The sequence below is a fragment of the Hemiscyllium ocellatum genome, chromosome 20 (assembly GCF_020745735.1).
Source record: "Hemiscyllium ocellatum isolate sHemOce1 chromosome 20, sHemOce1.pat.X.cur, whole genome shotgun sequence".
In the NCBI taxonomy this organism is placed as follows: Eukaryota; Metazoa; Chordata; class Chondrichthyes; order Orectolobiformes; family Hemiscylliidae; genus Hemiscyllium; species Hemiscyllium ocellatum.
Window position 1 is genome coordinate 43,205,077 of NC_083420.1, and position 72,089 is coordinate 43,277,165.

The following is a 72,089-nucleotide window of genomic DNA, read 5'->3' on the forward strand; positions in this document are numbered from 1 at the left end:
GGGAATTATTTAGATTACTTACAGTGTGGAAACAGGCCCTTCGGCCCAACAAGTCCACACCGACCCGCCAAAGCGCAACCCACCCATACCCCTACATTTACCCCTTACCTAACACTACGGGCAATTTAGCATGGCCAATTCACCTGACCCGCACATCTTTGGACTGTGGGAGGAAACCGGAGCACCCGGAGGAAACCCACGCAGACACGGGGAGAATGTGCAAACTCCACACAGTCAGTCGCCTGAGTCGGGAAATGAATGGGGTGGTGATAACCTCCCTTTACTTATTTGAAACCAATGTAATAAGAATTTAATGACTAGAAAGAAAAGCTTATTGTATAAGACAGATCAGAACCATGAAGGTGAACTGAAATCATGGGACAGGCTGTGCCTCTGTCTTGAACCTTAAATGTGGTATCTATGGACCACAACACACAAAGACAATCCAAAATCTCAGAGGCTACGCAATAGTATGGAAGTAAATAGTCCAGGGTTCAAAAAATTTGGAAAATAACATGGCAGTATGGAAAAGGGGGAGGGTTAGCTCTGAAAGTAAAGAATGACATCAGGACTTTACTGAGAAAGATGACTGAAGATTTGTGCTTTAGGATTAGTTGAGCTTTTCCAGTACAGTTACAAGACTGGCAACTACCTGTGAATAATTGCCCAGGTATCTGTGTAAAAAACAAGACAAATTCAGCCTCAACAGTAACCACCTATCAGTCTACTTTCCATCACTGTGTGAAGTGATGGAAGGAACGGCAGACAGTGCTTTCAGAGGCATCTGTCATAGAGTAATCTTCTCATTGAAGGTCAGTTTAGGTTCCACCTGGGTCACTCGATTCCTAGCCCCATCACAGATACAATGACAACATTCAAATGACATTTAGACAGGCACATGGATGGGAAAGGTTCAGAAGGATTTGGGCCAAACGTAGGCAAACAAGATTCATTCAGTTTATGAAACTTGGTTGAGTTGGGCTGAAGGCTCGGTTTCTGTGCTGTATACCTCCATGACTCTATCACAGCCTTATTTCAAGCATTGGCATAACAGCTGAACTTCAGTGGTGAGGTGAGAGTGACTCATTTCACACCAAGGGCCCTTTGAGAGTACCTGCCAAACCCATGCCCTCTACAACGTGGAAGGACAAGAGCAGTTGATATGTGGGAATACCACCACCTGCAAATTCCCCTCCAAGTCATTCATCATCCTGACTTGGGAATATATCGCCATTGCTTTGTTGTCATTGGTCAAATTCCTGGAACTCCCTAGTTGTCCTGTGGTCATAGAGTTGTCCACGCTACCCAGATATCCTAAATTAATCTAGTCCCATTTACCAGCATTTGGCCCTTATCTCTCTAAGCTGTTTTCTATTCATGTACTCATCCAGATGCCTTTTCAAGGTTGTAATAATACCAGCCTCCACCACTTCCTCTGGCAGCTCATTCTATAAGTGTACCACCCTCTGTGTGACAAAGTTGCCCTTTAGTTCTGTTCCTGCACCCTAAGGACCGTAGTAGTTCAAGAAAACAGCTCACCACATCATTCTCCAGGGCAATAAATGCTGGCCTATCAAGTGATGCTAATCTCCCTTAAAAAGAGTATTTTTAAACATGTGTCAGCTGGAGTTTAGAAATAGCAAATGTCAGAAGATAAACCATGTTGTTATGGATCTGGTGTCACATATCGGACAGATCAGGTTAAATCTGAAGGTTTCCTTTCATGAGGACATTAGCAAATTAATGACCATTGATAGTTTCATCTTCACCATTACTGACACTTGGTGTTCAGTTCCAGATTTTAAAAATGTAAAGGTAAATTCCTCCAGCTGACATGATAGGATTTGAATTCATGCCCCAGAGCATGAACCTGGGTTCCTGGGTTATTAACTCAATGTCTAGTCTTATTCTCCTGAAGGTCCACTCTGGTTAAATTCTGAATTTAGTGGTGGTGTGTAGTACCATTTTGCTTCTTATTTTCCCTCTCTATCTTTCCTCCAGCCCTCGCTGAGATCACTCTACTCCTCCAGTTTTGACCTATTTTGCATCCTACACTCCTTTTGCTCCACAGCTTGTGGCTCTGCCTTCAGTTCAAACCTTTGGAATTCACCTCTCCCCACTCTCATCAGATTTCTCCATCCCTCTACAGGTACCTCCATTTTTGCTTCTTACAAGTTAACTCTCCCAACAACTCCCGAAACATCTCAATGTCAAGTTTCAATAGCACATTCTCCATAAAAATGTTTACTTTGCTTGAACAGCTTCTATGGGAATAATGGTCCAATGATTGAGTTATGAAATATTTCTTGCAACACAGAATTAAGAAATCAGTATTCATATTAAAGACATTAAATCCTTTGACTGTTAGTTGCATTTGCAGTCACATTATGTTGGGTTGAAGTATCTCATGCTGTGATCAGTTTGGTCGCTTGAAGAAAACAATGGTTGGGTGCCCTTGAATTTCCTCTCAGTACATGACACCACCCAACCCCAACCTCAGATTTTCCACAGCACTGCGTCTAGTACTACAATTGGATGACTATTCTGCAGCAATCCATGTTTTTTAAGCATTATACTCCACCTCCACCTCTCCCCAAATCAGGGCTGTTTAATATATGAACGGCAACTCTCAGTGAATATTTAGCACCCTTTTCCTGAAAGATTGAGATGAGGTTAGAGCTTGCGCTGCATGCTGAGAGCTAAATACTCACATTGTACAGCCTTCTGACTTGGAACAAAGTGTTAGAATTTTAAACAGCCGATTCAATGCTGTTTGTGGGAGCTTGCTGTACACAACTTGGTTTCCTTTCGTCTTACAATAGTGACTACATTTCAGAATTGTCCTCAATTGGTTGTACATAACACTTCTGCAAAGCGGCCTGGGACGGTTTAAATGCAAATAGTGAAAGGAATTTTTGTCAGAGTTGTTCTTTGGGCTAATTAAATGAATCTCTTTGCTGTAGTTACTTGCATTTATTAATTCCTATCAAAATTCAGGATTTCCCAAAGTGTCGCAAAACCAGTGAAGTAAAGCATAGACATTGTTGTAGGAAACGACGCACCCAATTTTCATAAACAAAGATGTCAAAAAACACAAAGAATTAATTTATGATCAGGTCATTTCAATTCCAATGGATCATCTTTCTTTTAGATATTGCCTGGGAAATAAGAATTGTCTATGGCACTGGGGAAAACCCATTGGCTGTGATTTTCCATTTTTGAGTCAAAAGTGGTGGGATGGGCACGTTCAGTGTTGACTAACTCAGCACTGAGAAATCGTCACTGATCATGCACCAATCAGCTTGCTAAGAGCTGATAGGTGAGCTGCAGAGGGTATCTTGGCCTATAGCAAGCCTCAACAGTGGTGTCATGGCTCCCCAGAATTGACCAACTAATCAGAAGCCAATGACCTGTGGGTCCTAAGTGGCTGTCGATGCCACTTAGTTAAGCCCCAGTGGACCTAATGACAAGAAGATAGGTCTTTATCCCATCGCTTTCCTCGCAATAGGGGTCAGGGGAGATGATGTCAAGTGACTAGGAGGCAAGGACAGGTACTGGCATTCAGTAGCTGCCCCATCTATGTCCTGCCATCTATGCTCTGATTGCCCCCGGACTGGGGCAATTGGCTGCCTGTACAAAATTCAGGAGGCATGTCCCCGCGATTACCCAGCCACTTTTCTTGCCTCCTGGGATTGCAGGCAATTGGTCAGTGGAAGGCTTTTAGTGGCTGTTAATTGGTGGTGAGTCAAGAATGTCCCTAAAGGACCTTCTCACATAGAGCTTAATTGATGAGGCAAGGGCAAGTATCTCTCAGGGCCAACTAGCTCAAATATATCCATCTCCTGTCCCTCTCTCATAACCACAGGGGAGGGGAAAATTGCACCCACTGCTTTTTTTCAAAATTGTGCCTATGGGATTTTGTGCATCCACTTATTTCTTTTATATGAGTTTCCCTACAGTGTGGAAACAAGTCCACATCGACCCTCCGAAGAGCAACCCACCCAGACCCATCTCCCTCTGACTAATGCACCTAAAACTATGGACAATCTAGCATGGCCAATCCACTTGACCTACGCATTTTTTGGAATGTGGGAGGAAACCAGAGCACCCACAGGAAACTCGCACAGACACAGGGGAAGGTGCAAACTCTACACAGACGGTCGTCCGACGCTGGGATCAAACATGTGTCCCTGCTGCTGTGAGGCTGCAGTGCTAACCACTGAGCCACTTTGAGGGTATACAAGCTTAGTATATAACCTGGCCTCTTCACCTAATGCTATTTTTCCCCGATTGGTATTTTCCTGTTTTTATTGGCTTCATGTGGGCTGCTGAACTCGATTCGGGGCATCAGAAAAATGTGAGAAAATTTTGAAAGGCTATTTCAAGCCGCAACCCCTCCACCACCAAATGTTATAGCACGTCCGGAAAAGATAAAATTGCTGCTACAAAATAACAGCGAACAGAAAGGGTCTGTCTGGTGCCAAGGACAGATCACTTTCTGGAAAACAGGAGCTGTGCACTTCCGATACTGGAATCCACACACTGCTGTGATTGGCAGGAACACATGGCATAAGGGCAAAGGTCAGCAGTATGTATTAATGAACCAGAACACTCTGCAGTAGGCCTCTGCAGGGCAAATCAGGGACAGCTCCATTAAAGTAGTGGCTTAGAAAACTGATACAATTGGGCAAGTTCACAATGAGCAATTGTACATGGGGTGAAGAAAATGAAATGCAAGATCAAAAGGGCAAACAATTTGTTTCATCCTCCCATTAAGCTTTACTAAGAGTTTCAAAACCTCTTGACAAAATAATCATTCTTTCAGTATAGTCATTGCCTTATATTTGAGAGAAGAGAAAGAGTAGTAACTGCCTCAGCTCTTTGAATCCTTGCTTCACTCCCATCACTTCTCTACTTGCACCCATCTGTTTTACATGGTGAAAAACATTGCCTAATATGGATCTGAGCAAGTTCATGCTCCATCCTCCAGGTAGGGATAGCAGTTAGGAAGGTTCTGTTGGTCAATGATTCCTAGACTGAGAGAAGAGAAGACTATCAGGTTTCATTGTCTTTCAATAGGGTCTGTATGTGCGGTGAATGCTGAGAAAGACATTGAGATTGGCTGTAACATTCCACACTCATGGAATCAAATAACGTTCCTACAATTAGGATTTGCCTTAGAAGCATTGGAAAAGGAAGGGGCCACTCAGCCTCCCACGACTGTTCAACCATTCAATTAAGATAATAACTGATTTGCATTAATATTGCCTTAACCCATCTTAGCTCCTAGTAATCTTGATACTCAGTGAACAAAAATCCATTGGGGGATAGAAGTTCAGGATTTCTCCTACTTCTGAACAGGTAGTTCAGATTTCTCCTATTAAAGCCGTTGAGGTATACAGCACAGAAATAGACCCTTCGGTCTAAATCATCCATGCCAACCAGTGCTTGGTCCATATCCCTCTAAATGCTTCCTATTCATATACCCATCTAGATGCCTTTTAAATGTAATTGTACAGTCTCCACCACTTCCTCTGGCAGCTCATTCCATACACTCACCACCTTCTGTGTGAAAAGGTTGCCTCTTAGGTCCCTTTCAAATCTTTCCCCTCTCAGCTTAAGCCTATGTCCTCTAGTTTTGGACTCCCCTACCTCGCCTGGGATTAAGACCATGGCAATTTACCTACCTGCGCCTTTCATGATTTTATAAATCTGTATAAGATCACCCCTTCAGCTGCTGACGGTCCAGGGAAAACAGGCCCAGCCTATTCAGCCTCTCCCTATAGCTTAAACCCTCCAACCCTAACGCCATACTTGTAAATCTTTTCTGAATCCTTTCAAGTTTCACATCCTTCTGATAGCAGAAAGATTCTCAGGTCCATTACTTTATCTTAGGTAAATGGGGGAGATGTAAGCATCCAAGGTGTTAGTGCAGTTAGTTCCCCGAGGAGGAAGTAGCACAGGACCATGAATTCCACAAAGGGAACAACTTCAGGAGATTAGGCCAGAAGACAAGAAAAGGAGAAACAAATACAATGTCCCATTGAGTCTGCAACAGTGATGCTCTTATTGATTCTTGATTACTGTTAAGGTGAGTAAGGTACTATGTTGATTTTGAATAGATATATTTAGAAATCCAACTTACTGCTATAACTGAAATCATATCCTTACATTGGAGATAGCTGGATATATTCATTGTATAAACAGGCGACTATGAAGACCTCATTTACTGTATATTGCTATTCAGTCAGTTTAATTATACATTTACAATTTGCAGGAATATCAAGGTATTTTGCAGCTAATTTTCCATATCTTGAAATCAATGTAAAAGGGATGACACTGCTGATTTTGAGATAAGCTGGTGGTGGGCACATTTTGAGCGTTGTCAGTTTGAATGTAGTTCTCCCTATCAGAGAACTATGATGTCCAATAAAAGAGCACACAGCAGAGAGATCGATCAGCCAATCCAACTGAGGCATTCTCAAAGTCAGCAACTCAAGAAATAAATAGAGGGAATACAAATTACATTGAGAATATTGCACAAAGAGTAAAATAAAGAGTGATACATGCACACAGGTTAAGGGAGAATTCAAATATCGGAACAGGAACACTTAAGAAACTAATTTGATTAAAAATCTGCAATACTTACAAATTATATTTGAGGATGAGACAATTTTATTTGTAGGAGTTATAACTTAGTACATTTATAGAAATTGGTTATTCATAACTGAACAAGACATAACACTTTAATTAGATTTTTTTAAAGCCAGGATAATGCACAATGGATGAAATATGCAAGGAATCAGTGATTCCAGTGATCCTCTGGTGAAGTCTGTAACAGTGTATGCTGTGGAGGGGTAGGCTGTCACTGACAGCAATTTCTGGGTTTCCACATATTCTGCCTATGCCAGAGGTTTCTGTCAGTACTCAGCAGTGAATATTTACAGCATCACCATTACGAGCTCAAATTCTCATCTTTTATTTTGTTTAGCCTGTTTTCTGGTGAATTGTACTGTTGCAGCTTAAACTGTTCATGCTGGAGAGTAAAGTAATTTGCACTTGAAGTAGGATCAAGAGCACATGGAGTCACGTGCGAGACAGGGTGATGTAGTATCAAACTTTGACTCAATCTGTGAAGCATTTTAATTGTGACAACAGAAAACCATCATTTCATTTCCCAAAATAACCATGCAAACTTCCTGAGGAAACTGCTGCTTTATTGCTAGTTAAGAGCAGGTTTGTCTTGTGGAATTAACCTCTTTTTGGGCTGTTTCAAGAATCATAGAGCTGTACAACACTGGAACAGACCCTTCGGTCCAACTCATCCATGCCGTCCAGATATCCTAAACCGATCTAGTCTTATTTTCCACCATTTGGCTCACATCCCTCTAAACCCTTCCTATTCAGATACCCATCCAGTTGCCTTTTAACTGTTGTAATTGTACCAGCCTGCATCACTTCCTCTGCAGCTCATTCCATACACTCACCACCCAGTGTGTGAAAATGTTCCCCCTCAGGTTACTTTTAAATCTTTCCCATCTCACCTTAAAACTTTGCTCTTCAGTTTTGGACTCCCCTCTCCTGGGAAAAAGACTTGTCTATTTACTCTATCCATGTTCCTCATAATTTTATAAACCTCTATAATCTGGGACCCACACTTGTTTGTTTACAGCAATTTTGCAATGAACAGATAGAAGTATACAGTGAGGAAAGAATCAGCACAAATATAATACAGAATTGCTCCCAATGTAGAACAAAATGATCACCATATGAAAACTGAAAATGACTTCTGATGTAGTGCAAATTAGTTTCTCATATAATAGAAAGTATTTTCTCATACCAAAGGTTGGATGCTTTCTCATTGCAGGCATACAAATCAGTTTAATATGATGTTTAAAAATAGCTAAACCAATGATCTTCCCAACACAGCTCACATTGTTTTCAGGAGGCTCCACTCTCTCTTCTGACCATGGAATAGTTCATGTTGATTATAAACTCTGTAGTTAATCAATATACAGAATTCAAAGGTTTAGTGTAATTGAGTACTCCAGTGAGTTCCAAAGGGGTTCGCTACTTTTTTCATATAAACATGGCCTTATTTAGAAACAAAAATCTTCTTCCAATTAATCAGGATTGAAAGACATCCCAATTTTTTTTAAACCGAGTTCAGCTGTCAGCATACCTAATTCAGGTCAGTGACTCTAAGCGCGATGATGTAACCATGTTGTGACATATGAGAGTGAATGATTCATATGGGTTTAAAGGACACCGTGTCTATTTAAATCTTAAGGAAATACACACACGGACTAAAATCGTGTTTGGAAAGCTGAGGAAGAGGTCAACTGCATGCCTTGTAACAAACTATGTCAAGTGGTTGGAAGAAGAGGATAAATAAACAGATGTTATGTATCCATAGCATTATAGATAAGGGAGGAATGTCATCTATATTCCAAAATTATGGTAGTCTTAGCTCAGTTCCTTTTTCCAGCCCAAATCTCTGTTTCTTAGCATCCAGCTGATCCTTAAATAATTCCAAGTTTTTCAGTTTCACGAACCAACCCCATGACCATGCCACAGGCTGATCACTCTGTGTGAAAGATAAATTGATATCAGTCAAACACTTTGGCTTTCAGATGCATTTGTACTATTCTTGTCCAACTGCTATAGTTTAGAATGCGGGGGATTCAGAATTTGGCTCTTTCAGAACATCTCGAGTATTTGTTATTTGAAACGTAAATTAACTGTTTTTCTTGCTCTTTCAGTTTCAATGGAAAGTTATTTATAACTTGAGATGTGGAGTGGGTAGGTTTAGTTTAATTCTTTTGTGAGGAAACTAATATGATCATATGGAACACCAGATACATTTTACACCCCACCCCTCCCACCCCACCCAATACATATAACATTTAACTTTATAATTATCCTGAAATTTGAAGTGACTATTAAATAGATGAAGCAATAATAATGTTTAAGATATTAAGCAAAAGTACAAGAGGGCAAATTAACTTTTCATATGCATTGAATGTTATTATAGGGATGCATTTGTTGAATGTTGGTGGAAGCTAAAAGGAAACTAACCAAAACTTTGAAAAAAAGTAAGGAAGATTGCTGAACTATGAGGAAGTAGTCTGTTGGAGTGGGAATGGACAGGTCTTTCAAACAGAGACCAGATTAGAGTGCTGCTGGAAAAGCACAGCAGCTCAGGCAGCATCTGAGGAGCAGTAAAATTGACGTTTCGGGCAAAAGCCCTTCATCAGGAATACAGGCAGAGAGCCTGAACCTAGGTCTTTCAAACAGACAGCATAAGAACACAGGAACTAGGAGCAGGAGTAGGCCATTTGGCCCTTCAAGCCTGCTCTGCCATTCAATAAGATCATGGCTGATCTTTTCATGGATTCAGCTTCACTTACCTACGCTCTCACCTTATCCCTTAATTCCTTTATTGTTTAAAAAAATCTATCTTAGCTTTAAAAGTGTTTATTGAAGTAGTGTCAACCATTTCACAGAGCAAGGAATTCCGCAGATGTACAGCCCTCTGGGTGAAGAAGTTCCTTCCTAATACAGTCCTAAATCTTCTCCCTCTAATCTTGAGGCCATGCCCTCTTGTCCTAGTTTCACCTACCAGAGGAAGCATCCTCTCGACTTCTATCTTATCAATTCCCTTTAAAATTTTGTATGTTTCTATAAGATTCCCCCCTCATTCTTATGAATTCCAATGAATATAATCCCAGTCTATTCAGTCTCTCCTCAAAAGCTAACCCCCTCAACTCCGGAATCAACATAGTGAACTTCGTCTACATCCCCTCCAGTGCCAGTACACCCTTTCTTAAGTAAAGAGACCAAATCTGCATAAACTAGCACCCTGTACAGCTACAAGATAACCTCCCTGCTTTTTTAGCAATGAAGGACAAAATTCCATTTTCCTTCCTAATTAGCTGTTGTACCTGCAGACCAACCTTCTGCAATTCCTGCACAAGGACACCCAGGTCCCTCTGCATGGCAGCATGCTGCGACTTTTTACTATTCAAGTAATAATCCTTTTTACTGTTACTCCTACTGAAATGGATAAGTTCACATTTATTAACATTCCATCTGCCAGACCTTTGCCCACTCACTCGAAGTATCTCTGTCCCTCTGCAAAGTTTCACAGTCCGCTGCACACTTTACTCTGTCACTCATCTTAGTGTTATCTTTTGCACACTACACAAATATAAGTTGTGAATAACTGTGGTCCCAACACCGATCCCTGAGGCACGCTAGTCACTGATTGCCAACCAGAATAACACTCATTTATCCCCACTCTTTGCTTGCTGTTAGTCAACCAATCCTCTGTCTATCCTGTGATGGACTGAGCAGTTTCTTCTGTGCAGTCTGATTCTTTGCAAATTCTATGAAAATGAATAAAATAATTACACCATGTAACGCTTTATGCTGTTTGACTGTGGTGTATTCTAATAACACAAAGGAATTTGAAGTAGAAGCAATGAAGGATGACTCCTTTGAAAACTGCATCAACCTGCCAGGAAGTAATCAGTACGTCACCTTCTTGTGGATATGAAACCTTGTGGGTACTTATCTCGCTCTCTCTCTCTCTCTATCTCCACCCAGTCTCTCAGCTTTAAGTCTGCCTGTTGTTTGATCACATGCTGCAGCAAGTAGTTTAAGAACCAATCCAGCAGCTGCTAAGTACAGCAGATAAAGGAAATCATTGACCAACATTTAAAATTGTTTTGATCCAGAATCCAGAAGGATCAGTGAGCCCAGCTTAAAGCCATCCATATCATCCATCGACAAAATTGGAATACCATTTCATTAGGGTTCAATTAATTTGTCCTCCCAGTTTGTAATCTACTTGTAAGTATGTGTGATCTCTTGAAAGCACATATTTGAGACAGTCTGGGTGTTTTAGTTATTTAAACCATATGTTAAGTGCAATGCACATTTTTAAAAACTTACAAGGAAACCTGTTTGTATGTGCCTTTAATCGCCGCAGCACATAAACAGGTAAACACTCACTGGAGTGGCAAGTAAATTGTTGTGGTCTAACAAATAGTGGATGAAGAGAGGAGACATTCTAATCCTCTTTATTGTAGTGGTATCAAACACGTGATGTAGTAAAATACACCAAGAGACTTCATGGGAGCATCATCAAACAAAGAAACATGATCCAAAATATTACGGAAAGAGGCGAGCATTGAATTCTTGGAGGGCCGTTGTGCGGAGGAAGTTGCAGAGATGGCAATAAGCCAGGCAATGAAAGATTCAGCAACAAGGTCAAGACTTTTAAAATTGAGATGCTACCGCACCAAGGCCAGTGTGGCTTTGTGAGTACAGGATGGGGTAGGGGAGTGATGTTTAGGCTCAACTAAAGGACAAGATATGAAAGGTTGGATAGGAAATCATTGGAATAGTTGTGTTTGTACATAACTAGTCTGGCAAACCTGCTTAAAGGAACATGCACCATCTATAATGAGGATTCTCTACCTGATCAAGTGGTAAGCTGAAGGGTGCAGGTTTCCTTTTATCCTTAAGTGGTGAAATATTAATGCAAAGAGAGTATGCCAAAAGAAATATTATATTAATGCAACTCCCTGATGCTGATGAGATCCAGTGTGATTTGCTTTCCTATTCACACTAGCATGTCCTACTTTCCCACTGCAATCAATCATAAACCTGCTGACGATTCAAAAGAGAAACAGCCTATAAACTGAATAATGCTGGAACCCAGAAACGTAGAGAGTTATTAAATTTGTCCTTGTTGCTGCTAAGTAACAAACTATCACAATAAACTTTTAATGGAAATTTAAGGTTCCTCAGTGATGGTGATTGAAATATTTGTAGCCTCTTAAATATTGGCAGTGTTTTCATTTGTTGTTGCCAAGTTGGAATGCTCTGTTTATAAGATTGGGATCCTTCGAGATGTTAGATCACTTGGCATAGAGGATGCATGTGGTGCGAGAGAAGGAATCAGGGTTTTTTTTAATGCACTAACAGCTCTCTATTACCCGTATGTTGGCATGCATGTTGCCAGAGGAGAACAGAAACTTCTCAAAAATGTTTTATCTCCAAATGCCCAGCGTCAAACTCTGTAAATGTCCAACAGGTTTGAGATTCTCTCAGGCTGTGGGATGGATGAATGAAATGGCCATGGTACTGCGGTACAGGAAACTATTCATATGGGGACAGGCAAAAGAATTAGAGTGATAGTAGAGGACTACGTAGCTGTGGAGGTTGACACTATTACCTTCAGCAAAGAACCTGAGGTCAGGTAGTTATGTTGTCAGCCTGTTGCCAAGGTTAAGGATATCTGCTGTGAGCTTGAGATGACGTTGCAGGGGGAGGAAGGATCCAGTTGTCACCAACCATGTAGGTACCAATGACATTGGCAGAACTAGGAGATAGTTTCCACGTGGCTAATATGAGGAGCCAAGCACAAAAATAGAGAAGCAGAGTCACAAAGGTAATAACCTCTGGATTATTACCTGAGCCACGTCCAAATTGGGCTGGAGTGAACAAGGTTAGAGAGATGAATATGTGGCTGAAAGACTGGTGTGGGAGAGGTAGGTTCTGGTTTGTGGGGCACTGCTACCAATACTGGGGAGAGTGGAATCTGTGTTGTTGCTATGGTTTACTCCTGAACTGTTTGGGCACTGCTGTTCCTGTGAGCTGAATTACTAGAGCGGGAAATAGAGCAAGATTTAAATTGTAGAGACGAGGGACAAATTTCAGAAGTTCTGATGGATCAAAGTGGGAAAAGACACAGGGGCATATGTTACTGGAGGAAATAATAATCTGACAAAGACAGGAAGGGACAAAACAATAGAGATCTGAGAGCCTGCAGCCATGACTTGAAATAAATAATAATGATCATCATCATCATCACCATTGGAGGTGCCTTGCAGAGGAGGATGACTCTTTTCCACTCTCAGGGGGAGTCTGTAGGTGGCTGTGCAGGTGATGAGGCTTCCACAGACTCTGACACGCTTGGGGCAGAAGGTGGTCATGGGAAGGGGCGGATGAAGCATTTATGTGACAGCGCACTCCTTATCCTGTTTTCACCTGCCGCTTCTTCCTGGCAGCAAGTCTCTCAGTGTTGGCATCTTCCCGGGTGCTCCTCCTCCACTTAGGATGGCCTTGAACCAGTGATTCTGTGGGAATGCTGTGAGGCCTTGAGGGTATCCCTGACACGCTTCCTCAGTACCCCTGGCGCTCGCCTGCGGGAGCTGGAAGTAGTGTATCTGCTTGGGGAGTCTCGCGTTGGTCATGCAGACAACGTTCCCAGTCCATTGCAGCCGACCAAGAGGGGGAGGTATCAGTGCCTTGATGCTGGGGACGTTGGCCTGGTCAAGGACGCTGGTGTTGGTGTGTCTGCCTTCCCAGTGGGTTCACAGGATCTTGTGCAGAAGCATTGGTGGGACTGCTGCAGTGCCATGAGGTGTCTGCTGTAGACAGTCCATGTCTCAGAGCCACATAGGAGGATGGGAACCACCACCCCTCCGTAAACCATGATCTTAGTGTTGGGTCTGATGTTGTTGTCCTCAAACACCCTTTTCCTTAGGTGGCCGAAATCTGCATTAGCACACTGAAGGAGACGCTGGGTCTCGTCATCAATACCTGCTTTGGTCGACAGGACACTCCCGAGGTATTGGAAGTGGACGATGTCCTGTAAGGCCTCCCCATGGGCCTTGCTGGTCAGGGGTTTGCTCCACAATGCCAGGCCAGGTTAGTGGAGGACCTCGGACTTGCAGATGTTCAGGGTGAGACCCATGCTCTCATATGCCTCTGTAAAGGTGCTGGCGATGGTCTGGAATACGTCCTCGGAGGTTGCACGTACACAGGCATCATCGGTGTACTGCAGCTTGATGAAGCTGTTGGGGTGACTTTGGTTTTGGCTTGGAAGCTGTGGAGGTTGAATTCTTTCCCACGGGTTCTGTAAGTCAGCTCCTCTCCAGCTGAGAGCTAGTCGGTGCTGAGGCAAGGTATTACAGTGAGATAGATCAAGAGCAACGTAGGGCAAAAAGTCCGCCCTGCTTAACACCAGTTGAATGGGGAATAGGTTGGTGGTGGAGCCACTTGTCAAAACCCCAACTTCCATGTCATCATGGAGCAGGTGAAGGAAGGTGAGAAACTTCATGGTGCAATTAAAGTGGAGAAGGACACTCCATAATGCCTCCCGATTGACTGTGTCAAAGGCCTTTGTAAGGTCAAAGAAGGCCATGTACGGGGGTGGGAGTGGAGGTTTCTTTTCTCTGCATTTTTCCTGCAGCTGTCGCTCAGTGAAAGTCAGACCCAAAAATGTGCAGGTCAGCTGGATTGGCCATGCTAAATTGCCTATAACGTTAGGTGCATTGGTCAGAGGGAAATGGGTCTGGGTGGGTTACTCTTCAGAGGGTCAGTGTGAACTTGTTGGGCTAAAGGGTCTGTTGCAACACTGTAGAGAATCTAATGTCTGTTGTGCCCCTCCATGGCTGAAAGCCAGACTGTAATTCCGGGAGAATTTTCTCAGCCACAGGGAGGAGTCAGACCTCAATGATGACTTTTCCAATGCTGGACAGCAGGCAGATTCTGTGCAGTAACCACTGTCGGACTTGTACCCTTTTTTTGAAAATGCTCATGACTGTGGCATCTTGGAGCTTTCCCAGGGTGCTCTCCTCCTCCCAGATAAAGTAGATAAAGGTATGTAGCTGCAACAAGCATTCTTTGTCTTCGCACTTCAATGCTTCAGCGGGGATACCTTGTTGTTCTTAAGCTGGTGAATGGCTTGCTCTATGTCATGCAAGGCTGGGGTTTTGCTGCGCTCACGGTGTGTAGTGTGCTGTGGACTCCGTACAAGGGCACTCAGATCGATGACAGAGCTCTGGTTGAGGAGGTCTCTGTAATGGTCCTCCAGTGTTGTTCAATGGCATCTTTGTCTATGATAATAATAGAAATAATACAGAAATAATGAAACGACAAAGCATTTCAAATTCAGTTCTGAAGAAAGGTCTCTGAATCTGAAACATTAAATCTACTTTCTCTCCACAGATGCTGCCAGACCTGCTGAGTTTTTCAGCTATTTCTGCTTTTATTGCCAACTTCTGCAGCTCTTTGGTTTTCAGAAATAATGGGAGCTTGTCAAAAGGGCGCAGCAATTATCATGTAGGATTTTAACCTACATATAGACTGGAAAATCAGATGAATAAAAAGTAGTCCAGATGAGGAATTCATTGCATGTTTTCAGGGCAGTTTCTTATGTTACGGCACCAATTAGAGAGCAGACTACATTACACCTTGTTTTGACCAACAGGGTAGGATTTATTACTGACTTCATTGTGAATACACCCCTGGGAAACAGCCAACTATAATACGATTGAATCTTAGACACAGTTTAAGGGATTGGGGCGTCCAAGAATGTTATTTTTTAATTTGAGGAAGTACAATAATAGTACATGAAACCAGAGCTAGCAAAAGTGAGCAGTTCGTTTAGATTAAGGGATAGGTCCATAGTGACATGGTAGCAAACATTTGAAGGTATATTCTAGAAAGTGCAGAATAGATACATTCCAACAGATAAGCAACATTCAAAGAGACGTATCTGCCATCCTTAGTTAACTAAAAAAAAGTTGAAGTCAAAGCCAAAGGAAGAAATATGTAGTTGTCCAAAGATAGCTGGCAGAAATTGAACAGAATAAAGGGGGAGTAGGTAAAGGGGCAGTACAGAGAGATCTGGGTGTTCTTGTGCACCAGTCAATGAAGGCAAGCATGCAGTACATCAGGTAGTGAAGAAGGCTAATCGCATCCTGGCCTTCATAACAAGAGGAATTGAATATAGAAGCAAAGAGATGCTTCTGCAGCTGTACAGGGCCCTGGTGAGACCACACCGGAGTACTGTGTGCAGTTCTGGTCTCCAAATTTGAGGAAAGACATTCTGGCTATTGAGGGAGTGCAGCGTAGGTTCACAAGGTCAATTCCTGGAATGGCGGGATTACCTTACACTGAAAGACTGAAGCGACTGAACTTGTATACCCTTGAATTTAGAAGACTGAGTGGGGATCTGATTGAGACATATAAGATTATGAAAGGATTGGACACTCTGGCGGCAGGAAACATGCTTCTGCTGATGGGTGAGTGCCGAACCAGAGGACACAGCTTAAAATACAGGATAGGCCATTTAGGACAGAGATGAGGAGAAACCTCTTCGCCCAGAGAGTGGTGGCTGTGTGGAATGCTCTGCCCAGTCTCTGGATTCATTTAAGAAAGAGTTGGATAGAGCTCTCAAAGATAGTGGAATCAAGGGTTATGGAGATAAGGCAGGAAGAGGATACTAATTAGGAATGATCAGCCATGATCATATTGAATGGCAGTGCAGGCTCGAAGAGCTGAATGGCCTACTCCTGCACCTATTGTCTATTGTCTAGAGTATTAGATATATTGAAGAATTACTAAACGATTAATGAGAAAGAAAATCAGAAGATGAGAGCAAGTTAGCCAACTTTCACGGTATTTAAATGGTCATTGGATAAACATTTGGATGAAAATAGTGAAGTTTAGGTTGGATGGGCTTCAGATTGGTTTCACAGGTCAGCACAACATCGAGGGCCGAAGGGCCTGTCATGCGCTGTAATGATCTATGCTCTATGTTCTAGGACAAAGAGATGGCAGATGAATTTGACACATATTTTGCATTGGTCTTTACTAGAGAGGATATAAGGAACAACCGAGAAACAGCTGTAAATCAGGAATTGAAAGGGAGGGAGGAATTCAAGAGAATTATAATTACCATGGAAGTGGTCCTGAGTAAATTATTGGAACTGAGAGCTGACAAGTCCTCTAGTCCTGATAGTTTCATCCTGACATCTTAAAAGATGTAGCTGGTGAGAAATATGATGCATTGGTTTAATTGTTCCAAAACTCATGAGATTTTGGAAAGGATCCTTTAGATTGAAAAATCACTAACATAACTCCTTTATTCGAAAAGGGAGAAAGGCAGAAAGCAGAAACTTACAGAGCAGTTTGCTTAACTGTCATTGAGAAAATGTTGAAGCTATTATTAAAGATGTTATAATAGGCCACTTGGATAAGTTCAAGGTAACCAGGCAAAGCCAAAATGGTTTTTTTCAGAGGGAAATCAAGCTTAACTAATTCATTGAAGCTCTTTGGAGGAGTAACTTGTGCTGTAGATAAAGGAGAACCAGTGGATGTATTGTACTTAAATAAGGTGCTGTATGAAAGGTTATGGTGGAAATTATGTTAATGGTATAGGTGATGATATGTTGGCATGGATAGAAGATTGGCTGGCTAATAAAGAGTAGGAATAATTAGATCTTTTTCAGGTTGCCAGAATATCACGAACCCCGTGCATAAAAAGCTGTGCTGGGGTCTCATCTTTTTACGCGTTATATATGTGATTTGGATGCAGGGATTGAAGGAATGGTGGTTAAATTTGTTGATGACACAAAGATAGGTGGTAAAGTCAGCTGTGAAGAGGATATAAGGAGGCTATAAAGGGAGACAGATATGTTTAGGAAATGGGCAAAGATCCAGCAAATGGAGTGTCAAATGGGAATGTATGAAAATATCCCTTTTGGCAGAGGAATGAAAAAAAGAAAAAAAGAAACATGTTATGTAAATATTGAGCTTTTACTCAGGAAAAGGAGAATATTGTAGAGGAGAAGACTGAGATACGGGCTATTAGATTTGAAAAGATTAAGGTGAGTAAGCAGGAAGTGTTATCAATTCTAGAAGGTGTGAAAGTAGATAAGTCCCCAATACAATACATCCACTGGTTCTCCTTTATCTACAGCACAAGGATTTTTCCAAGAATTCTCTGAGAAGTTAGGAAGGAGATAGCTGATTCTTTGGCTTTGATGTTTGAGTCATCATTGTCTACAGGTTTAGTACCCGAGGACTGGAGGATTGCAAATGTTGTGCCCTTGTTCAAGAAGGACAGTAGAGATAACCCAGGCAATTATAAGCCAGTGAGCCTTAAGTCTGTTGTAGGAAAAGTTTTGGAAAGGATTATAAGAGATAGGATTTATAATCATCTAGCAAGCAACAATTTGATTGGAAATACTCGACATAGATTTGTCAAGGGCAGGTCATGTCTCACAAACCTCTCTGAATTTTTTTGAGAGGGTGACCAAGCATGTGGACGAGGGTAGGGCAGTTGACGTTGTTTTAATGGACTTCAGCAAAACCTTTAATAAGGTTCCACATGGTAGGCTACTGGACAAAATGCAGAGGCATGGGATTGAAGGTGATTTAGCAGTTTGGATTAGAAAGTGGCTTTCTGTAAGAGGCAATGAGTGGTGGAAAATATTCAGCCTGGAATGCGGTTACTAATGGTGTGCCATAGGATCTGTTTTGGGACCATTGCTGTTTGTTATTTTTATAAATGACTTGAACGCAGGCATAGGTGGATGGGTTTAGTAAGTTTGCAAATGATACTAATGCCGGTGGACTGGTGGACAGTGTGGAAGAAAGTTGCTGGTTGCAGGGAGACTTGGATAAACTGCAGAACTGGGCTGAAAGGTGGCAAATGGAGTTCAATGCAGATAAATATGAAGTGATTGACATTGGGAAGAATAACAGGAAGGCAGAATACTAGGTCAATGGAAAGTTTCTTGGTAGTGTGGATGTGCAGAGGGATCTCAGTGTCCATGTACATAGATCCCTGAAAGTTGCCACCATGTTGATCATGCTGTTAAGAAGGCATATGGTGTGTTAGGTTTTATTGGTAGAGGGATTGAGTTCCGGAACCATGATGTCATGCTGCAATTATACAAAACACTAGTGTAGCCTCACTTGGAATATTGTGTACAGTTCTGGTTGCCCATTACAGTGAGGATGTGGAAGCATTGGAAAAGATGCAGAGTACCAGGATACTGCCTGGGCTGGAGGGAAGGTTTTAGGAGGAAAGGCTGAAGCACTTGGGTCTGTTCTCATTAGAGAGAAGAAGGCTACGAGGCAATTTAACAGAGACATACAAGATGAACAGAGGATTAGATAGGATGGAGAGTGAGAGTCTTTTTCCTTGGATGATGACATCTGTTTGTATGAGGGAGCATAGCTGCAGGTTGAGGGGTGATAGATTTAAGACAGATGTCAGAGGCAGGTTTACTCAGAGAGTGATAAGGGTGTGGAATGGCCTGCCTGCCAATGTAGCTAACTCAGCCACATTAGGGGCATTTAAACAGTCCTTGGATAAGCATATAGATGATAATGGGATAGTGTAGGGTGATGGGCTTAGGTTAGTTCACAGGTTGGCTCATCATCAAGTGCCGAAGGGCCTGTTCTGCGCTGTATTGTTCTATGTTCTATGTCCAAGCCCAAGATCAAGGACTATTGGGATTGAACCTTCTCACACCTTGTGTGTTGCTTTTCCAGCTAGGATTGATGCATTGGGTCACCTGCAACTCGGTGGGATGGGATCCCAAAGACAAGACTGTTTCTGAGGTGTTCCTGAATGAGCTTATTGCCCAATGTATGAATCAGTGAGCATGCCAATGGTTATGATCGAAATAGTATTTGCCTTATTTTATCTAATTCACAAACCCACATCAAATCCCTGAAATGGCCAGGAAGTGGCCACATACACTTCCCCTTGATGTTGGGGGCAATAGGAGTGGGAAAAGGTATCCTTGCTCTCCTTTTCCTGCACTGCCCTCACCAGACACACCCCATTTTATAATGTTATTTGCCGATTGCAGAGGCTGGAAGCCCAATGGAAGTTGGTTGTGGCTCACATTCTGTTCCTCAGGTGGAGATGTGTGGTTTCCCCATCTTCCCCATTTCTCCCCTTCTACACTACCTCATTCTTTTACTGCTCACAATCTCAAAAGTATGAAACTCCTTTTGCCTTTTGCTGTTTTGTTTCTCCTGCAGTATCTACACAGTTAAAAACCCAAAGTTTCCTATCACTGCTGTCTGCTTGGCCTCATCTCTTTCCACTTTACCATAATCTTGAAATCTAGTTTCTGAAAGAACAGGAGTTGCTCTTCACTAACATGGTATCAAATTAATGTCTTTAGGATGCCTTCATCTGACAATACCATTTCACTTTCTAGCCACAATTCTGGATGAAAAGCTTCTTTTAACTTTTGTTCTTTAGATCAACATTGGCAGATTATTAAGGGAAAATTGGGCTGATTCACTGCCAATGGAACTGCATCTTTTATGGCACCAAATCTTCCCTATTTCAGAATCCTATTGTCAAAAATTTGGAAGACTTCAGGTCTTTGGGACAGAATTGAAGACCTGCATTGCTAACATTTTGTGTATTCTCATTTATAGATTCATATTGACTAAATCAAATGTAATTCTGCTTTCACTCCACAGATGCTACCAGATGGACTGAGTTGCTCCAGCAATTTCTGCTTTAGTTCCAGATCTTCAACATCCACAGCTCTTTCCCTTATTTTTGTGCATGATTTAATAGCCATAGTTTATTTGTGAGAGCAGGAAGTTCATCAGCAATGCCATGGAAGGCACAATGGCTCAGTAGTTAGCACTGCTGCCTCACAGTCCGAGGGACCTGGGTTCGATTCCACCCTTGGGCAACTGTGTGCAGTTTGCACATTCTCCCTGTGTCTGCATGGATTTCCTTTGGGTGTTCCAGTTGCCTTCTACAGTCCAAAGATGTGCAGGGGGTGGGTCTGGGTGGGATACTCTGTGGAGGGTTGCTGATGGGCCAAATGGCCAGCTTCCACATTGTAGGGATTCTATGGGTACATTTTCAACCCATTCCCTTTGGGAATGAAGTATGTAACATTGACCATTTTAACTGCAATGACACTATCTGAATGAGTCAAACAAGAGATTACACATCCTTATCGAGTTTGCACACTTACTCATTTGGAGAACTGAACATCTTTCCCATAATAGGCAGGCCCAGTTATACAGACTGGCAGATGATGTCAGTTTAAAGTAACACAAAATAAAATTGGTTCTGGCTTGCTCGGTAGTTTCTTTTTATTTATTTGTTTTGTGGGATGCGAGTGTGGCTGGCTGGGCCAGCATTTATTGTCCAACGCTGATTGCCCCTGAGAAGGTGCTGGTGAGCTGCCTTCTTGCACCACTGCAGTCCATTTGGTGCCGCTTGGGAAGGAATTCCAGGATTTTGAACCAGTGACACTGAAGTAACAGCAATATATTTCCACATCAGGATGGTGAGTGGCTTGGAGGGGAACTTGTAGGTGGTGGTGTCCCTATGTATCTGCAACCCTTGTCCTTCGAGACGGAAGGGGACATGGATTTGAAAGGCCCAATCTGTTTATATGGGGCACTAATGCTATGCCATGTAAGTCTTGTCAGGAGGACGTAAGACATCCTGAAGCATGACCTTGAAGAAGACTGGGGATAATCCTAGTCAATATTTTGTCTCAGTCAAAAATCAGATTGTCTAATCATTATCACATCACTATTAGTCAGAGTTTGTTGAATGCAAATTGGGCTGATATGTTTCTAACATTATCACAGTGACAACATTTCAAAAGGATTGCTCCTAATGCACTTTGAGAGTCTGGTAAAGGGACCTTTGTAGCTGCAAGATTTTCTTTCCTTCACATGTTGGCTTGGGCATCACATATTATGCTCAATCTTTGCAGTAGGAGCTTTGATGTGTGACTGATGAGTGTGTGAGTGTTTCAGTCCTGCATATAGGGAAATTTAATAATGTGGAGTCTGGCCCAACCCAACTCCCTAATGGAAATTCACTGAAGTGCTTCCTGTCAATGTATGGAAAACTGCAGATTAGGATCTACCATTTAATCTTAGGAACAAGGCTACGGGCGTGTGGGCAGGGGTGAGAGTGGAGAAGTTGGTGGGAACATAGGAAAATATTTCAAATTGTATCCTGTCAAGCTATGGGCAACAAGGCAATATTTAGTACAAAAAGTACAACAACAACTTGTGTTTATATAGTGTCTTTGGTCCACTCATAAACAAAACTTCCTACTGCGCTTCACAGGTGTATTAGAATGGATGTTCCCTTACGTCAGGCAATCAATCTAGAATGAGGCATCATAGTTTTAGGATAAGAGTAATTGATTTAAACAGAAATGGGGAGGGATTACTTCTCAGAGGGTGGTGAAGCCATGGAATCCACTACCCCAGGGAAGCTGGGACATTGAGTAAATTTGAGGAGGAGATGCCTGGATTTTTAAATTGTGAAGGGTTGACGGGTTGTGGAGAGTGGATAGGAAAGTAGAGTTGAGACCAAGATGAGACCAGCCATGATTGTATTAAATGATGGAGCAGGCTTGAGGGGCTGAATGGCTTACTCCTGCTCTTAGTTCTTATTATGAGACAAAAATTAACACTCAAGACGTATTAGGACAAATTACCAAACTCTTGATCAAAGATGTGGATCTTAAAGGAGTGATCTAAAGAAGTAGGGAAATGTGGACAAGCCGAAAACTTTATCAAAGGATTCTGGAATTTTGGGTCTAGGCAACTGAAGGAACAATCGCCACAATAGAGTGAAAGGGAATGTCCAAAAGTGGAGGAGTGCAGAGATCATGGACGATTGTGAAGCTGAGGGACCTCATGGATAGAGAATGAGGGACTTGGTACTCGAAGGAATTCAACTCAAACAAGAAGTTTAAATCTGAGACAGTGCTGGATCAGAAAAAAATGTTAGTCAGAGAGCACTGCATAAGCTAAAACTACTTTCCTAAATTCAAATACTGGCTAATTGACACATCTTCCAACTTGATAGGTTTTTTTCCAGTCTGATTCTGGTGAGATTCTGGATGATGCAGTTGTGGTGTATAAGCCTCCTACATGAGGAATTGAATATCGGTGATGTAAATCCGAGTTTGTCCACAACATTCTGATGACCTCCCAGAACAAGGATGTAGCTCCCAGGATTTATTTGGGTCAAATCAATCTGTCAATCATGCATAATTAAAGAGCTAATGACAATGGATGACTGTTGGTGAGAAAATTAGCATGGTTTTGGAAAGAAGTTGTGCTTTGAGCAACATCATCAAGCGTAATGGTCGGTAAGAAAGTGGAGTGGGGATGAGATCAAAACAGAGTTGAGTCTTAGGGAGTAGATAAACCTGAAGAGGACAGAAGGGAATGCAGGAGAGGTGAAGGTCAGTGCTAATTGTTGGATGTGGGCCTAAGAGGAATGCCAAGCAGCCACAAGGATGATCCATACAGACTTATGGGCAGAGCAACTTAGGATTTTAAAGGAATAAGATCTAACATTCAATCTAGTAGATATTTTCAAACCAACAAGTTCAGAGGTGTTATGACACATCGCTGGAGTAGTTGGGATTTGAACGCAGGCCTTTTGGTCCTGAGGTAGCAACATTACCACTTCACCACAAGGGCACTGTTCAGACTCTCTTACACTGTATATCACATCAATGTAATCTGCAACATGCTGCTGACCTGTGATAAACTATATCTTGTAAACAGCAAGATAAGCAGACCTGGAAATGGTTTTCCTCTACCACACCAGACCTATGATGTGGAGATACTGGTGTTGGACTGGGGTGGACAAAATTTAAAAATCACATGACACCAGGTTATAGTCTAACAGGTTTATTCAAAGAAAGGCTGGGGTTGTAGGAAACGCTTCAGAAATGAGAAGTAAGGAGTTTGGAGACTGTGGGTGGAGGGGTGTGGGGGTCTGTTGTTGCTTTACAGGGTAAGGATGGGAGCAACAAAGGGGATGCATGGATGATCTCTGCACTGGAAATCAGCCCACATAATTTAGGACTGTTCAAGACAAAGTGCAAGTGTCCCTATCTCTGGGGCTGTACATTCAAAGCCATGCTTCTAGGAGCAAGTGTAAAGCTCCTGCTCTCAGATGGGGAGCTGCACTGGAGGGATGCAGATCAATGTTAGTGTAGGCCTTCATTCCAGTCAGCCTTTGGAGAGTGTATAATGGCAGAATATACCCTTGGATGTCTTCCTTTCACAACAATGAGACTTCTCAGAACAATTCTTATTTTAAAACAAATATCTTGCTGCCAGACCCTGCTGCCAGTAGCAAGGAATAGAATACAAGCTGGTGATATATTTGCAATGAGCTGTTACCTGCTTTGCCAGCTTCAGTGCCACATATTGACATGTTGGCATTAATATTAAATGATATTATTCAAATTGCTGGGAACACTTCAAGCCCTTTCGGAAACCTGCAAACAATGGCTGTAGCAAGCTTGATTCACCGGTACTATCATAAAACCCAGACAATGTAAGTCATTGTACTTTATATCTGAGACATGGATGAGATGGTGCAAGGATTGAACATTTGGTTGAGTTATTTCACAATATTAATAGAAAGCGTCTGTCTGAATGACATTTCCAAATTCATTTCCCTATTCTTTTTGCAGTGGGTTTTTTTTGCCATAATCTTTGTTGATCAGAAATCTCATTATCTAAATCTACTTTGTGCTTTTCAATTGATTTGTGAGTATTTTCAGATGGCTCCATCTACATTAGGAGTCCTAAAGTTACGGCAGAATTCTTAAGGTATGTTGGTTCAAGTATATTTAAATTTTGTGTTGATAAAGTTAACCAGCCAGTTTGGGGTGGCACAGTGGTTAAGAACAGCAACTCCTTAAAGTGTGATGAATAGAAATCATACTAACGTATGTGAGGATTCAGCACAGCTCAATTCCTTCCTTAGTCACATTGGATCCATGGTATGGTTTTGAAAATGAGGGTTAGCTAATGCTGCACTTAGTGGCAAGGACGGTATAGATGCTATTATAAAGGGCCATTGATTGTGCCTCTGTGGTGTCATTAACATTTTAGGAAGGCTTCTGAACTGCTTCCTAAATTGATGTTGCCTTGGATATAATTGCTGGTCCCTTGACCTTTTACATTAGTGATGACCAATGAGATTATTTGGCAGATATTTTAAAAGGTTATTATTTAATAATTAAAGCATTTTAGTTTTGTGAGCAAATAACATTTATTCAGATGTGTATATGATGGTACAATTTTAATCTGAGTGAAGGAACAGGAAACACTCAAGAATTTATGTATGTAAATCCTTCAGCAGGGCAAATTTAAAAGGCCATTAACAAAATACAAGGGATCATTGGCTGTATCTTTACAGGAAAAAAGAGTACAAGAAGAAGGAAGTTATGCACAACCTTATAAATCCACAGAGACTTGCACCCAGTTCTTGGCACCATACTTTAGGGAGGATATTGATGCCCTGGTGAAAATGTGAAGGAGATTTATTAAAATGAATGAGGGACTTCATTTATGGGAGGCGATCAGAGAATCGAGGAATGTTCTCCTTAAAGAGGAGCTGATTTAATAAATTGTTCAGAATTATGAAGGTTTTTGAGAGCATATATTAGGACAAACTTTCTAAATGCAGGAAGATTAGTAACCAAAAGAGAATGGTTTAAGGTATCTGGCAAAAGAAACAGTCATGAGATGGGAATTTTTTTTCCCACAACAAACTTTTAAGATTAAAACTAAATTACTTTAAAAAGGTAGTAGATATTGTCTGTCCATGGATCTGAAAGGGTTAATTGTTGATTGAGTGCAGTAAGCACCACTCACTGGTGGTGATGTCTCAGGGACTTGGTCAAAGTAAAGTGGGAGTCTGCAATAGATAGATCTGTGGTTAATCCGCTCCTAACAATCTCTGCAGTAATGCACATGATATTCATGTAATCTACAAATAATTGCAGGAATGCAATTAACTCTGTGTAGTCCAGCAACACTCCTTGATTTAGACATGTTCAGTGGCTATTCACATCCATTCTGGATCACTTTGGGCTTGAAGTAACCCACATTATAAATGGTGAGCAATAATGAGGCATAAACAGACAGCCCCTGCCACATCTTAACGATCATCACTATTTTTTCAAAAGGGTGCCAGCTAATAACGAATAGACTTCAAGCCTTCAACAGTATAAAAAAGAATAAAATAACTTGCAATTGATGGAGATGTTTTCAAAACAAATAGATACTGCTGATAACAGTGAATCCCATAACCCTCCTGGCAGCACTGAATGCAAGTCAAACTTCAGAAAATGGGCGTAAAAAGCATGTCAGGCCTGGTAGAAAAGGTACAGGAACAGAAGAAGCTCCACGGTAGAGGTACAGGTTATATTGCGAGGCAGTGGTCTGTAGAAGCAGCCACAAGTCAGTATTGACACAGAAAACTGACCTGACATTGAGAATTGGGTTAAAAATCAAGTTGAAACTTAAACCGGATGTGGCTGCCACAGCACACAGATGCCACAAGGCCAGGCTGAGAAATAAAATTAGGAGAGGGTCAAAGGGGAATGTATATATTCCAAGTGTGGGAGAGCTGGAGAAATTGATAATCAAGCCACTTTAAGTAATTAAGCTTTAGGTGTTTTAAGGAATACAATTCTGGTCTAATAAAGGAATATTTTGGACAACAAGAAACAAAAACCCATATGCCCAGGGAAAACAAATCCAATCATTAATTTTAAAAAGTGATACTTAAGAAGTGAATGAGTTACTTTATGTAGTGTGCAAAGAATCCCAGCAAAATTATCTACAACCACGGATATTGTGGTATTCATATTGGATATGATGAATGAAGACAACATTTCCAGTGTAAGTATAAATTGTGTACATCAAGTTTGATGATATACTTACAATGCCTCTTTAATATTATCATATAATTTTATTTCATGGAGTGAATTCTTATGTGTCACAATTTAAATTGGTAGCCCTTTAAAAACAGGAAAAGCATGCATCTCAAAGCACCAATCACATCTCCAGGGCAACCCAAATTAATTTAGTAATGTCAAAGTGTTTCTGGAATGTAGTCACTATTATGTTGTAGGAATCGCAGAAACTTAATTACAGACTGGAGCATCACACAAGCAATAAGAGAAATGATCAGTTAATTTTTTCTTGATAATCATAGAGTCATAAAGATGTACAACTCAGAAACAGACCCTTTGGTCCAACTCATCCAGGCTGACCAGATATCCCAACCCAATCTCGTCCCACCTGCCAGCACCCGGCCCATATCCCTCCAAACCCTTTCTATTCATATACCCATCCGGATGCCTCTTAAATGTTGCAATTGTACTATCCTCCACAGCTTCCTCTGACAGTTCATTCCATACACGTACCACCCTCTGCATGAAAAAGTTGGCCCTTAGGTCTCTTTTATATCTTTCCCCTCTCACCATAAACCTATGCCCTCTAGTTCTGGACTCCCCCACCCCAGGGAAAAGACTTTGCCTATTTACACTATCCATGTCCCTCATAATTTTGTAAACCTCTATAAGGTCACCCCTCAGCCTCCGATGCTCCAGAGAACACAGCCCCAGCCTGTTCAGCCTCTCCCTATGGCTCAGATCCTCCAACACTGGCAACATCCTTGTGAATCTTTTCTGAACCCTTTCAAGTTTCACAACATCTTTCCGACAGGAAAGAGACCAAAATTGAACACAATATTCCAAAAGTGGTCTAAACAACATTCTGTATAGCCGCAACATGACCTCCCAACTCCTGTACTCAATACTCTGATCAATAAAGGAAACCATACCAAATGCCTTTTTCACTATCTTATCTACCTGCGACTCCACTTTCAAGGAGCTATGAACCTGCATTCCAAGGTATCTTTGTTCAGCAATTCTCCCTAGGACCTGATCATTAAGTGTATAAGTCTTGCTAAGATTTGCTTTCCCAAAATGCAGCACCTCATATTTATCTAAATTAAACTCCATCTGCCACTTCTCAGCCCATTGGCCCATCTGATCAAGATCCCATTGTAATTGGAGGTAACCTTCTTCGCTGTCTACTACATCTCCAATTTTGGTGTCATCTGCAAACTTACTAACTACAGTATACCTCTTTGGTTAACATCCAAATCATTGATATAAACGCCAAATATTGGTTCAGTGATAAATATTGGTCAGGAGACTATGTGAACTCTTCTGTTTTTTCTTCGAATGGTGCTGCTCACACATGTTCTGGGGATTTTGCGGCTGTTGGGGTTTTGATTCCAGTTTAATTGCAGTACTGGGTCCACTCTCTGAAAATATGACCCCAGCGTGCTCTCATCGAAACAATCCTGGAAAAGCTGTGTGGTGCTAAAAGTGCATATTAGACTCTTGGCAATACAAGCAAGCCAGCAACAGAATGTATTAGAAGCTGGCAGCTGGAGATGCTGTACTTTAGATAAAGTCTAAGGTATCTTCTCATGGTTCAGGATGTTGCACTAAATAAACTACCAATGTTGTAATCTATATTTGGAATCCAAATGCATTCAATGCTGTTTGTTGCATAGCAGCTTGAGTGTTTTATGCTAGAACCCTTCTTGAAGGCTATATAACTGACATATTTTATTCAACACCGGCTGTTGTACCAAAGATTTGGGAATTTAACTGTTTCTCAAGAGTTTACAATCAGTAAGTTCCTGTTCTTTGACAAATCACCAGAGAAGGTACCCCTCCACCCCAAGGCAGAAGAATAGTCAAATCTAAGCTGTGAAGTTGCTATTGGCTGGTGAAAATTGGGATTACAAGGAGGGTTGCTACATTAGCACCTTCCCATCCTCAGCTGGAGTATGGCATGGAGAAGAGAATTGAGGAAATGGGAAGAGAAATTAATTCATTTGCATCAGCAGTTTGGATCTTTATAGATGTCTTTAATTGAACTATAAAGAAAGGTCGGATAGGCTGGGACCTTTTTACTGGAGTGTGGGATGTTGAGAGATGACCTTACAGAAGTTTATAAAACCATGAGGGGTATAGATAGGTTTAATGGTAGGTGTGTCTGCCCCAGGATGGGGGATTTCTAGACTCGGGGGCACATTATTAAGGTGAAAAGAGAGATATGGGGGCAATGTTTTTACACAGACGGTGATTTGCATGTGCAATGAACTTCCTGAGGAAGTGATGGCTGTGGGCACAGTTACGTATAAAAGATATTCCAATAAGTACAAGAATAGGAAACGTTTGGAGGGATATCGGCCAGGAGCAAGCAAGTGAGTCTAGTTTAGTTTGGGATGATGTTTGGCATGGACTGGTTGGACTTGGGGTGAGACCAGTTGTTTGGTAAAGCCTACAGTTCAAGCTGCAGTACTGATCATACCACAGGGAGATGAGGGAAAATAGTGTGATCTGGCACAAACTGCATTGGCATGGACTATTCTACATGACCCTATGACTCTAAAAGGACATCATAGAGGAGAAGCTGAAGCTAGATCGCAAATAGTGGAGAGCACCCACTTTTATTAAACAACAGCAAAGGTGAAGGAAAGCAAACAAGAAGATTTGCAGTTGTTTCTGGGAATAAACAGGGACCATTTGCATTTTAAGCAGCAACAAATTTCCAGTCAAGGAGTAACCACTGCACCTAGCTCTCTCATCTTTTGGATATGGCTGTCAATCTAGTCCTGTCTGGTTTGTTGCTGCTGACTTTGCAGTGATGTATCACAGTGAAGGCGATGCTCCTATCGCACAATGCTCTCACCCCCTCCCCCCCCACCCCCGCACCCACCCTCCAGCCGAGACTGCTAACTCTTCATGCTCCATCTTCAACCCCCTGCTTCCCTGCTGCCGTTGTACAGAACTCAGCATGCTAAATGAGGCTGTGCTGCAAGCTCCAGATCAATTCAAACATTGGGATCTCATCTTCAGATAGGCTCTGGTCTGCTGCATAATGGCCCTCATTGAAACAATGGGCTGCATTTCATCTATACTTAGCTTCAGTCAGGAGATTGCATAACAAAGTCATCAGCCAGAGGGTAGCCTGTGACTCTCATCAGTCATCCTTGTAAGGCATCGAGCCCTTGAAGTGAAGGAGGAAACTGAGAAGTCTCTGGGAGATAGGCAGCTATCTCTGGGGAACCTGCTGCTGGTCTCTAGATTGTGGTATTGATGATCGCGGATGACTTGTACATTGATTGAATGGAAAGCTCTTCTACTGATGGACTGGCCCTCTCAACACAATGTTTGTGCGCAGTCTGCAGAGCGCTGTACTTGGGGAAAGCCAGTTGTGTTGGTAAAGCCTACAGTTCAGGCTGCAGTACTGATCATACCACAGGGAGATGAAGGAAAATAGTGTGATCTGGCACAAACTGCATTGGCAATAATCTTGATATACTTGTAGGTTACGAATATGAGATCTCACACAGATCTCCAGTGAGATGGGTGGCACAGTGGCTCAGTGATTCGCGCTGCTACCTCACAGTGGGAGGACCCAGGTTTGATTCCAGTCTTGGGTGGCTGTCTGTTTCCTCCCACAGTCCAAAGATGTGCAGCCTAGGTGGATTAGCCTTGGTAAAAACCCTATGCTACATTACAGGGAGGGTGTGAGGGTCTGGGTGGGATGTTGTTTGGAGGGTCGGTGTGGACCCAGTGGGTTGAATGGTTTGATTCCATGTGGTAGGGACTTTATGAATCCTTGCAACCTAGCAGTCAGTTGCATAATAATTTTGCGTAGCAGTTACCATGACAGGCACTGGGATGGGATGGGGTGGCCAATCAATCCCTCCAGGACACCAAGTCCTCCTCCACTAGGTGTCATGTATACTATGGTGGTGTCCAGGATATCCTCAGTTTGTGGTGATAATATGCCTCATTCATCTGGTCTCCTGTATGTCCTCCACATCTTGAGGAGGAGCTGCAGCTGTGGCCTCTTCATGCAGAGGCTGTTCAGCAGTGGCTGGAGGTTGCTGCTGGTCCTGGGCTTGCTGCTGCATCTGTTCCTCCTCTGTTTCTCTGTGGCTTGGTGACACTGTAGCAACAGTGATGGTAACCCTGCTGTGGCTGGATCCAATGGTCATGGTTCCAATGAATCTGGGTGGGGAATATCAGCACCAGAACACTGAACAGTCAGCGTTTGAGCCACACATAGATGACATCTCAGCACAATCCTCAATGCAATGAGGCACTGAGGACTCAACAAGAAGGGCCAGGGGATGCCTCTGCATGGACAATTGGCGTAGAGGACCTTATTCCAAAGACAAGCCATACTGCCATGCAATAACATTACTGAAACCATGTCCCGCAAATTCCGACACCGTCCTACATCACCCAGGAAAGGCAGCATTGCAGATAGAAACCTGCAGGTAAACACTTACAATTTAATGCAAGAAGAATTCAGCCACATGCCTTTGTGCAGCCTATGACACCTTGGACTGTTTTTGTGCATTGTGACCCAACAGGTAACACATTTAAAGATTGCATGTGATTAAGTCTGCTTCACATAGATGACCATGATCAATTCGTGATGACCATGATCAATCCGTGATGACCATGATCAATTTGTAATGACCAACGACATGGTCAAGGTTACCTGCGGGCAGAATTTGTATCACACACAGTTGGACACCACATGCATTAAACATCCAGGGTGCTATGTATGCCGATGTCTTCATCCTGTACTATGTAAGTGCCTGATTAATGCAATTCTCCCTTGAATCTGTCTGTGGGCTTTTAGCTCCAGGACTTTCTCTCAAATGCAGCCCAGACTAATAATTTGCATTTCTCCTGGTATTAGGGGCTTTCTATGAATTGAGATTACTTAAGTTCAAAATGCAAATACTCTTGGGCATTGGACAGCAGCTCTACACTGTTCCAAATTGGTGCCAGATGACAGCATTGTACAGACACATATGATAGGTTTGGAAATAGATAGAGAAACGCTGTGGAGAGCACTATTCTGCAGGTTGGGTCTGAGACACAGGGAGACAGTACAGGAAACTCAAATCTACTTCTCACTAAACAAGTTGTCATGGAGTGCCTGATTCTGCCATTGCTTCCTAACGTAGATGAGAGCTCCATTGTTCAGAGCCATTCCATAAGTAAAAGATTACCAGATGGTCATAAAGAATGACAGACTCGAGTTTTGTAAAACTAGGGTTGAAGAAGATTCCTCAAACATTCTTTTGAAACTTCAAGACATTTAGCTGAACATAATTTGAAAATGCTGTGACTGTTAGGTTTCAGTGTTATGGCGGTGGCTAGGGATTTTCATCATTCCAGGCTTTCAACTTGGCTGAAGTCAACAACAGTCTAAAAATAACTCATGACCGATAACTCCCCTGAAAGCAAGTCTTTCTCAAATGGTCTTCTATGTATGGCTACAGTGAAAAAGGGACAATATGGGGGAGTAGGGAATAGGTTGTAGAGTTTACTTATAGAAAACTGCTGCACCATTAAAAGAGACCAACTTGCATTTATATAGCACCATACAAGACTATGGTATATAGCCAATGAGGTACTGTTTTGATGCAGGTGGTCAATATGGATGATGGAATGCCCCACAAACAATGATTTGTTAAACTGCTATTGGAATTTTATCAACAGAGAGATCAATATTGACATGGACACCAGGCTGAACATTATTATCTAAATGTTTTACAAAATGGTGCAGCCAGTGGCTGCCAAGTTAATTTGTTTTGGTTTTCAGATCCAAATTATTTTGATGATATCAATATTGAGAACATTTGCAGTTTTATACTTCCCATGTAATCTGTAAATTGATAATAGAGTAATATGGTTAATCTAATGTATTTTCTTGTTGCTTTAAGAAATGTAAAAGTTTCAATGTCACAACCGTTTTGGCTCTCTCAAGCACTTTGTGTTGAAATGCACTGTACCCTGTAGCTTACTGTTTCCATTATAGGATCCAACTGTTTCTCAAACGAGTCCGATGTTCTGGCCTCATCCATTCTTCCTGCCAACCTGTTCCATCTGTTGTCACCTTCTATGTAAAGAAATAGCTCATGACGCCTCACTTAAATTTGCTCTCACAATATATTTACAGCACGGAAACAAGCCACCGAACCCAACCGGTATATACCAGTGTTATTGCTCGAAACGAACCTCATCCCACATTTCTTTATTTCACCCTGATATCACAATCCTCTATTCCTTTCTCGTTTATCTACTTTTCTAGCTTCCCCATAAATATATCAATGCTGTTTCCTCACTGTAGTCTGTTCTACATTCTAACCACTCACTGAGCTTGTTCTGTCCTGTTTTTGCTGCACTGCTCTATGTGAGTATAGTCTTGAGATTGAAATTCTGAGTCTTATAAATATTTTACACAAACTTCACTGTCCTTCAGACATCTTTTCCTGAGCATTAATAATTCTAAATTATTTTTCTTTGTCCCAGTTCTTGACCAGCAACCACATTTGTTGAACGCTTCTGGCATTGCTTCAGTTTTCTTTAAGCTATTCTGATTTGAATATTCTGGGTATATCCTGACCGGAACAATATATAATCTCAGTTGACTCCCTTAGATTTGAAGAAGGCTAATCTATTTATATAATTTAGGATCTTTCATGTGCTCCTTTGTGGCCCCTGGCTCTGTTTAGATTTCATGAGTGGCATGCAGACTTACGTCTTTAACGATCAGTCAAACCTTAATTCTGATCGGAATTCCCCATATTTGTCACTTCCGCCATCTGTACAATCCACCATGATATTTAATCTCCTCGATTCTGAACTCTTCTGCATTCTCACTCTCCATTCCTCATCACTACCCATTGCTATGCCGTCAGTTTTGGAATTCTCCCCCTCAAACTTTCAGCTTTCCTGCCTTCCTCACTACCTCTAATAAGCTCCTTGAAATCCATTTCTTTGCTTTAGCTTGTCCTAGTGTCTCATCATGAGGATTAGTGTCAAATTATGACTGAGAGTACTCCAGTGTACTTGCCTTGGAGCATTTCTATTTTATTAATAGCTCTATGTAAATATAAGTTCTATGCAGCTCATATACAGTACATGCCTGATATTTTTACTTTTAGTTTAAAATACAATCTGAACTTCATTTGTTGTTACTCATCACAAGATGTTAATCCTATTAAATGTTTCTGAAATATCCTGACTGATTCCTCTGTGTCTATGCGTCCATTAGCTTGGTATGATCCTTAGATTTGACTACTTTTCTTTGAGATTATGATTTCAAATAGTTTGTGTTTGTCTGGGACAAGATGACTCTCAGTACTGTCTCCCCCCACCATTAGCTGTCCAATCTGTGCATCCTTCATTGTGATCTGATTCCTCTTCATCAACCAGCTTCTTTAGTTCCTCCCTTTAGTCTGCTCCGAAACCAGGATCTGGTGTTGAATTTTCTACCACACCACAGCATTTTGGAAATTCATCAGAAGTCTCAATGACCACCAATTGTTTGCCAATGTTCCAACGGTGGTGTTGAAGAAGCCAGGAGGAGATTTATCCATTTCCTTCCCCATTGACATGGTGCCAGTGCCAAACAATCTCTGTCTTAATTCAATGAACACTATTGGAATAAGCAGTTGCCTTACCTTTTGATTGTTTCTCATTCATTCAAACTATCACCTCCTTGACATGCACAGTCCACGGAATGGGCCAAACGTAATCAATTCCTTCATATTCGCTTGCATTTCTTGGATTTTTTTTTGTCTATTTCGTTGATGATTATTGGTTTCAGTAATCCTTCAGTCTGTGGCCCATCATTACTATTTCCTATTCTGAAATTAATGTTTTACCTTTTATACTTGAGTTATAGCTGAAAATGTGTTGCTGGAAAAGCGCAGCAGGTCAGGCAGCATCCAACGAACAGGAAATTCGACGTTTCGGGCATAAGCCCTTCTTCAGGCTTATGCCCGAAACGTCGAATTTCCTGTTCCTTGGATGCTGCCTGACCTGCTGCGCTTTTCTAGCAACACATTTTCAGCTCTGATCTCCAGCATCTGCAGATCTCACTTTCTCCTCGATACTTGAGTTATAGTCGATCTCATGTAAAAGTCGATCCCCTAGTTTGGCCAAAAAATCTGGAATTTTCCATATGCCTCATGTAAAAGTCGACTCTACTTCTTCACAGATAGAAGATCAACATTTATGAGTCAATGTGCCAGCTGTCACACTCTGCTCCGAGGCTTCCAGTCTGCTGGCTGTTGTACTCCGCTCCACTCTGGGTTGTCAGAATTAACTGTAATTCTTTTTTTCCCTTTATTCATTTAGAGACCAATTGGACTTCTGCTCATGATACAGTATGAATTTTGACAGGCATGAATTTCAGGGCCTGAAAAGTAGTATCCGTGTAATAGTTGACCCCATAAATGTAACATTTAAAAGTAGTCAAAAACAATTTGACTATCACTCAACTATACACGGTATTTCTAGTTTGATTTCACATACCTCCCTCTTTGTCTCTCTACCTTGAGGCATCAATTGTCTGCTTTGGGGAATGGATTGTATTGGTTTTCTATCTCTGTCTTAGTGAAAAGTATACATATGTAGGTTTCATGCTGGATTGTGTCTGTCTTTCTCCAAGAACTGGTCTAAATAGGCAAAGTCTTTTCCCTGGGGTTGGGGAGTCCAGAACTAGAGGGCATAGGTTTAGGGTGAGAGGGGAAAGATATAAAAGAGATCTAAGGGGCACCTTTTTCACGCAGAGGGTGGTGCATGTATGGAATGAGCTGCCTGAAGAAGTGGTGGAGGCTGGTACAATTGCAACATTTAGGAGGCGTTTGGATGGGTATATGAATAGAAAGGGTTTGGATGGATGTGGGCTGGGTGCTGGCAGGTGGGACTAGATTGGGTTGGGATATCTGGTCGGCATGGACGGGTTGGACTGAAGGGTCTGTTTCCATGCTGTACATCTCTATGATTCTAAGTGGTGATTAGCCATTCTTTTATCATGTATCCATCCAATTTTCATAAGACGTTAAGCTCCCAGTTACTTTACTTACTTAAATAATATTGATAGTATTTGCTGGTGTTAGACTTTATATCCACTGCTTTGTGCTGCTTCACTCTTCTTGTGGAGTAACTAATCTCTTTCACTTGCTCTTGTGTTCAGACTAATGGCCATTCTGTGCCTCTCCCCCTACAAGAATTGTTTTCTCCTTCCAAACTTACTTTTAGATTTTATTATAGCTTTCTCATTACTTTAATACTTCAACAAAAGGTGTGGCTACGTACCAATGAGTCTAGACGAAAGATTCTCTAAACAGTTGTCACAATTCCGGAAGTCCAATACATCCTTCTAAGGGATAGCCGGATATATTAATGGCTGCTAAATTTCAACTGTCAAGGGAACCTACATTAAATATAGGTTGTGATCCTATTAAGATCTTAGCTTGAAATTAAACCTCATGATCCCGTGTTCTATTAAGCCACCTGTTTCCTGAAAGTTATAAAAGAGCCATCTGGAAGAGACTAGGATGATATGCCCTATGTTCCTCTGATTGGATTTTTATAACACCAGTTGCACTGACAGCATGAATGTGTCACTCTGATGTCAGATTGTGTCTAGCAATCATTCCAAACATATGCATAAAATGACTAAAAGCTATAGGTTGACTATACTGTACTTTAACATTCAATATTCACCGGCAAATAGTTATGTTGATTGTCTTGGGCTTGAGTAACACAGTGAGCACCTATTGACTTGGTCTGAATGTTTCTTCAGCATATTTGTGGCCAGAGTTCATTCCTTGTATTCCCTGTTCATTCCTTTTGTTGTATCAATGTAGAATGTCGAACAGCCAATATGAGCAATTATTCTGACCTTTGAGATGATGAAATGAAAACCGGGCAATAGGAAGTGTAAATATGTTCTAACATTAGTTAGTGCTCTTATCCATTCCAACTCTCACTTAACATACCACGATACACCCATACTGGTACTATTTTGTTTGGACTCTGGCCCAGTTTGAGAAGGAATTCTTTTTTACACTGTGCCTATACCACGCTTCTCTACTTTGAGTTACTCTACATGACCAGGCATTAAGCTCTTTTTTTGGCCAGTTTACATGGATATGCCCCAGTTAGTAGTGGGGAAATTAAACCACTAGTTTCTACTGTTGTGCATAGTTTTTAACCCGACTTTTTGTCACCCTCTAGTTCTGGACTCCCCAACCCCAGGGAAAAGACTTTGCCTATTTCAGCTTCTCTTATTGCATTCATTACAGAGCCAGAGAAGATGCCACCAACAGATATTTTTTGAGATGGGGAATTCATGTTTTAGAAACACAATGAATGTTGTCGAATCAATTGGCGATCTTCTCTAGTAACCAAACCTTACTGATCCTACCACTTGAATGTGCCTTGGATTGCCAGTGCTTTGATAATACTGGAGTTACTCTATTGGAGCATGGTACTGAGAGCAGCTGGGACGCTGGTAGGAAAATTCTCTGTCTATCAAAGGCAGCAGGAGGAGCATAACACTGAAGTAAGCTAATGGTTTCCTAGCCAATCTTCCACCTTTCAACTTCTTCACTTAAAATTCTGTCCAAATTCAGAAAAGGTCCTGAAACTGCAGCACTCATTGCAATTGCTGATGTACACTGGCCCCACATTTCAGCAAAGTTCTTACTCTAGCTTTCAAATCTCTCCATGTCCCCTCCTACAGCCCACTTGTCCTCCCCCTCTATAGTCTCTTTCAGTCCATAATCTTTACACTCCTTTGTTTCGGAATACTTGTGCATCCCAGGTTTTGGTGGCATCAAAGCTATCAATTGCCTGGGTCTTAAGTTCTGGCATTTACTCATTAAACTTAACTACTCCCTGACCTCTCATGCCTTCCTTCAAATATTCCTTCAGCTACCTCTTTAATCTAGTCTGTCTTAATTCACTCTCACATGTCTTGGTGATAAATTTGGTTTGACACCCTTTTTATAAAACCTGTGGAATATTTTGTGACAATGAAGGTGTTTTGTTAATACTGTTGTCACTTTGGGCAAATATGTAATCTTTCATTTTGTTTAAGTGCAGAAGTCAACCTGAATAAACAGCAAATGAAAAGAGCTGAAATCTTGGATGTTTCTAAACTCCACCTTAAATCCGATTGACTCATACTTTGAACTTTGTTTGGAACTGAAACACATTCAGATTTACTTCTCATAATTTGAGGATTGACTCTGAATTCAAATGGGATTTCCAAAATTGATAAGCATGCAAGACTGCCTGACAATGGAGAAAAGATCCACCTTTTATTTTGCGATGTTTCTATAACTAGGCGATATGTGGGAAATCAAAGGTCAAGAAACTACAATCAGAATGACATTTATCTCAGTCCTTCTGGAAGTTCTTTTGCTATTTCTGACAAAACATCTAATAGAGACCTGGATCGTGCCTCCAATATTAAATGGGATGGACATGGCTGCAGTTTCCCAGTTGGCTCCCAATGGAAACCCCTGGTTTTCATAATATTCATGTGTGAACTGCTTCCTTTGCAACATCAATCTAAAATCAAGCTGTTCTTTGACTGAAACAGAGCTTACAGGACTCCAGCTATAAAGCAAATATCCCATTCTCCACACTTACCTATGGCTAGTTTTGCACAAATCAACAGTGAAATGTAAATTGCTGCATACGAAAACCTGTTCAATCCTCATGTAATTGGGTTACAGGTGAATGGAAAGCTACAGATGCCTTTCTCTTCCACCTCAAGCACTGTGCCCCCCTATCCCAAAACCTCCCATTCACCAGTAACTCCCACCATCTTTTCTCAAAGAGTGTCTATTTATGGAAGCTATGACACCCTGCTAACTTAGATCCTCTAAATTAGTTGATAGACTGAATGGGAGTAGGTTATATGGTGTCGAGGAGTTGAATGTTCCTTTAGTTTTGAATCCAATTCAATCCTCACACATTCTCCCTTTCAGCAGTGGCTGTTGGATGGTGGGAATCCTGGCTGACATTTATTTTCCTTCCTTACCCAAGTAGTTGTTAATCCATGCTGATCCAGACTAACTCTCTCAGTGCTGTACTAAGGGCAGTACAATGCTGTTGGAGGTGCTGTATTTTAGAGGAGATATTAGCCCAAGTCCTGCTTTTGCCTGTCAGGTGTCTGGTTAAGGGGAATAATAGGAGATGTTTTGTTCACTAATAAGGCAAAGGCCTACACTAAAGCCATTCATTGAAAATTGAAGGGAATATTCGAAAAAATATCTTAAGTTAAATTGTATAATTTTGTTTCAGAAGACATTCTTGAGGTAAAGGGCTAGCATTTATTGAACAGAAAATTAATTTCTTGAAAAGAGGAAGATAGAATTGCAGGAAAGCCCAATTCTGAAGGAGGCCATTTGGCCCAAGGTACCTATGCAGGTTCTTTGAAAGAGTTCTGATGCTGAATTCGGATCCCCACTTTTTGTTCATTATCCTGTAGGTTCCTCATTCTGAAGTACCAGTCCACATCCCCTTTAAAATTCCTCAGGTGTTTCAGATTCTGAAAACTAAGTGAAAAAAAAATCATCAGCTCTCGCGACCTGTGAAGAGAAACATTTTATTAATGTTCGAGGTCAGTGACATTTTGTCAAAACTGGTGAAGGGTCACAGAGTGAAATTATAACTGTTTTTCTGTCCGCAAAATGTTGCCAGACCTAGCCACTGCCTTTATGTATTGTACTGTCCAATGGTTTCAGGGAAAAAGTAAACAATCTCTTCAACCAGGCATTTTGGTCATCGTTCCTAATCTCCCTGCTTGCCTTGGAATGGATGCCATATTCCTTTAAGCTTTTGCGAAAGACCATAACTATTAGATTAGACTTACAGTGTGGAAACAGGCCCTTTGGCCCAAAGGGCCCACACCGACCCGCCGAAGCGCAACCCACCCATACCCCTACATTTACCCCTTACCTAACACTACGGGCAATTTAGCTTGACCAATTCACCTGACCCGCACATCTTTGTGACTGTGGGAGGAAACCGGAGCACCCGGAGGAAACCCACGCAGACACGGGGAGAACGTGCAAACTCCACACAGTCAGTCGCCTGAGTCGGGAATTGAACCCGGGTCTACAGGCGCTGTGAGGCAGCAGTGCTAACCACTGTGCCACCGTGCCGCCCACGTTAGTTCCTGCTAACGGCACTATGCTGTTTCTGGTTGGTTTAGAGCAATTTACCTTTGTTGCTTAGATTCTGATTACATGTCTCAGAAAGTCAGATTTGGTCTGACTTTCCACCGCTCTAGGCTAGAACTGTTCTAGTCAGAATTTAAATGAGGTTTAAGTCTTGAAATGCCAGAAGGACAGTGACTGTGAAATTCTTGGAGGAACTGTTGGGTGAAGTTCACAGCACAGAATCAGATAAGTTAATTGTTGTTTTAAGTCTGTCCAAGAGAAAGGCTGCAGTGGTGAGTATAATGGATTCTTTGATTATATGTCTTTGGAGATAAGTCTCTTGATTAAACTTAAAATATAAGCCATAGCTATTAATTTAACCTGGGCCACTGTTTGTAGAGGAATAAGACAGTGTTACTTTCTGCGTCTGTGGATTGTGAAGGAGCAAAAATGGCCTTTGCAGTGATATGTACTTCTTGTCAGATGAGGGAGTATAAAGAGAGCTGAAGGGTTACTGCGGATTATATCTGCCGTAAATGTTGTTGGATGCGAATCTTATCAGATCGAGTGGATCGGTTGGAGAGACAGAGAGAAGTGATGAGGAATTTGCAACAGCAATAGTATGTGATGGATGGCAATTATAGGAAGGGGGGGAAGTCTCAGATTTGGATACGAATATAAGAGGTACAGTTAGTAAGTTTGCAGATGACACCAAAATTGGAGGTGTAGTGGACAGCGAAGAGGGTTACCTCAGATTACAACAGGATCTGGACCAGATGGGCCAATGGACTGAGAAGTGGCAGATGGAGTTTAATTCAGATAAATGCGAGGTGCTGCATTTTGGGAAAGCAAATCTTAGCAGGATTTATACACTTTATAGTCAGGTCTTTGGGAGTGTTGCTGAACAAAGAGACCTTGGAGTGCAGGTTCATAGCTCCTTGAAAGTGGAGTTGCAGGTAGATAGGATAGTGAGGAAGGCATTTGGTATGCTTTCCTTTATTGGTCAGAGTATTGCGTACAGGTGTTGGGAGGTCATGTTGCGGCTATACAGGACATTGATTAGGCCGCTGTTGGAATATTGTGTGCCATTCTGATCTCCTTCCTATTGGAAAGATGTTGTGAAACTTGAAAGGGTTCAGAAAAGATTTACAAGGATGTTGCGAGGGTTGGAGGATCTGAGCTACAGGGAGAGGTTAAACAGTCTGGGGCTGTTTTTCCTGGAGCGTCAGAGGCTGAGGGGTGGCCTTATAGAGGTTTACAAAATTATGAGGGGCATGGATAGGATAAATAGACAAAGTCTTTTCCCGGGTTGGGGGAGTCCAGAACTAGAGGGCATAGGTTTAGGGTGAGAGGGGAAAGATATAAAAGAGACCTCAGGGTCAACTTTTTCACACAGAGGGTGGTACATGTATGGAATGAACTGCTGCAAATGTGTTGCTGGTCAAAGCACAGCAGGTTAGGCAGCATCTCAGGAATAGAGAATTCGACGTTTCGAGCATAACTGCCAGAGGAAGTGGTAGAGGCTGGTACAATTGCAAAATTTAAGAGGCATTTGGATGGGTATATGAATAGGAAGGGTTTGGAGGGATATGGGCCTGGCGCTGCAGGTGGGACTAGATTGGGTTGGGATATCTGGTCTACATGAACGGGTTGAACCAAAGGGTCTGTTTCCATGCTGTACATCTCTATGATTCTATCAGAGTCATGAACCAGAGGGCAATGATTCAAGGTTTGGAAAAGCACTTATGCAAAGGCTGATTAGGATTTGCACCTGAGAGTTGTATGGAACCAGATTCAACTGAAGCTTTCGAAAGAGATAAGCACCAGGTGTAAACAATTCCCAGCCCATAAGGGAAAGGGGCAGTAATGGCATAAGCTGAGTAGCTCTTACAGCGAACTGATATGAACATATTTGGCCAAATAGTCTCTCCTCCTCCACTCGAGGTTCATCATCTGAGGTAAAATAAATGAAGAGAACTGTGTTCCCAGTGCCTGCAAACAAGTAAATTGACTTTGTTTTAGCACTTTCACTTTCACCTTAACTTTTGCATTGTTGGCAGACATGTCTAATTTGAATTGGAGTCCTAGCCTTTAGTGACGCTTATAGAAAGCAAGTCTTCTAGGTTCCAGGTCCCGAGATGTCACTAGAAAGCAAATTAATTATAAAACCTGTCGCCTGAAGCAACAACATAACAATTAACGTTTGAATATAATTAGTGGTAATGAAGGAAATGGGCTTTAGATCCTCCATTTGCTCATTAACCAATTGCAAACAGAGTAACAACATAGTTTGGATGCTTTCAAGATCGGGGAAAGAAATTAATTCCCACGCTTTGGATGATTTCTGTCACACCGTCAACATTACAGTGAATTGTCATTGCAATGAGATGAACCTAGTTTCAAACATGGTCAAAAATTAGTGTTCAAATTTCTTCTATTCAGTAATTAACAACAAGTTTATGACACTGCTGTGAGACCAGTTATGTAGCAGAAGATATTACAGGTTGTTGCAGGTTATGCTTTGCCTCAGTCTTTGTACCTCACCATGAAGACCAACTGTTCAGAATCCCACATCTAAATTGAAACATTGCAGGTGGAAAGATAAAAATAAGACACAAAAGAAGGTCCCAGCGAACCAACCAAATTTGTTTCATCATTTGAGATTTATTGGAATACTGTCAGGGTGAGGGATTTCATGCACATGTTTTTGCCCAGGGAAGCTGGGATTGATGTGCCGGGAGCAGTAAAGATTATGGGGTGATTTAATAGATTTGTTTAAAATTGTCAGGGGCTTTGGTATGAGTATATAGGAAGACTTTATTTCCACTGAGAAAATTTGATAAGAAGTAGACACAACTAAAATAACTGCTAAAAGAATCGAATGACCATAGACATTCTTCCAAATGCAACAAATTGGAATGGTCTGCAATGCACAACCTAAAATTTGATTTGATTTATTATTGTCATATGTACCAAGATATAGTGAAAAGTATTGTTTTGCAGGCTATTCAGATAAATTGTATCTTACATAAGTACATCAGGATAATAGAACAGAATACAGAAGAGTGTTCCAGCTACAGATCAACTCTAATACCTGAGGGATTTGTTCATAAGTTCGATAAGAGCAGGGAAGCAGTTGTTCTTAAATCTGTTGGCACGTGTTTCGTTTCTTCCGCTCGATGGAAGAGGGTGGAAGAGAGACTAACTGGGTTGGGAGGGGTCTTTGATTTCCCAAGGCAATGGGAAATATGGGCAGAGTATATATAGAAGGAATGCCGCTTTTCATGATGTACTGGACTGCCTTTATAACTCTCTGCAACTGTTTTGCAGTCCTGGGTGGAGCTGTTGCCATACCAAGCTGTAATGCATGCTGATGGGTGCATCTATAAAAATTGGTAAGAGTCAATGTGGACAGGCTGAATTTCATTAGCCTTCTGAGGGAGCAGAGGCTTTGGTGGGATTTCTTGACTGTAGTTTTATCGTGGATGGAGCAGGATAGATTGTTGGTGATATTTACTCCTAGGAACTTGAAGCTCTCAACCATCTCCATCTCAGCACCACAGATACAGGCAGAGGTGTATCCTCCACTCTGCTTCCTGAAGCCGATGACCAACTCCTCCATGTTGCTGATATTGAGGGAGAGATTTCTGCCTTCACACCATATCACTCAGCTGTCTATCTCTTTCCCGAGCTTTGTCTCTTTGTTTTTAGAGATTTGACCTCCTATGGTGGTGTCAACAGAAAATTTGTAAATGGAGTTAGAGCTGAATTTGGCCACGCAGTTGTGAGTGTATAAGGAGTATAGTAAGGGGCTGAGTGCACAGCTTTGTTTTTCTGTTCATAGGAGACCTTTGTAGAAGCGAGATATGTGAAACGGGCTTTTCTGGAAGAAAGGATATAGGTTAGAACTATCAGGAATCTCAGTATAAAGATTTTAGTTAGAAAATTCCAGACCAAAAGTATTTGGTTAGAACCCAGAAAAGTTATTTGAAGCTGAGAAATTCTAATCATAATTAGATGACTAATCAAAGAAATGGCTAAAAAACTCAAGATGGGAAATTGAATTAAATCTTAAGTTAAAACTATAGCTGTGATCTGTCAAGTGAGATTTCGGTATGGGATTTGACTTGTCTTATAACAACATTAGTTGCGACATTTCCGAATTTGCTGATGATGCAAATTGTGTAAGATCTTAATTTGTGAAGAGGGTGCAGTAATTTTTCAAGAGGACTTAGACTGCTAAGTAACTGAGATTGAGCATGGTGAATGCAATACATTGTCAATAATTGTGAAGAGATTCATTTTGATAACAGAAACAGAAAGGCAGAATATTTCTTAAATGTTGAGAAGTTTAGAAGTGAAAATTCCCAAAGGAATCTGGGTGTCTCGTACATAAATGAGTAAAAGCAGGAATGCAGTTGTAGAAAGTTGATAGGAAGGAAACTGGTTTGTTAACATTCACTTCAAGAGATCTTGTGGATCAGAGTGAAATTGCCTTACTGGAGTTGTATAGAGCATTGATGAGATTTCACCCTAGAATATTGTGAACAATTCGGGGCATTTTATTTAAGGATTGAAAAATTATGATGGGGAGAGTGCAGTGGAGGTTCACCAGATTAATTCTTGGGCTTGTGCAGTAGTGTGATGACGAGAGGTTATACAAATTGGTCCTTTATTCCATAGCATTTTGAAAAATGAAAGATAATTTGATTAAAATGAAAAAAAAATGCTCATACGGCATGACAGGGTAGATATAGTTAGGAGGTTTCCCCAAGATGGTATCTCAACTAGGGGACCTAATCTCTGGATAAGGAACAGGTCATTTCAGAGAGAGAAGAGGAAGAATTTCTTCACTTAGAGGGTGATGAATCTTTAGAAGTCCATAGCACAGAGGGCTTTGGAAGGTTAACCATTGGGCAGGTTCAAGAGAGAAATTGGTTTCTGGAGATGAATAGCATTAAGGTTTTTGGAGGTGGTGCCGGAAAATGGCATTGAAGAGATGATTGACCATGATCTCTAATAGTGGGTTAGGTTCAATGGGCTGAAGGGTCTACTCGTGTTCCTATCCACCAGTTGGAGATCCAGTTAGAGTTCCGCGTCCCCTCTTTTCTGGAAGGAGATGCATAATTCCTTGCAATTTGTGTCACAGGGGTAGACAGGATGGTTAAGAAGGCATTCAGCATGTTTGTCTTCATTGCGCAGACCATTGAGTGTAGGAGTTGTGAATATTTGTTGAGGTTGTACAGGATGTTGGTGAGGCCTCTCCTGGAGTACTGCTGTAGGAAGGATATTATTAAATTGGAGAGGGTTCAGAAAAGATTCCAGGGTATTGCTGGGATTGGAGAGTTTAAGTTATAAAAGTAGGCTGGATAGGCTGGGACTTTTTCACTGGAATGTAGGAGATTGAGAGGTGAACTTATAACGTTTCATAAATTCATGAGGGGCATAGAAAAGGTGAATAGCAAAGGACTTTTCTCTAGGGTGGGGGAATTCAAAACTAGGGGGCCTATTTTTAAGGTGAGAGTAGAAAGATTTAAAAAGTACATGAGGGGAAACTTATTTTACACAAGCATTTGTAAATGGAATGAACTGGCAGGGGAAGTGTTGGATGCAGGTACAGTTACTATGTTTAAAAAATATTTGGATAAATATATGCATAGGAAAGGTTTGGTGGGATATGGGCCAAATGCAAGTGGGACTAGTTTAGTTTGGCAACATGGATGGCGGGAACTAGTTGGACTGAAAGGTCTGTTTTCATACTGTATGACTCTATGTTTGCCAAATTAGGTGCCAATCCAACATTCAAACAGCCAGCAGCAAGCCCAGCTTGGGTTCAAACACGCCAGCAGCAGATATCCTGGCCCTTGAGAACTCCCAGCCAATCGGAGTCTGGCAGCAGTGGATTACTTGGCAGCTGTCAGTCTTGCACCCTCTGGAATTTCTGAAGGACCCAGGGCACAGGTGGGTGATGGCGAGGTAAGGGTCAGAGGGAGAGATAGTTGGCAGTAAGACAGGTCAGTTAGCAGGTGGGTGATGGTGAGGTGAGGGTCACAGGGAGAGACAGTTGGCAGTAAGGCAGGTCAGTTAGCAGGTGGGTGATGGTGAGGTGAGGGTCACAGGGAGAGATAGTTGGCAGTAAGACAGGTCAGTTAGCATGTGGGTGATGGTGAGGTGAGGGTCACAGGGATAGTTAGTTTAGTAGTAAGGCAGGTCAGTTAGCAGGTGGGTGATGGTGAGGTGAGGGTCACTGGGAGAGGTAGTTGGTAGTAAGGCAGGTCAGTTAGCAGGTGGGTGATGGTGAGGTGAGGGTAGCTGGCTGTAGGTATAATTCATGGGTTGTTTCCATTGGTCCTGTATTATGGCTGAGCCTCACTGGTGCCGTTTGCATGTTTATGGGCATGTGGGTGCTTTTGTAACTTTGCATCCTTTCCAGGGACCCTTAACTCTGGTAGTACCAAATTTGCAGTAAGTACTCACGCTGCATACACTCATTGCAATATCGGAATGTTTCCTCTTAAAAGCAATCACAAACCAACTGCTACTTATTTCATAGAATCCCTACAGTGTGGAAACAGGCCCTTTGGGCGCAACAAGTCCACGCTGACCCTCCAAAGAGTAACCCGCCCAGACCCTTTCTCTACCCTATTACTCTACATTTACCCCTGACTAATGCAGCTAGCCTACACATCCCAGAACACTATGGGCAATTTAACGTGGCCATTTCACCTAACCTGCACATCTTTGGATTATGGGATGGAACTGGAGCAGTCGGAGGTAAGCCACACAGACACAAGGAGAACAAGCAAACTTCACACAGACAATCACCTGAGGCTGGAATTGAACCCAGGTCCCTGGCGCTGTGCGGCAGCAGTGCTAACCACTGTGCCACTCCATTTGTCAGAGCTCTGGTATGCGGTCTCATTCTGAATGATCTCCAACAGTAATCCTGCAATGTGCCAGGCATTGGGGATGGCCTTTCACCTAATTAGGTTCACTTGCCATGGAATTGTTGTGTGAGGGATCGGTCAATTGGTCTGAGCAGTGGGGGTTTGAAAAGGAGGCTCAGTTTTTGAAACACTCTAGTATTTTGTCAAGAATGCTTTTGAAGAGAAGCTGGATGGGATCTTTGCCTATTGTGTATCTATGTACTGAGATGTTCCATAGCATGGATTAATAGGACTAAAGGGTGTTTTGCAGAAGCCAGAGTATATCTGACCTTCAGTAAATGCAATAAATTTGTAATTCCTTCAGCAGTTGCTGGAATCTTAGCTTTTTTTCCTAATGATCCATCCTCATGGGTACCTCCTATTTCAATGCAAGTAGCGACACTCACGTTGAATAATTATTATGCAGGCCAGAGAATATATGTAAATATTAGTATAGAGCTTCAGGATTTAATGGATAATTGCTATTTTGAAACGCTGTGCATCGCCCTGTGAATAAAAAATAGCGTTTAGTCCTTGTCTTGTTTTATAATGTACTACTCAATTTTATGACAAATATTGATACTTCCACATGTACCAGCAATGCTGCATAAATGAATGGGAAAAAAGACAGACCTAAATTTGTATCATAACCTCAGGATGTCCAGATGCATTGTCTTACTACAGGGAAATCCTGTTTGACCAATTTGTTAGACATCTGTAAAAATGTAACTGGTACAGTACCTAGAGGGGAACTAATAGATATAGTGTACCTGAATTTCTAAAAGGCATTTGGTAAGATTGCATTGGAGGCAGTATATCAAATGTTCCCTGGGATAAGTGAGAGGCTGAGTAAGTCGGGTCTATAACAGTGGGTCCCAACTTTTCAGTAACATTATGGTAGACAGGGAACTTGCAAGAAAGTGACATTGAAGCCCAACATCATCCATGCTCATAGTGAATGGTGGAGAAGATTTAATAGACTAGATGATCTACTTCTCCTCCTACGTCTTGTTCTAAAAGCAGTTTCTGATTCCCTTTATAAATGTCTTAAATTGCACACATCAAAGGCAAGGTGGAGTGAGTCTTTGATTATGTAACAGAAATCGTAGCTGCCATCACTAAATTAATAACAAAAAGACTGGTGTTTCTTAGTCTAATTTTTGCTACCTTTCCTTAGTGTTGTCTCTGAAACTTCCTCCATCCTTATATTTTTCTGCATTCTGAGATCTCTGTGATCCTCCCATTTTGGCTTTTTGTGCAAACCCAGTTTCTTTTGACCCGCCATTGATAATTGTACCTCCAGCTGCCGAGATCCTAAGCTCCAGAATCCCTTCTGAAACCTCTCGTCTCTTCACTTGTCTTTTCAGACAATGCATTGAAACCTATCTGTTTTGGTCAACTGTCCTAACGCTTTCTTACATGGCTCATTGTCAAATCTGTTTTGATAATTGTTTCTGAAGGGCCATAAGATATTTTACTGGGTTACAAATGCTCTATAGCCACAGATTGTTGAACAGTCAATTAATGGTATTGATTCCTGATTTTCTTTTCGATGTGAAGTGATTCTATTTTGGGAAGAGAAACAGGAGGAAGTGGACAAACATATTGATTTACCCTTCTTAGAAACATGGCAGTAAAACAGATTCAAACTGATCAAACTGTGTACTCAACTGGACTGTTTCAACAATTACACCTTAAGATTGTTACAGAATCCAATGCTGTCCACATGCTGAGCAATTCCTCTCAATTTTCTTGTTCCATATTAGCCTCATAAATTGTTGGTTTTAAGTTATTGGTTTCCAGTCTTGGCTTCAGTTGCTGTCAGTTTGGTCATTGTCTTTATACAACAGCCTTCCTTTTGAGGTACAGATCAGATGGTTCCTTTCTGAAAGTTGCATCAAGAATTGAACAGCCAAAACGAAACTGCATGAGGTTTTAGTTGTTTCTCCCCCATTGCTTGACCAGACGTGAATATTACAGTCATTTTAATAAGCAGATAGCGGAGGAGGAAATGGCCTGGCGGTATGATCGTGGGTTCGCAATCTAGCGATGCAGGTAATATTCTGGGGACCTGGCTTCAAATCCTGCCATGGCAGATGGTTGAATTAGAATTCTTAGTGGCACGATGGCACAGTGGTTAGCACAGCTGCCCTCACAGTGCCAGGGTCCCAAGTTTGATACCAGCCTCGGGCAACTGACCGTGTGGAATTTGCACATTCTCCTTGTGACTGTGTGGGTTTCCTCCCACAGTCCAGTGATATTGCAGGTCAGGTAAATTGGCCATAGGTACATTAGTCAGAGGGAAATGGGTCTGCTGGGTTACTCTTTGGAGGGTCGGTGGGGCCGAAGGGCCTGTTTCCATACTGTAGGGAATCTATTTAATCAGATGTGTGTAGTATCAATGTGGACTGACAAGAAAATTGCCAAAGATATTTATTTTTATCAATATGCACACAATGTAAAAAGGTTAAATATATGATTTTTTTGCCCTACATTTCCCCATTTGTTTTTATTAACTGTTAAGCAGTGGAAGGGGTTGTTGAATTTATATAAAAACAGAAAGAGCTTGGAAAACTCGACAAGTCTGGCAGCATTTGTGGACAATGAAACAGAGCAACTGTTCTAGGTCCAATCTGAGTTTTCTTCAGAACTGAAGCGAGATAGGAATGGCTTAATGTAGGATGGTGGGATTTATAGTCCAGAAGTAGATAGAAAGAAATATCTGAGAGTTGGCTCTCAGTCTCTGTAGAGTAGAAGTCAGTAGACCAGACAACAACTGCCCTATCTTTGTCAACATTTATAAAAACCACGTCAGGGTCAAATCTGAGAGAATGCAGTAAGCAGATCAGAGGTAGGTGGTTAGTGTGAGTGATGGGAGCAGAGAAATCCAGATGGTCTATGTCCTGCAGACAGTTCTTGATGAAATTATCAAGAATGGATAAGAGGCAGGAGGGAGGCAGAGTACTGCAGATGAGTGAAAGTGTCCACTGAATAGTTAGAGGACTCCAGTGCAAAGAAGTCAGCAAAGGCAATGGAAGGAGAGTTCAATGTCACTCTGATACTGAAATTCATTGAAGTGGAGATATAAGAGGATAAAACTGTGTTCTTTGCTGAGCACAGAATGTTAAGCATCAGAGAGAGGAAGGTCAGACACTATAATGAGTGAGCTGCAATATGTGCCATCTACAAGATGCACTGCAGCACTCATCAAAACAGCTTTGACAGTGCTTTCCATACTCACAACCCCTACCACCAAGAGACGAGAAGGCATAGGATTAGCAGCACTTGCCAGTTCCTCTTCAAGTCATGCATTATCCTGAATGGGAAATATATCACAGATCCTTCATTGTCACTGGATTAAAATCCTGGAACTTTCTCCTGAACAGCTTGGAAGCACAGAAAGGCCAGAGCAAGTGAGCCTGAAAATTATTCATGAACCATACGGGGTATTTACAACAATCTGGTAACTTAATGGTCAGCATTACTGATAGTAGCATTTTTATTACAAATTTATTAAATTAACTCAATTTAAATTCACAGGTTGCAGGAGGATTTGATATTAAGTCTCTCAAGTGTTAGTGCAGGTTCCTGTATCACTAAGCCAGTAACATTGCTAATTCCTCTGGGTTAGGACTGGATCAGGACCTATTTCATAAAATGCCAATACACATGGGAAGATGTAAAATAAAGGATAGCATTGGCAATTCTTTCCAATTTATTTTCATTGGCTTTGTCATTATGCACAAGTAAGTATAGAAATGCTTCTCATTAAGCAGTCAGCCGTTGGTTTTCCACTGCTTTTCCCAATTATATTTAAATAAACATTAAAATTGGTGTGACAATAAGTAATACTTTAATTGTCATAACTATGGAATATTCTTGTTGTGATGCAGATTATGATTTATATATTTTTAGTATAATTTGTTGTAAGTTTGGATTTTTGGCTTTTGAGATCGCAATGTGTAGGTTTTCTTTGTGTCTGAACTTAATGATTAACTTGTATTTCGAGAGCCAGTTAGAACAGTTTTTGATGTCTAACTTTAGAATTAATGGATTTTTGTTTACCTTAGATTGCTTTGTAACCCAGAAAGGTAAATAATGGGATGTCAAGGTTTGTTAGAGATTTTTGGCACTTGTGTTTCTTAAGCTTAAGGGAAACATGTACATCTTAAAGAGATTTTTGTTTCAGTTTTACTTTGAGTTTTGAACAGTTCTGTGAAGTTCTGAGATGAAGATGGTTGTGTAGGTCAGTGCTCCTGTGAAGGGAGGGAGATAATGAAATTAGATTACCTTGGAGTCAGGTGTTAGTGTTAATCTCAGACAAAAGTGTTGGGACAAACCCATGAATAGGTTACTTAAAGCTGTGGATGTTTAAATTCAGGTGTATATTATGTCCAAGAAGGAGCTATCTGCAGTTTTGGTCTGTACTTTAACATATCAAGGCATTAGAAATAGGAACCCTGATGTGAATACTACATATAAAAGATGTTGTTTTTCGTTTCAATTTTTAAAGGAATGTTTTGGGATTACTATACTTATAGCTTTACTGCGCATTCAAATATATTTGAAATTGTGAGATAAGTAGATTGTTTGGTTTTATTCTATTTTATCTTCATTTTATTTGCTAATAAACTTTTGTTTTCTTGTTAAAGCAAAATTTACAGCATTTCATGTGTAGTTTTTAGCAAGAGCTCTTTTAATTTCAATAAAAATAAAACAAAATATATTCTATCAAACCAGGTTTTAGTCTGGAAACGGACTTGACCAGGAATATCATCAGCAAGGTTCATAATATTGACAATGAATAATTAAACAAGATGAGACAAAACTTGGAACATAATCGCTACAATGTACTTATTCTGATCAGATGTTCAGTTAGAAGTAAGCAAGCTTTTATCATTCCTGATGGTTTGCCATGATTTAGGTGGGCAATTAATAGAAACCCTTTCCAAAATTGTCTGCACATTTTGCCAGCTTCATGTGGTGAATTCCAATGGATATCCAACTTTGTAACATTTGTAAATAGTATGTGAAAAAAAGGAGAATTTAGCAAACACAACCTAACAACACATTACAAAATGCAGATCTTGCATTTCTATACTGTGAAGGCCAGTGTTGTACCAATTCTGGCAAGGTATATTCAACGATGACCACCCAAGGGAGACTTGACTTTTTGAGGTCTAGAATTACTATCTTGATTCAAGAGAAAGCAAAATAACTTTCCGGATTGAGGTGAGTCAGTGCCCTTCCCTGACATCACATTGTATAAATCATTCTAAAATACATTTTCTGACTCGCTCAAACCTTCAAGGGTGTTGGAACCAACTGGATCACAAGCTTTTATTTGGAAAAGACTTTGAGCTTGTGAGAAGTCATCTACTGAGACAGCCATAATTTCTTGTTTATTCATTCAGCTAAGAGCTGGTTGGAGGTAGCTGTGCTTTTCCAGCATCACACCTTCAATTCTGATCTCCAGCATCTGTGATCTCACTGCCTCCTAGAGGTAGCTTCACTGGGGCTATCAATCTATTGGTTAGACTAATCTGCGAACCAGACTCCAAAACATGTTGTGAGGTAGAATTCAACCAGACAACATAATCCGTTCCCATTTCGAGTTCATTTGAGACCTAATACTTCACCATTCATCTCCAACAAACTTTACAACCTGCTGCGAATCTTTTGCTTTCAAAGAATATCACATAAATTTGAAACCATTGAAGACTATAAACCTGCCAAATAATAGACTGGTAATCATAAAGCAGAGTCTGAGATAGCTATATTTTGTAAAAGCACATTATCTTTTCTGTATATATCATTTGTATGTTTAACACATTGCATTTAATCTGGGGCAAATATATTTGTTATTTGTAGTATTGTCATTCTTTGTATATTGAATTGATAATGATTGTTCTAGCTTTTTATTATTGTACTATTTTATACTTTAATTTATGAAAGTCTGTAACTACATTATGAATTATGTATATTTGTTTTGCTGAATCAAACACATGTATTGTTAAAGCTTTTCATTTTGTACTCAACTTGCAAGAAATACTAAAGTAAGGAGAACATAATGTTTCCACAGTGTGAGAGGACAGTGCTGATTGGTTGGCAAGTGAATTCTGATTGGTACAATCCTTGGAGGACACAATACTTAATGATGATTGACAGTTATCTGCCAAGCTTTGATAAAGTTTGAAACCAGGCAAGCTGAATCTGATTGGTCAAGACATTGCCCTGAGAAGTGAACCAGAACATGATGAAGGGCTTATGAAACGTCGAATTCTCTATTCCTGAGATGCTGCCTGGCCTGCTGTGTTTGACCAGCAACACATTTGCAGCTGTGATCTCCAGCATCTGCGGACCTCATTTTTTACCAGAACATGGGTGTCACCTAGTTTGTTGGTTTGAAACAGATGCAGTGTGTGTACACAGTCTTTCCATCCACAAAGAGAACAGTCCTGTGCATCATTACATGATTGTTATGTTACATTCTGGGGGACCTGCTGTAATAGTTAATGCCAACTCTTTAGCAGTGTTCCTTTTACTTTAGAAGAGAGAGCAGCAGTAGCAGATGGACAAATAAGCAAGGGTCTTTTATTTTTATTTCAGAAATCTAAGTGGAAGACCAAGGTCTAAAACTATGACAAAACTAAGCACTGAAAGAGCAAACACAATATTAATGAAGTATTCTGTAGCCCCAAGCATATGGTTTAAACACTTGTACATACTAAGAAAAAAGAGAAAGCAAGAGATAGACCTCAGATATCCCAAAACACTTTACACTAAATGTCTTGTTGTCAGAATATAGAAAGGTTCTGTTTTTGCAGCAAATATTTATTTATTCTCTTTGGATTATCTCATCTTGTTAAGGACCAGGATTGAAGTAGCCAGCTATACAGATTTTCCAGACTGCAAGATGAAACCTGACAACGATTCCAATACTTATACCTTGTGTTACATGTTGGCAGCAAAGCCATAGATTGCATTGGAGTCTGTGGTTAGTCCTGTGACTGGATGGTACCAACGCTGCTATTTCATGGAAATGCCACACATTCCCAAAGCATCTCTTATGCATGTGTGAGTTGAAAATGTGTTGCTGGTTAAACCACAGCAGGTTAGGCAGCATCCAAGGAATAGGAAATTCGACGTTTCGAGCATAAGCCCTTCATCATGTTCTGGTTCACTTCTCAGGGCAATGTCTTGACCAATCAGATTCAGCCTGCCTGGTTTCAAACTTTATCAAAGCTTGGCAGATAACTGTCAATCATCATTAAGTATTGTGTCCTCCAAGGATTGTACCAATCAGAATTCACTTGCCAACCAATCGGGCATAAGCCCTTCATCAGGAATGAGGAGAGGGTGCCAGGCAGGCTAAGATAAAAGGTAGGGAGGAGGGACTTGGGGGAGGGGCGATGGAGATGTGATAGGTGGAAGGAGGTCAAGGTGAGGGTGATAGGCCGGAGTGGGGTGGGGGCGGAGAGGTCAGGAAGAGGATTGCAGGTTAGGAGGGCGGTGCTGAGTTGAGGGAACCGACTGAGACAAGGTGGGGGGAGGGGAAATGAGGAAACTGGAGAAATCTGAGTTCATCCCTTGTGGTTTGAGGGTTCCCAGGCGGAAGATGAGGCATTTTTCCTCCAACCGTCGTGTTGTTATGTTTTGCCGGTGGAGGAGTCCAAGGACCTGCATGTCCTCGGTGGAGTGGGAGGGAGAGTTAAAGTGTTGAGCCACGGGGTGGTTGGGTTGGTTGGTCCGGGCGTCCCTGAGGTGTTCTCTGAAGTGTTCCGCAAGTAGGCGGCCCGTCTCCCCAATGTAGAGGAGGCCACATTGGGCAGAATCATCCCCATCCCATGAGCAACACCGTATTTGCCAGTTGATTGGGAAGATATGGCAAGATCAGACAAATTAGACTCTCAACATTGAGTATTCTGTAACAAAATTTTGAATGGTGAGATGAGACTCTCATTAATATGTGTGGCAAGAGACCTATTTGTATCCATTTGCATGTCATTATTATCTAATCTCACCTCATTGATATGTGTTTCTCTATTCTCCCACTCTCAGGATAGAAATTAAATGATAATAATTGCCAACAAGAAAGTTGGAGCGGGTACTTACCAACTCCCGCCTATCACTTTCTCCTCCATCTTGGTCATCAGCCCCTCCAATCTCCACATGGGTAACAACTGGCCGCACAGCCCCTCCACAGGTGTTGGCACCTCACCACAGTCTCATCACACTGCCACAGCTCATCTCCAGTCCATTCACAATACATTTCTGCACTTGAGTGCTGGAGACACTTATCACTGTAACGCTGCTGCCCAGGGACATGCACACAGTTCACAGATCAGACCAGACTGTGTCTCAGAACACATTGCTAGCTCTCTTAACATTCACTCACTCTGCTCACATCCCACAAGTGAATTCAAAGAAAAGTTGCCTTTTAGTGGAGGTACAAAGGCCAGTAACTTGTCAGCAGTGATCAGGCATGTTGCTGGGCAGCACTGTGCTATGTCCATCTCACATTTGAACCATGTGCCAGCAGCACATATGGCAATCAGATTGCATGTGCTTAAGTCAAATGGCCATGTCTGAAAGCCTAAGGGGAGTAGGCCTCAGTCAGGCCAAAGGAGACAGCTTCTAGTCAGGGATCTCTGATATCAGCCCAGGCCTCCTGCTGTCATCCAGAGTGAAGGGCTCGATATCATTGTAGTGCAGAGAGTACCTGCACCAACTCTCTAACTGAGCATTACGACTTAGTGCTATTCTCCTGCCTTGTCCCCATCTTTCTGCAAATTTCTCCTATTCACATCATTACCGTTCTGAATGGCCTGAATTGTACCCACCTCCGTCACACTTCTGGTTGTGCACTCCCGACCCTAACCACTCACTCTGAAATGTAGTTGTCCCAGCTCGCGTTTGCTTCTTTTGAAAATTACTTTGGATCTGCACCCTCTGTTTTTCGATCCTTTGATGAGCAGGAACAGCTTCTCCCTGTGGGCTCTGACCAGACCTGTCAGGATTTTGAAAGCATCTGTCAAATCTCCTCTTTGTTTTCCTTGGAGTGGAGTAACCAGCCTCAGCTTCTCCAGTGGGTCTCCATGATCGAAGTTTCTGTTCCCCGAAACCCATTCTCGTGAGAAGCTGTAAGGAAACTCAGGGTAGAATTAACCTTCAGGGCTATTCGGATTGTATGAGGGGCTGCCCCTGCCCAATTGGAGCTGATCTCGCAACAGTGAACTCATTGTCAATATTGAAGGATGACTCTCCTCTGGCACTGTGTTTCTGACATTTACTGCAATGTCACTCTTCATTTGTGCAGATGGCTGGGCAGATAAGGCCTCCCAGCCCGACTCAGTGCCTTTAGCCTCTTGCCCTCAGCAGCCCCTTCATCCCATACAGATCAGGAACCATCAATCAAATCGAATTACACTCTCTCCTGCTCACTGGAGGTTATATCTCCCACTGAGACCACATCGTGAACCGTTAATTACACAAGTGTGCAGGGCAGCTTTTACATTTGCAAGTGGTACGAGCGACAGTAAATCCATTCCTTCCCTGATGAACAGCAATTCACACATCGTGTGGCAAATTAAAGTGCTGAAACCGTCACCGGGTCTGGCTGTAGCCTTTCAATCATCTTAAACAACCACGTCAAAGATGTTGAGACACACCTCTGGGACTTAAATCCAGGCCTTCTCCCTCAAAGGTAAGGACACTACCACTATGCTTGAGCAGAATGTTTTTCCTCGTCTTACTGATATCTACACTGATCACAACTGAGTCCGGCCCATCCTGTGCCGAATTCCTCTTCAGTCTGGAATAGATGTCCTAAACCTTGGCACCACATGGTAACACACTCTCTGTCTTTAGTGTGGGGAATAACAGCTAGTCCCTGAGCCATCGTATTCCCAATTACTCCTACAATTCTCTTTGCTTTCTTTATTAGAATGGTGCTCTGGCTTTGATCAATTTGCTCATCCTCCCTGCTCTCTGTGCCCTGATCCACACCAGGAGCAAGAGTCTTGTACTTACAGGGCAAGAGCACTGGTTGCAGCTCCTCCAAAGCTAAGTTCTGCATTCCCATACCTGCCTCATCCTCCTTTCTCAGAGGTACCTCTCCCCCTCCCTGCAGTATGTACAGTTCAGACTCCAGTTCATCTACTCTGAGCTGAGGTTCCTCTTGTGGCTGACATTTGCTGCAGATCTGGTCACTGGCTTATGAAGAGAGATTGGCTAGACTGGGTCAATAGTCATTGGAATTTAGAGGAATGAGGGAAGGGGATCTTACAGAAACATATAAAATGATCAGATAGAAGCAGAGAGATTGTTTCCACTAGACGTAGGGGACATCACCTTAAAATAAGGGGAAGCAAAGTTAGGACTAAGCTGAGGAAGATCTTCTTCACCCAAACAGTTGTGAATCTATGGAATTCCCTGCCCAGTGAAACAGTTGAGGCTACCTCATTGAAAGGCAAAGATAAATAGAATTTTGAACAGTAAAGGAATTAAGGGTTTTGTTGAAGGGGCAGGTAAGTGGAGCTGGGTCCAGGGAAACGTCAGGCATGATCTTATTGAATGGCGGTGCAGGCTTGATGGGCCAGATAGCCTACTCCTGCTCCAATTTCTTCTGTCCTTATCACCCTAGTGTCCCACATTTCCCACATGCTGTAGCTGCAATACATTGCCTGCCCAGTCAATCAATCCCACCACCCTGCGGCCGAACCCCTCTACATTGGGCACCAACTTTCAGAATGTTTCAGAGAACATCTCCGAGGCACATGCACCAATCAACCCTACTGCCCTGTGGCTGAACACTTCAACTCCCCCTCCCACTCCGCCAAGGACATGCAAGTTCTGGGCCTCCTCCACCACCAAATCCTAACCACCCAACACTGGAGGAAGAATGTGTCATCTTCCACCTTGGGACCCTCTAACCACACAGCATCAACGTCAATTTTACCAGTTTCCTCACTTCTCCTCCCCCCACCTTATCCCAGATCCAACCCTCCAACTTGGCACTGCCCTCTTGAACCGTCCTACCTGTCCATCTGCTTTCTCACTTATCAGCTCCACCCTCCTCTCTGATCTATCACCCCCCTTCACTTTCATCTACCTACCACATTCCCAGGTACCTTCCCCTCCCAGCCCCCCCCCCACTTATCTCTCAGCCCCCTTGGGTCCCCCTACATTGCTGATGAAGCTTATGCTCGAAACGCCGATTTTCCTGCTCCTCAGATGCTGCCTGACCAGCTGTGCTTTTCCAGTGCCACACTTTTTGACTTTCCTCAGCCAGCTGTGTTCTATGTAGATACGTAATTTTGGATGTTCAATAGGTTAAAAGTGAATTTTCTAACTATTCTCTTCAGCTGGTGGAAGCCATTATCTATGTGAAGGCCACATTTAGCACTCGACAGATCTGGAAGGTTCAGCAGCTTGTTCGCAGTGCTATGTGTATCAGATTCAGCCTGGTCATCAGGTCCCCTCACTGAGCTTCCAATTCCCATTCTACCCGACACTCCTTGGACAGCCCATCTCAACTGAACCTCCACATGTTCCCACCCAGCATCTCTCGTCCTGCATCTCCAACTCTCCACCATTACCCTCTCAACCCTGTCACTATAGTCGGGTAATTCCCACCATCCTGCTGCACGGACCACTCCCTCCTGTCGTGGCCATGGTAGTGGTAACTGCCTATCTCCCTCCTCCTTGTCCCCTCTCCAACCCAGCTTGCTGTCTGCAACCCTCAGAGTTGAGTGCTCCCAATCGCAAGTGTCCCCAGATGCATGTTCCTGACATTACCCTGCTGACAACCCCTCGTCCCACCCATGACTGACCTTGCCCCATCCCCTGACTGACTAGAATTGTCATCCCTGAATGATGACTGACCAGAGCCTTGATCAATCTCCATGCATTTCCCTAACTGGTTGCATTTGACCTGTAGGACTGGCCAAAGCCCACTCCTTGGACTGGAACGAACTCACGACCCAGACCCTTCCAAGCGGATATCTGAGTGTGTTGAAAACCCACAACTAATCACAGACGCTGCCATAGATTGACTGCAGTGGGAACATCCTGCTTCCCCTCCCTGACGGACTGACTGACAGGAGAGAGTGAGCACTGCAGATGTTGGAGAGTCAGAGTCGAAAAGTATGGTGCTGGAAAAGCACAGCAGATCAGGAAGTATCCGAGGGGCAGAAGTGTCAACGTCCTGATGAAGGACTTGTGCTCGAAATGTCAACTCTCTTGCTCATTGGATGCTGCCTGACCTGCTTTTTCAGCGCCACACTTTTCGACTCTGACTGATTGGCAACAGCTCCCCCGACTTGATTAAGGACTGCTTGCCCTCTGACTTTAAGATACAACAATGTGGTTGAAGTCCATGCAGTGGGATGATGGTGTAAGCTATTGGTATCGGTATGACATTGACAGCACAGTGCTACGCAGCAACATATCCAGCCAGATAATGGCTGACAAGCTTGTGTTTGTGCTAATCTGCAAAGCAAGAGAGAAGTACTGTGTGTGTTTAAAGTGCAGCTGCAGCAGAAAAGTGCTAAAAGGCAGGGCATGGGAAGGTAAGGTAAGGTACGGCAGGGATGTCTGGAATCACCAGGGAGGCACTAAATGGATGAGCATGAAGAGAGTAAGTGAGCAAGCTCTGAGATGTTGCCTGGTCCAGTGTGTAAGCAGAGTGCCTGAACCTCTGAATAAAATACTCTTCCAGCAGCTTTTCAATGCAGTTGGCTGGTGTGTCCACCAAAGTATATGACCACCCAGCAAGTGCCACAAGGATTCCGAGAAGCTGGAAGTTGCCAGCATCTGTGGAGATGGGATATGTGTGACTGGTGGCCCTGCAGCATGCCCATAGACCCTGAGACATTGTTACCAGGTGTCCAAGATGGCGAGCTGGTAATGCCCTCTACATTTTTGATCACAAACTAGAAAGGGGTGGCACGGTGGCTAAGTGGTTAGCACTGTTGCCTGGGTTCGATTCCCACCTCGGGCAACTGTCTGTGTGGAGTTTGCACATTCTCCCTGTGTCTGTGTGGATTTCCTGTGGGTGCGCTGATTTCCTCCCACAATCTGTAGAGTGCCGGTCAGGTGAATTGGCCATGTTAAGTTGCCCATAGTGTTAGGGGTAAATATAGGGTAGTGGTCTGGGTGGGTTACACTTCAGAGTTTCAGTGTGGACGTGTAGGGCTGAGGGTCTGTTAGGGAATCTAACCTAATGTAGCAGTTACCAGGTTCCCACACAGACTTTCATGTTAGGAATTGTTGACTTCTAGTTTCCTTGCGGCGGGAGGTAGGATAGGAAGTTGCACGTTTATAGAATCCCTATAGTGTGGAAAGAGGCTATTCAGCCCAGTCAGTCTCCAAAGTGCATCCCACCCAAACTCATCCCCCTACCCTATGACTGTCGCCCCACTTGAATCGAACCTGGGGTCCTGGTGAGGCAGCAGTGCTAACCATTGAGCCACCATGCTGTACATTAATATTTATGAGATGGAAGCCTTGTTAATGAGCAATAATTCCCCTTTAAAGACCCCACACAGATGCTCAGTGAGAATCTCATTGTGAAACACTGTTGGAAAACACAGCGAGCTGCTCCCTATGTCGCTGACTGCTTGTGCAAATCTGCCACAAATCTCCCCTTAACCCAAGTCATTTAGGTTCCTATCCAATTCGCCCAATGGCCTGATACACAGCCTTTTATAAACCACTCCATAGCAACTTCACAAAGACATTTTCAAACAAAAGAAATGACATTGAACCACACAAGGGGACATGCTATAGGGGGACCAAAAGCCAGGTCAGCCAGGTAGTTTGGGTTGGCCTGAGAGAAGGAAAAGCAGGTTGAAGAGTGGTGAGGTCTATAGAGTATTTTCTTGAGTTCCGGGGTACATATCTTTGGTAAGATTGCGAAAGCATTGGACAGAACACAGAAAAGATTTACAAGAACGTTACCTGTGATGACGGACTTGTTACGTAGCTGGATTGGAAAAACTGGAACTGTTCTCTTCAAAGGAGAAAAGACATGAGGTAGCTTTTTTAAAGGAGTTCAAAATAAAATGGGCTCTGGATAAGGTAGAGAGATACCATTTTCCATGGCAGAAAAGTTGCAAACCAGTGCACAACAATTTCATGTGAATAACAAAAAAAAATCAAAGATGTTATCAGGAAAACATTTTGAATATTTTTAAAATTTATTCACATGATGTAAGAGTTACTGCTTGAGCTAGTATTCATCATCCAACCCAAACAGCCCTTGGGAAGCTGCTTGCTTGAATTGCTGCAGTGTTTTCGACTGGGGGAAACCCACAGTGCTGTTAGGTAACAGTGTCAGGATTTTGAACCAGCAGCAGTGAAGGAATGGTGATATATTGCCAAATCAGGGTCATTTGTGGCTTGCAGGGGCTATTAGTGGGTGGTGGTTCTCCAAAGTATCTGCTGCCCTTCTGGGTGATAGAGGTTCAGGTACAGAAGGTTTGGGTCTGGAACACACCAACCTGAGAGTGCGCTGCATGATGACATGGTTTCTCGGGTCAAACACCATAGCCAGCAAGATTTCACTTGAGTGCTGCCCTCTATGTTAGCTCATGTAATATATATCACAAAGACCAGGCTCTTGCTGAGGCAGATATCTTGAGGTTTATCAGCAACACAAGCTATTTACATTGTGAAAGTATCACAGGATTACACATACTCTCCCTTCTGAGGAATAGTCACTCGATTCGAAACGTTAACTCTGACTTCTCTCCACAGATAATGCTAAACCTGCTGAGCTTCTCCAGCAATTTCTATTTCATCTCTCTCTTCTGTGCTTGCTCATGTACCTCGCACACAAATAGTTGTTTGGCTGAACAGACTACACTGTCTCCATTGAACAGAGACAGTGAGTGCCTACTTCAATACCAGAATGGGAAAAATGTTGTTGTGTAACTACCTGAAATGTACACTCCCACTCTGGGATTTATGCAAGAGCACAGTAGTCATCTGTGAAATGAGAAGTCAGCTGTGAAATCTGGCATTTAGCCAAAATATTGTAAGATTCTGTGCATAGTTGAAAATGTAATGATATCACCTTTGTAAATCTAATTGGGATTCCAACTGAAAAGAAAATTAGGAGTGCAATTTCCTGAGCCGGTTCTTTCTTTCAACATCATCTTGAATTGGGAGAAGCTGATCTAGAATTGATTGGCTCAGTGGTTAGCACCAAAGCCTTATAGCGCCAGGGAACTGTCTGTGTGGAGTTTGTACATTCTGCCCATGTCTATGTGGGTGCTCCGGTTTCCTCCCACAATCCAAAGATGTGCAGATTAGATGGATTGGCCATGCTAAATTGTCCGTAGTGTCCAGGAATGTGTGGGTTATGTGGATTAGTCATGGAAATACAGGATTACAGTCTAGGATGGGGAGTCTGTCTGGGTGGGGTGCTCTTCAGAGAGCAGGCCAGGCAGCATCTCAGGAATAGAGAATTCGACGTTTCGAGCATAAGCCTCTTATTCCTGATGAAGGGCTTATGCTCGAAACGTCGAATTCTCTATTCCTGAGATGCTGCCTGGCCTGCTGTGCTTTGACCAGCAACACATTTGCAGCTGTGATCTCCAGCATCTGCAGACCTCATTTTTTGCTCTTCAGAGAGTCAGTGTGAACTTGATGGGCTGAATGGTCTGCTTCTGCACTGTAAGGTTTCTATGATTTTTTAAAAACTCATTAGATTTTTCACAGCAATTTTAATACTCTGTTTCATTTATCTACAAATAGGTTTACCAGGTTTTCTTTTAAGAAAAAGGATTGAATTCAACCTGGAGCCCGAAGGGGACAGATTCTAATTTCCATGTTTGTAAATAGACAGGTGCAATTCTTGGCAGGTTTGTGAACTGGAACATGATGATTATTGAAATCCAGCTTGCAATTTACCATTTATTTCAGAATAAACATATACTCATTAATTCATTCATTTATTATTTAGAATGAGTGGAAATATGGAACAAAGGATGCGTGTACTCTTGCTTCAGTTTTATCTGAACAAGCTTGAGCCGTTCCAAGATAAGAACAGAATATTTATTACTCATTACTCCTACTACCTTACACTCATACATCATACTTACTGTACTTGTCTGACAGCCTAGTTTTTAACCATGCTATCCAGGACACTTGTCCAGGACACCTGTCTAAAGAGCAGGCACTACAGATTACTTTAGTAATCCAAAGCCCAGGAAATCAGAGGCTGCTGCTAGGCAAAGGCCAATACCTGTTCAAAATTCCATTCAGTGTACTATAGAAGGTAACCACATCCAATCTCTCCAGCTTGGGCACAGCATCAGTGAAACATGTTAATAAATGAGTTAAAAGCAAAATACATTGTCTTCTGGAAATCTAAAATAAATGCTGGAAGTACTTAGCAGGTATGGCAGTATCAGTGAAGAGAGAAACAGAGCTTGTCTTTCAGTTCAGGTCAAGGGTCCAGCTGCAATTGCAGCCTGATATTAACATTACTTATAGGGTCAGATGCCCAACTTGGCAACAGGATCATTTTGAAGAACTGTTATGATTGCAAATTGTTTGATAGGAACAGTGAAGTATTTTTGAAAAACTTTCTGGGTTTGGTAGTGAGCATTGCTGCATCTCACAGAGATGTCCGAGGAATGGGTTAATTTTCTGTACAAAGGCTCCAAAATGCACGGGGAGAGCAATGATTAGAATTATGGAATCCCTACAGTGCAGAAAGAGACCTTCAGTCCATTGTGTCTGCACCGAATCTCCGAACAACACCAAGCTCTCTGCATTTTCCTCCTCCAGCCCACCTAACCTGCACATCTTTGGACTGTAGGCGGAAACTGCAGCACCCGGTAAAACCCCACAGAGCCACAGGGAGAATGTACAAACTCCACAAAATGGAATTGAACCCAGATCACTGGTGCTGTGAGGCAGCAGTGCTAACCACTGGGTCACGGTGTTGGGGTACCTCTGCATTTGTAGCACAACAGAGAAGTAGAGTAGAAGCTGCATAGATGGCCTCTTCCAACATGAAGCCAAACAGCAGGAGACTGGCTGACAGCTCATTTAGTGGATGCAGCATCTAGATGTGAATATCCATTGAACCTCCCTGCACGTAACTCTATTGAGGTCTTCATCTGAGACCTCTGCAATGGAAGACATTTGCCATCTTGTCCTCTGGGCAGCTAACACATAGCCCTGACCAGATTTCAGCCCCGCTCTGCACACATGCTAAGCAGTCTGTTAAACTCAATACCTATCTCTGAGGGGGAGCTCTTTTGGTATAGTGCAAGTGTCCCTGTCTCTGGGTCAGAAGATCTGGGTTCAAACCCCACCTGCTCCAGAGGTGTGCCATCTCCAAGCAAGTTGATTAAAAATATCTCGTCATGTCCAGGGTCCTTGCTGTTGTAATATCCATACCAGTCACTGTGAGTATCACATTGAGTGATGGTGCTTCTTTATCAGAATTATGGCATCTCCCCACTAACTCACTTCCAATACTAAAAACTCCAGCATTGTATCCGTGACCTTGGAGCTCCATCTCTGCACTGTCATTATCTTTGATTAAAATTACAGCAATAACACTCAACAATTGCCCCTATCACCTATCAGAGATAAACTACCTTTAATGACAAAAAGCTGCCTGCATCCATTGTTAAGAACACAGCACAGCCCTGCTGCTGAGCACTGAGGTGCTACTTAATGGCTGCAATCATGAAAATAGGTTGACAACATTGAGACTGGGTGTTACCCACTTCCACTGGAACCAGTGTGCGCAGGCTAACAGATTGCAACTCCTTCTCCTGAATGAAAGCACAGACAATTCTCTAAGAGTTTTGAAGAAAATGAGTTAGAGCAAAAGGAGGTAGAAGTGAAGCAAACTAAAGAGAAAGGTGTGGGAGAAAGCAGTAACGATTAAAAAATGGAAAGCAATGCTGGTGCTTGGCAAAGGGAACTGATAATGGGCCAAGTCAAAATATGGGTTTTGTGGAGTTATGAGTGTTCGCAGAATGCTCGAGAGAAAATGGAAGCAGTGCTTTAAATGTAAATTATCTTTTTTTTTGATGTAAAGTTAAATTGGTATTTGAAGGAACTTACATTGCCTGCCCATACCAATAAAATGTGAGTTGAAAACTAGCTGGAAGCAATGGCGATTGTTTTCTGCATGTTTTGCTAATGTCCTTTTACATTGATTTAAATCACAGTTCCCTGAAACATCACTCGGAATAAGAGATGAGAGGAGTGGGGCCATGGGTTGGCTCCCAAAGCGTTTGTCCAATGACAATAAAGAGTCAATATTTCTTCAAGATGGTGTGCAGGAGCTGAGCTAAATTACGAGTGGTTATTCAGGATGATGCTGAGAAACATTCTGTTACATTACTGACCCTCCTGTTGTAACTTGATACACGTATGGACCTTTTACTTGAACTGTTATGTCACACACAATCAAAATTGTTAAACAGATGGCACGTTGTGCTGGTTTGTATAATCTTCATATTTCAGAATACAGCTAATGCATTAATGCAACATTTACGCATTCCACTTAACACTCCACAGATTGCATTTCTGTCTAATTGGTGAGGTGAAACTCTGTGGCTGAACCCAAAATGTATTCCATTGGTTCCACAGCACTATGGGATGTCCTGAGTTTATGAAAGATATTATAGAAATGCAAGGCTTTTTAAAGTGGCCTACCATGTCAAAATAGATTTTTAAAAAATTGAAAGAACTGCAGACGCTGTAAATCAGAAACAAAACCAGAAATTGCTAGAAAAACTCAGCAAGTCTGGAAGCATCTGTGGAAAACCTATGATCCTGGGTGGATTGAAAGCACGAAGGATGAAAATTGAGTTAAAATCCACGTGGGGTGAGTCCGAGCCACGTGCAGCCACTGAAGAACATGATGTAGCTAATTGGAAACGGGTCTTAGCAAATACTGGGTCAAACACCAGGAGCGACAGTGTAATTAACGATGGTGGTCAAGAAAAGAGATTGGAAATGGAAATCCTGTCAGAGAGAGGAGCAGAACTTCCTCAAGGTGGCCATGTCTAGAAGAGAAGTGCAGTGAGTTAAATACAAAATAAAAACTGAAAGAGCCACAGATACTGCCAGATCAGCAATACCTGTTTTTAGATTAACACTTGAAAGAGGAAGATCATGTACAACCTTCATGACTTTTCTGAAAGGGCCAGCTGAGCAAACCAACGGGAAGCTCCATGATGTGATGTGTCTAACCTTCCAAGCAATACCAACAACACTCTGCACAAAGGCTTGCAGGTGAACTTCAAAGTGATGCACGTTGACGTGAAATAATGGGATTGGAAATCGGTTGAACAGTAAAAAATATTAGGTCCAAGTTAAAAATGTTTTGTCAGCGAAGAGAAATATGCCAAGTGGATGTACTCATCTTGCATTGGTATCGGCAATGCAAAGGCTTTTAATTTGCATAGATAGCCTGGATTCAAAAACTCAGTGGAGCTAATTTATGTCTCACTACTGTTTCAATTACAACTAAAAATGGTAGAGCAGACTGGAATTGCACTTCTCAACACCATATTTCCATTAAGTTGCAGAGTTTGTTTCCCCAGGTCTCATTACTAATGTGTTAGTCCTATAAATTTTCTCCCTGACATTTATTCTCTCTCTCTTTCACACACACACACACACACACACACACACACACAGTCTTTTCCTTGTTTGGTCCTTGAACTTCTTTTGCTGTACAGATTCCTCAACAATTACCAAGGTTTGCTGAACTGCCTGGGGATCTCTTTCCTGAGGTATGGCCTTACTATTCCATGTTGGTGGTTGATGAGGAACTATGTAAATCATTATTAATAGCATTTTGGAAAGAAGAGAGCAACACAGCTGCTCTGTTTGTTGGCAAGGTGCTGGAATGAAAGGTGTGAAATCTGAGTGACAAAGCTAAAGAAAGACTTGCTACCACAATACTCTACATTTAATTAGGAGTTGCATTTAATCAGCAGAAACTTCTGTTTTATGAGACTCAGTTGGCTGCACTTCAGAGCTCCTTTTCCATTATGAGAGTGCAATCATACATTATACAGTATCCTTAACTGAGATGCATGGATATTTATTTCAAATTTTGAAGTCTGTTCCATTGTGCCTCTCTCAAATATCCCTTTATGGTCTACACAGAAGGTTGAAACTTTAATATGTTGGGGTTATAAGAATATGGATACCTGTATTCCCAATATGCCCCAACTCCATACATACATAACCCTGAGTTCCCTAGCCCAACACATCATAGAACATAGAAGAGTACAGAGCAGGAACATGCCCTTTGGCCACTATGCCTGTGCTAATCATGATACCATTCTAAATTAATCCCATTCTGTTCACAGATGGCCCACATCCCTCTATTTTCTGTCTGTTCATGTGTCTGTCTGAACTCTTAAACTTTGCTAATGTTTCTGCTTCTACCACGTCCACTGGCAGTGCATTACAGGCACCCACCACCCTCAGTGTGAAAAACTTGTCTCACACACCTCCTTAAACTTTCCCCCTCTTACCGTAAACCTTTGTCCGCAGTATTTGGCATTTCCACTTGGAAAAAGACTCCGACTATCCACCCTCTCACCGCCTCTCTTTATTTTATATACTTTGATCAGTTGCCCCTCAGCCTTGAAAACAATCCAGGTTAGCCCAATCTCTCCTCATAGTTACTGCACTCCAATTCAGGCAACATCCTGGTAAAGCCCTCTTGCGCCCTTTCCAAAGACCCCACACAGTGTGGCAACCAGAACTGCACACAATACTCCAAAGGTGGCCTCCAAATATAGCTGCAACAAGACTTACCAACTTTTATGCTCAATGCCCCAACTGATGAAGGCAAGCATGCCATACACCTTCTTTACTCCCTTACCTACTTGTGTTATCACTTTCAGAGAGCTATGGATTTGGACCCCAAGATCCCTTTGTGTATCAATGCTCCTAAGGGTCCTGCCATTTACTGTATACTTTACACTTGCATTTGACCTCCCAAAGTTCATCACCTCACATTTTCCCAGATAAAGCTTCACCTGCCAGTTCTCTACCCAACTTTCCAACTGATCTATATCTTGCTGTATCCTTTGATAATTATCCTCATTTTCCACAACTCCACCAACATTCACATCATCTGCAAACTTACTAATCAGACCATCTACATTTCATCCAAATCATTTATATCTATAACAAACAATAGGGGTACCAGCACTGACCCTTGCAGAATACCACTGGTCACAGACCTCCAATCAGAAAATCATCTCTCTACAACTACCTTCTCTCTTCTATGACCAAGCTGACTTTGTATCCAACTTACCAACTCACCGTGGATCCCTTGTGACTTCATGTTCAGCCTAACATGAGGGACCTTGTTAGGGAAGACCATTTTGTAAGACACTCTCCCCAGGAAGGTCTGGAACTCTCAGGCTGAATGCACCAGAGAATATTTGACATGAAATGTTAATGTACATTGTAAATGTAACCTGTAATGGCAGGTATAGTGAAAAAACTCATGTACTATACTGAAAGAAACTGATCTATGCTACACTTCATGTCAAATCAAATCTGAACTATTCTGTAAAGTATCCTTAAGAATTTAATGAAGCATATTTTTCAAAAAAACTCAGCCTTGCCACTATGTTTGTCCACAAGTGGAGACTGCAAGGGTAAGGTGGGGATTACTTCACTTTGGGTTACATAGAACTGGCTTCTCATTTATACCTGGCTTACACAGAGGCTTTCTGCGAGTTTAGAATTTTGCGATGAGGCATTTTATTGGGGCAGAACAGAAGGAATGTCATTCTATGTCTTACTGTGTGGTAACTGACCTAATGTTGCTTTATTCAAAAACTAGGTGCCTGAATTAGAATGCTCACTGCATCCATTGCACTAATGTCCTTTATTTTGATGAAAAGCTTTCAGTAAACTTCTAACATGACCAATCAATTTGATAGTTGCACTGCAAACTATTTAGTTCTTCATTCAGTCTGAAAAACAACAATAAACACTAGAAACATCCATTTTATAGACTTTTCAAGTATTGCTGTTGTCCATAGAGTAAAATCTGCCAGTGATTAATTTTATGTTATCATGAAACAGTAACTATAAAGATTTTGATAGTGATTGGATAAGTTGGTAATGTGTTACACTTTCATTAAGAATTCTATACAATGAATACGTGGAGATTGTACAAATTTCAGTGGATTAGCCAATGTTATAATCAGGAATGTACTGCCTGATGGGTGATGGAAAGAGATTTGACAAATAATCTTTTCAGGTTACATAGATAATTGAAACACAATGTTTTGCAGTGCTGTGGGAGATTGAAACTATTTGGATGGGATAGAATACCTGAGCCCAAAGATAATGTGGGAGCCTTTCTTCAATGTAAATATCCATTCTAGCTCTCAGTTGGTTTGACCTCCCAAAAGCTATGCTATTGCGTGATGGACAGACATCCCAGGGTGGTGCTGGAACACACCCTCCCATCCCTTCAAACAAACTCAGACAATTAACTATCTTCTCCACCTCTCCTCCCCAGCTCCCCACAAAATGTTGGATTTATCCTTCACAGCCTGAATGGGGTTAAATCCAGCAAGACAAGTTTATGTCCTTATTTCTTACCGTGTGTCGTCGTTTCTCTCCTTTCTCGGTTGATCTGTTTGAACTGCACTTTGGACACTTTCAGAATGTGGCTTCAGTACTCCACTTACCAAAACCCTGTCCCAGTCATCATTCCAGATTTAATTAAAGGATATCTCTCCTCCAGTGCATTCACTTGAGTAGTGAGTCACACATAAATCCCTATAGTCTGATATTTACCAATTAAATTTCCTTACACTGGAGCAGATAGTGAAAGTTTTGTCTTTGCAGAGTACATTTTATAGTTACTTTAAATGATTTAAATATCTGATACATCCTTTTGCTTAAGAGTTCAGGGTAGGGCAAGGTTATTGGCAGAGCATCAGTTGGAGGTTTGCATTTTCTCATAACCTCGTCACATGTTAGCCCAGTGAATCTCTGTGCATACAGAATCACTCATGAACTGCACATTCAGTGCTTACCATCGGATTTGCAGCTCAACCATTGTCAAATCAATGTGACAGCGGACTTTTTTTTAATCAGCATTCTCAAGAATTCTGAACTCCAGTCTCCAGGGCTTGAGCTTTTGACTGTTCACTTGAAATAAAAGTAATTTAGTGTGTAACCTCCCAGATCCCGCACAATATTTTACGCCCTGTCCTACATTGCTATCAAAATGGAAGTCGACTCTTCTACAAAGCTGTCAGCTGTGGCTCAGTGGGTAACCCTCTAAGTCATAACTTTCTGGGGTTGAGCCCCACTCCAGAGAGCTGAGCACATCATTCAGGCTGAGGGAAGGCTGCACAGTTGGACGTGCCATCATCAGGATGAGGTATGATGCCAAGACATCTGTGGAATGGCAAATGATGAAGCTTAAGTGTAAGACAGTAGTGTGATCAGTTCTCTTTCAGGATTAACTTATTGATTTTAATAAGATGCTGTGACCAGTTTTGCTCTGTCAGAGCAAATGCAGATATTCTGACCTCCAGTTTGCCATTTTGGTCAAAAAGCTTAATCCTTTTGAAGATTACTTTTGGGATTACTATTGATGAAAAGTTTTGCTGGCCCCTGTCACTTTGGGTCCTGGAGCAGGTCAGAATTCTGCAGTGAGTAACTCACCTCCCACTGCCTGGAATGGTACCACCCTCAAGTTCCCATCAAATCACAGGTCAATCCTGACTTGGAATTATATCACCACTTTTTTTTCACTGTTGGTGGGTTGAAATCCCAGAACTCCCTCCCGAAGGGGATTTTTGGGTGGCACAGTGGCTCAGTGGCTATCACCACTGCCTCACAGCATCAGGGATCTGGATTTGATTCCAGTCTCAGGCGACTGTCTATGTGGAGTTTGTACATCCTCTCTGTGTCTGTGTAGGTTTCCTTCGGGTGCTCCGGTTTCCATCCACAGTCCAATGATGTGCAGGCTAGGTGGTTTGGCCATGCTAAATTGCCCATAGTGTCCAGGAATGTGTACATTAGCCGTGGGATATATAGGGATAGGTTAGGGGAGTAGATCCACCTGGGGTGCTCTACGGAGGGTCAATTTGGGCTCAATGACCCTAGAGACCTCCTTCCATACTAGAGGGATTCTCTGAGTCTAACAACAGTGTGAGTATATCAACAAAATATAAAGGGCAGCAATTTTAAAAAAGAGCTAATTACCGTCAAGAGCTTTTCAAGGACTACAGGGATTAGCAACACCTACGTACCACAAATAAGTAAAGAAAAACACATAACTGGCCATTGCCCCACAACTCAGTCTCAGTTTAATGGTCACACTGTCACTTTTGGGAAACCTTTTGGATTTCCTGCTGCCATGAAGGGTGCTATATAAATACAAAGTATTTTTTCTACATCAATCCTATTGAACTTAATTTTTAATATAAGGATGAGATCAGAAGTTAAGTGAAGGTAACGATCAAATTAATTAATAACGCCTGCTCATAGTGTAATGGAGAATTAAGGAGTGAGTTGGCAGATGGGAAGAATAAGAAGGCATATCAGTTAACTTGCTGCTCTCAAGTAATTCTTCATTCTTACTGTTAATCTCATCTCCTTGTATGAAAAGGCGCTGAAAGACTGACATCGTCTTTTGTGAAGATCTACAATTGGATTTGGAGCAGTTACATTTTCTACAAGATTTGATGGTGAATTTAATGAACTTGGGTGACCTGATCCTAAGCACAAGGTAAGGGATCCCTCACACACTGTGACTGTACATTAGGACAATTGAGGCCCACTGCCCATTAATGTTCCACCTGGTTTGGAACAAATGCTGCTCCGTTCCTGCAGATTCTGCTGGGCAATTTGATACATTAATGAATGGCTGTAACCTGATTAGAGCTCACACTTTTCACGAGTAATGTCGACAAGCATCTCTTCACTTGAAGGGCAGTGTCAATGTGAAACCTCATCTCCTAAAAAGCTGCTGAACTGGCAATAAATTGAAAATGTCTAAAGTGCAGTTGATAGATTTCTGTTAGACAGGTAAATAGTGAGGATCCCAGTCAGCCAGGGTTTAATTAAATTGTGGATCAGTCCTGAGGGACTGAATGGCCACCTGTTCCAATGTACCTGCTCATAGAGCTGCCATGGTAAATTTACCACATTAACGGCACTCACAGAACAAGCTGTTGGTGCTGACTGGTTTAGTTTTGTTTGCATGTTGGTCAATTTAATGAACCAATTGATATGCTGCCCACTTGGCTGACTGAATTGGAAGGCAAGTCGCATTGGACTCGAAAAGTTAATTCTGTTCTTCTATTCTCAAATGCTGATAAATCTGAAGATTGATTCTTCTGTTTTCATTATTCCTTGTTTCTATTATTAATTGAGCTGGA